Source organism: Thermobia domestica, chromosome 5, assembly GCF_964235325.1.
Source record: "Thermobia domestica chromosome 5, izTheDome1.hap1.1, whole genome shotgun sequence".
NCBI classification, from domain to species: domain Eukaryota; kingdom Metazoa; phylum Arthropoda; class Insecta; order Zygentoma; family Lepismatidae; genus Thermobia; species Thermobia domestica.
In genome coordinates, this window is record NC_137458.1 from 260,567,225 (window position 1) to 260,639,313 (window position 72,089).

Genomic DNA, 72,089 nt, shown 5'->3' on the forward strand with positions numbered 1-72,089 from the left:
CTTTTAACTGTAGGTCTCGTGTTATATAGCAGTATATAGTGACAAAGAATGTATATATCAGTGATGAAATGAGTAAAGAACTCGTGACTTGTGACTAAAGAGACGCAGTGATTAGTCCAGACCTACAAGTCGGAGACAAAGAAACATCATCACATACACATACGGAGAGTATTTACGAAGTTCTAATATAATTCTAATATGATTACATCAATTCTCTCTTTTCTTTGTACTCACTGGAGGCACGATGGCTCAGTTATTTTTAGTTTGTGCATCCTGTAAAAATAAATTTGATGTGGACAACATTGTGTCCTTAGGCATTCTTACGGTACTCCTGTTTCCTCACACATTGTCATTCCACACTTATAATTAGTCTCTCTTAGCGTAAAGGGGGACGTTCGCGGGACGTTCAACGTAAACATTACATTTTTCTTTCTTCTCAGGATATCTAAGATATATGATTTTCTTTATCTTTTTTGAGCTCTGTGTGTCTATTAGAATAATTGCCCTTAAAGATAAGTACATAATCTACAAAGTATAAATGCGTTAGAATTTTAAAAAAGAGAAAGCATGTCATACATCTTTTACGATCTATCTTGAGCATTTAGTGAGAGAGCTTTTAAAATTTCACGCTTTGAATACGGAGATAGATATAAAAATAACTTGATTTTTTAAAACTAAAATCCATGGATGCCATTTATTTGCAATACAACTTTCTTTCAAACACTATTTTGTTAACTCTGAAAGTATTTTCATTCGTAATAATGCATTTCTTCAAATGTTCATTCCATTGTTTGAAGTATCTGTCAAATTCCGTGTCTCTGATATATGCTAGCAAAATCGTGTCATTGCGGTTTTCTTACCAGACATCAACAAAGCGTTTTCCCTTCAAGTCCCTTTTCATCCAATGGAACAAGAAGTTCTCGCAAGCCATGTGGAGCGTGGGTCAAGGTAGTCCTTTGCGTTGAGGCCAAAACCTGGAGGACACTGAGAGGCGTGTGCGCGGGAGCATTGTCATGATGCAGGAACCACTCCTCGTTGTTCCACCACACTTATGCGCAGTCATTTTCATTCCTACAAATACCTTATACGTTGATGGTCTGGTTACGATGGACGAATTCTGAGTGTACGATCCCTTTGATGTTAAGAAACAGATCCGCATCGTCATCCCATTCGATTTAATCTCAGGACTTTTTCTGAAATAAGCCCGATAAAGTTCCTTGACTTGACCGTTGTTTTCTTTCGTAATCGTGCCTATAGCACCATGACTCGTTGCCTGTGATGGTTTTGTTCGAAAACTCTGAATCGTCTGTGACTGCGTTCTTCATTGTACGACAGGCTTCCACTCGAGAATCCTTTTGTTCATCGGAAAGAACTCTCGGCACAAACTTAGCAGCCATTTGTCACATTGCCGTTTTCTCCCTTATCCTAATGGGCATAACCGTGGGACGTTAAACTTAAATATTTCATTTTCATTTGTTTTGCAGCATTCCGAAACTTTCGTGCAAAATGCACTAAATCTAGCTCCAGAATAGCCTCGGTAAATGTTCGAGCTGGTCGATTGTTTTATGTCGATGTTCTCTAATGAGTTTTTACATTTTGGCGATGTTGTCCTCGGTCGACGCATTTGAAGGACGATAAGATCTTAAATTGTTATTTCCCTCTTTCTAAACTGAGCAAACCGTTTCCTTCACTTGTGCGTTACTGCGAGTATGTACTTTGTAAGCTGTTTGAATTATTATAACAGGTTTACTGCGTCCTTGCCAATTAAAAAACAAAACTTCACAGCTGCGCGTTATTCGTGAGAGTCTGCCATTTCTTCGTGTCACGGGGGCATTATATATATATATATATATATATATATATATATATATATATATATATATATAAAACATAGAACTGACAGCTAAATTACACGCGTCATTTTCGGTTGACACCACTAGGCATGCTGACTCAATGAGAGGTCCTATGGCGGCGCCCTAGCGATGCAGCCTGATACTAGAAGTATACGATTCTCAGGAGTACGATTCCAGTTATTTTTGGATTACCCCTCGTGTAAGGGAGACCACTGAGTCTAAATAGTAGGCTATCTTGTACTTATTCTTGTAAAGTCTGTATTCAAAACTAGTGAAATTGTTTAGTGAGGAAAGACGATTAATATGAAAACATATTCGACTTTAGACAACGCATTGTACCTTAATTCAGCAAAGTTACACTAGGAATTAAATACATAATGTTTGAGCTGAAGCCTTGGGCTACACGCTCCACTATAAAAGCCTGCTGTATTCCTGTGGAGCTGACATTTCGGCTGCTTGGAAGTAATTGTGGCTGCCCACCGTCATTCAGTCTGCCCACGTTTACGTGTATGGCTGGACATCTGATCAGACTGGGTATAAGAATCGAGATATAGAGCCTAATGATCTGGAACAAAATCATGATCCAATTTAACAGTGACGTTACTAGTAAATACAATCCAATTACCAACCTAGAGAAAGAATACTAATGTGGGGTTGCTTATAATTTAGCAGTCTTGATATCTGTACGTCTTTCCTCTCTTAAATAGGCTGTTTGAAGTATGGTTGGACTCAGGGACCTTAAACACGTGTGCAATTAAATGTAGTATTTTAGGTGGACCAGATCACACTACCAGGAAATATTTATCACACAATGTTGAAGCCCAATATAAGTGCAATGGAGCCTTGGAGTTTCGGTAAATGTTCTCTTCCAACTCAATCACTGATAAAATAATATTTCCTATTGTATATCCTGTTTATATTTTTATTTATCTCAGTATATGTATTATACTTTGACAATTTTTCCATGTAACTAGTTAATACACAGTTTCTTTTAAAATAATATTATCGTTCAACGAAACGAATGACTATGGATAAAGCATGGGTCTATACCAAATTAAAATAGACCATGGATAGATCTCATTAAAATAACGAAATTGTGTGGGTTATTGTTTATCTTCATGCGTAGTTTTTAAGAAAAAAGACAAATAGTTTTCTGTAAACAGCCAGGTATATATTTACGATAATCACGCAAATTATTAAGATAACACTCACAATGAAGAATAAACTAATCAAACGTCTTATTGTGACAAAAGCAAAATGACAATACCTAGGTATAACTAAGTATGGTTATTCAGATACAACAGAAAAATCTGATTCACTTTTTCAACTTTAAATTTTTATTAAATTAAAATGTTGCACAGGGTAAAGACATAGATTACATTGAGTTGATTTAAATAACGAGTGAGGGTAAATTCTCATGTGCTGGTTTCGAGAAAATCAAGAAAAAGGACATTTTATGGTCTTAAAAATATGCTTTTCATTACTAATCTAAGGCAGTTGGAGGTCCATCGGATCTGGACATCCTTCCATAAAAACTCCCTAACTAAACATATCTGTACACTTTTTAAGTAAAAACTATACTTGTTTAGCAGGAACAATGATTGATGCACGGTGCAAATTTGATTTTGCACTTTATCTCTACTCTTTCTCTTATAAAAATAATCTAGATCTCTCATTTTCTCTGTAGGTGGAGGCATTTTACAATTGCTAATCCTCTTTTTGGGTGAAAAATTTTATCCGTTGACTACTTCATAGAAGAAATGGTTTGTAATATTATAACCCCATTTCCCCAGAGCTTGGGTCCCTCGGAACAAAAAATTCCTATTATGTTGGATAATGCTCCTGTACTTCTTAATGTACTATTTATGAAAGATATATACTGAAACGTATCATCTGACAGGAGTATCGAATGTTTTTCGATATCTCTTAAAATTGATGCACATACTCCTTACACTGGTATGCACGATTCTAAATAGAGACTCACATAACTGTAACTGTAATGCTCATACAATTGAAAATTACATTTTACTTCATTCAAATTGCAACAGACGATTGTGCTATCTTTTTTTCATAATGTATTCCTAATATATTTCTGTTTCAAAGGTGGGATATAAGAAAACGCTAAGAGTGTTGTAAATAAATAAACATAAAGCAGAAAAAAGAAAAACGTAAAAAATACACACTTTTAAAGATTTATTTATTGTATTGTGTTTTACAGTCAGAACAAAATAGTACAGAATATAATCGTTTAACATGTTTTTACTAGTGCCACCCATAAGCCGAGACAAGGCGAGAAATAAGTTTATCTATTGCCGTTTTGCAAATTGCTTTTAGAGGTTTAGTTTTGTTTCGATTGTCCAGGATTTGTTTTTACATCTCGACTCTTGTAAAGATTTTCTCATCTTGTCTCGAAATTATTCTCGCCTTGTTTCGAAATTTTTTTGTGCGAAATTTATGCAACAACTTTTGCATAATTTTGTTTGGAAATTACCAGAATTATTTCGTGAAAGGTATGATGCAACATTAATGCTATATTTACGAAAAAACATTACGTAACACTAAATATTGATAAATGATTTTCATTGTGTTCCTACATTGGGAAAATCCTGAAACTTACAAAATGTATTTTTTTGCACTTTTACTGTTAGTAGTACATAGTGGTACATCACGTACCTTGAATTATTAAATACAATTCTAATTATGTATATGAGCCATGTTGTATACAGTGTACAAAGAAATCTCAGTGGTAAATGTTGATTAAGGAAAGGTCAATTATTGTACTCTTTTTTTCGGGTAATAAAATTGAAACAATTTTAATGTACTATTTTAAATATACTCTGAACGACAAAAGTTAGATATTTTCACAATTAAGGGTAAGCCACTTACATTATCAGAAATATATAATAGGTCTGGTTAATTAATCTTTTTAAGTTATGAATTAAGGGGTGGAATAGATTAATTTGTTTTGTGCTTAGTGTCAGCTAATGCAAGACATCACTAATATAACATAATGCGACATCTGTACTTATAAAAGTATAATACTGTATCTTAAAAGATACACATATTTCCCATCACTATCTATACTCGTAAAACTAGAAATGGGAATTTTGTTGTGCCACACCCTTTTTCCGCTGTAGGAGCTGAAGTTCAAAAAAGTCTCTGAAAGATACACAGACTAAAATCCGTTCTCCGGACAGCTTATAATAAATATTTTACAGCAATATATAAAATATGTAACATAAAATCAGAGTAAATATATTTTTCTCTAAAAATGGCCATACATTCAAATGTCTATTGGAAAAATGATGGCATCGCATCACTTTTACATAATTTTAGTTGTACATCCCAAATACATATAGAAATTTTTATTTACAACGTAACACATGAGGTGTAAAACACACTGCACATGTGTTTAAGTCCTAAAATTTAGCATGTGTCTATAAGGTTTAAGGAATTTCTTAAAACGTCAAAGGTTAACACTGTCAACAAGTCAAAGTTTATATTCCAAATTTCATGCATCTTACATAAGCGAATTGATGCAGATTGCAAATAACCCGTCATTAATCCAGGAAATTCCACTGCTAAAAGGAGTGAACCCACTTTTTGATAGATGATAGTCTATTATAATATGTTCATTTAGAGAGGACTTTTGCACAATATGAAAACCGTATTTTACGTTTACAAGACAAATCTGAATTGTTGATTGTTGTTTGTGTTGATTTGATTTATGTTCCTGTTTTATTTTAAATATACATTCACTGTGTTCATTGTTATGGGAACTTTCTATTTTTTCTTTTGTTAAGTGAGTTTACCATTTCCAGATATCTTAATTATAGCCTCTGTAAGACTACACGAGCTCACATAAATTAAAGGGGTACTTCCGGTTGACGTGGAAAGTTGAAATTTGACATGATTCTATCTTTTCACGACTAACCGACAGGAAAATTGCCAAAACTGAATATTTTTAATTTTTAGGGTGTGTAAAGGAGATATGAAGTATTTCATCAAGGTATTTAAATGGGTGTTATTTTTCCGACATACAATCTCATGTTTTAGGTATTGAAACTGGAATTAAAACTTGAAATGAGGTATGCTTATATGTTTTCGCTAGTGTTAACTAAGTAAATAAGAAAATTAAAAATTCCCAGCTGTAGATGATTTTACAGGTAACGGGAAAATCTTTCCCATGTTATTTATGAGGGTCACTTCTTACACCCCAAAATTATTGGGCATTTCCTGCAGGTGTACAATTATTAAATTTGACATGATTGTAGCATTTGAGACTTGGCGATAGAACACTTGCCAAAAGTAAACATTTTAAATATTTTAGGATCTAACGGGGAGCTGAAGAAATTCCCCATGATATTTAAATAGGCTTTTTGGGACTTATAATCTCATATTTTTGGTACATAGAATTGAAAAAAAAAATAACTTTTGTATGCTAATACGTTTTTGTTAGCGTTAAATAAGTAAACCCTAAAAATAAAAATTTCCAACTTCAGAGTGATTTCATGTGGAACTGAAAAATCTTTCATATGTTATTTATATGGGAAAACTTCTACACATCAAAATGTTTAGGCACTTCCGGCAGAATAGAATGATTAAATTTCGCATGATTATAGTCTTCCGAGATTAAACTACAGGAAAATTGCCAAAAGTGAATATTCTTAGTTTTTGAGGTGTCTAAAGCGGAAATGAAGAAATTCCCATGCAATTTAAACGGGCGTTTTCTTGGGATTCAAAATCTTATTTTTTATTGTGCTGCCATGTCTTGAGTCGTGGCAAAAATGCGAACTAAAGTTCACATCCTCACACACCCACGCGTTGAGCCAATAAGGATTCAGCTCTTGCTAAGCGAGAGAAATGGAGTGGAATTCCTTCAGCCGATAGCAGCGCTTGCAACGGAAGACTACGGATCAACTAAATGTAGTATATCTATAGATAGTTGAAATAGTTTTAAAAAACTCAAAATTTGATAGAATTTTGGATTTAAGAGGTGCGAGGCCGTAGGCCGAGTAAACATTAGAGTCAGGGGACGAAGACCGCAGCTGTGCCAAATTCAGGAAATGTAATTAAAGAGCAAATGAACAAAATTCACTCTTGAATCAAAGACCGATACTTAAGAGTTGCGATTCCATAGTCTGAGCAACGCGGGATCTGAGGGCGCAGCTCCTAGCTAGCCAAAGTCTATATTATAAAATACGTAATTTCAATAGAACGTTTCGGGTGATATTATTAATATCCTAAATTTACTTCAAAAGGTAATAAAGTCAAATTGCAAATTAAGATCATAGATCTTATGATTAAAAAAATAACTTCCAGTTAGATTAAATTGTATACATGATTACATTCTTTTATTCTATATTACGTAACCGTTTTTTTTTCGGGAAGGGTACTTCAGTCTTTAACGTTGTTGGAGGACCATCTGCTGCTTGTACAGAAAATATTGTTTTGTTTACCATAGACGTTGATTGATAATAAGTGAATCGAGCTGTGTTGAAATTTGTATTTAAACTGCACTAAATTACAAGTATTTCACCACTTCTACAAATACACATAAGACACTTCTGCCTTTGAAAGAGTCACAAATAAATATACCACGGCACTGGCGTATTAGCATGAATATTATAGTTTAATGTATCTTGAAATGTATATTAAACACTTCTGTTTAATGAGTAAAAAGAAGCACACGGAAGGAACTACATCAGGTAGTTCATGTTCGACTTGATCAACAACACTACCATCTATCTGACAAACACATTCTGCTATGACGTAAGCAAAAACAAAAGAAGATAATAATGCAATAAAAATGGAATATACAAACATTAAATGATTATTAAACAAACGTTATTGAATATGAGGAATGTACTCTGTTCTTACATTTTGCGAGATGACGACAGGTTGAGTATTTGATAATTCCTTGATATGCGTTAGATTTCGTGTGTACGTGCATGTGTGTATGTATATTATTGTGTGTGTGTGAGAGAGAGTATAAGAGAGAGTGTGTGTATGTAAAACGCAGGGAATATACATCTCAGTTCGTAGTGTACAAATATTCCCTTCCATAATTTAAAGTATAACAAGAAAGTGGAAAGAAATATTCTGAACACCACTGAAGAGTAAGGCATAAAATAAACTAACTTTTAGGAAATTCAGAAATAATTAGACATGCTTTGCTACAAAAATACGTACACAGACCATAATAAATTTAATGAGCTCCGAAATACAAAGTAACAAAATAGCGTATAATATTCAGTCTACAAAGCAATTGTTACTTAAAGAACGAACATACACTATTTCGAGAATCAAGATAAGACGAAAAATGTTTACGATATTTTTCGTCTCGTCTCGATTCTCATATCCAAAGCGAGATGATAATTTGAGTTATATAAAGTAAATATGTCAATGTATCTGCAAAAGATTTAAAAAATATTTATTCTTGAAAATTATCATCATCAGTGAATCACTCATGTAGCAGTTGAATCTTGTGGGGTCTACTGAATCGTACCTGAGCGATAAGTTGGAACTCATATTGTTTTAGTGTTTTGACAGATCATGTACCACTGATGAAACTTCTGAATAGCATTTTGGTTGATTATTCGTTTCTATTATTTTTTTAGTAGCGGAAGCGGAGCAGCTCTGTGGCAGAGCTATTACATCTGGTGCATGGGATCTCTGGTTCCATCGCCGTTCAACTATGCTATGGAGGACAAGATCCTCTGGCTTTCACAGGCTACTCCACTTACCTCCACATTCTCATTCCACCAGTTATGCACTCATTCATTTTCCTTAATCATCCGTCTCCATTAGCATAATGGGCATAATCGTGGGAAGTTAAACTGAAATATTTTCTTTTCAGCACCGGGACAATATAAGGCGTGAACCAACAATATTCAAACAAGTGAAAAGCGTTTAAATTTCAATGCTCTCCCTTCACACTACGCTCAGCATTGGCCCGTGTTAGCTATTAGAAAGCGGGAAAGGCTAAAAGAGGTTTTTATTACTAGTGGTTAGAATAGCTTAACTATACGTTCCAACTGTTTATATTTAACTTTTTTTTAAAGTTTGTCCACTAACTTGCGGTTACATGAAAATTAATATTCAAATCTAAATAAAGCTACGGTCCTGATCTTAATAATAAACAGAAAAGCATATTATAATTGAACTTAAGGTGAAATAGGCTTAGTACGTATATTCTCCATCTTATTTAAGAGCTATCGAATTTTGCATTTTTTACAAGGGTCGTTCAAAGTTGACCGGGATTTTCGTACGTAAATAATCGATGAATAGTCGGATCATGATGAAACTTGCGGGTGATGTAATGTATTACTTCTCAAGCAAATAGCGGCCGGTATGACGTATTTCGAGCATGCGCAGCAGTTGCAGTGAACATACAGTAGTGGCAAGCAGTGTATCTGTGGCTGTGAAACAGCGGTGTGTAATCAAATTTCTTGTGAAGAAGAAAGGTAAACCAGCTGAGATTTTAAGAACATTGTAAGCACAGTATGGTGAACAAACAATGTCATGGGCAAGAGTGTACGAATCGTGTGAACAGTTACGCGAGGGACTGGAGCTGGTGAAAAATGAAGCGCATGGACACATTCGCACGACTAAAGTCACACCAGTGAATATCACACTTGTTTAGCAAATGAATCTTTAGAACCGGCGAGTAACAGTGCAGGATATTGCTGCCGAGTTGAATATCAGTGTCAGGAGTATTGAGCAAATCATTCACGACCACCTACGCTTCCACGAAATTCTAAGAAAGGTGGATTTCCCGCCAGCTGACATTTGATGTGAAGTCCACACGCATGACGAACAGCTTCTAAATCGATCTTATTTTCAAGATTATAACCACAGTGTGTCTTACCAGGTGCTGGCAAACTAACATAATTTCCTGATTGTGCTTTTTTATTTCGGCGAGTCACGTGGTAGTTTTAGTAACTATAGAACTAAATCCAAAAGAGATCGATTGTAGTCCTCAAAATTGTGGTTAGCGTTCTCGTACTTGGAAAGGAAAATTCATGTTCGATTCTCCATATGGGTCAAGAGTAAAACTAGTGTTTAGACACGTATCATGTAGCATCGACACAAAATATGAAGATCAAAGTCAAAAGAAGGGGAAAAGTAATTATTACATGCAGATAGAGAGAAAAAGGCACTAGCACTTCTACTGTAAACAGAAAACGATTTTGGTTTGCAAATTCATTATGTGTCGTAGTATCTTACTTTCTATGTGGGGGTGTATGCAATAATTGCAATGAATTTAATATCAATAAACTCGTCGTCATACGAAACAAAAAGCGATCGTTACCATAAATGGACAGCTCCGTATGTGACAAATGAGTCTCCTGGAATGTTGAACCTGGCGAGTGGATTGATATAACCGTATGTTTCACACCTGGAAACTACATTATTTCTATTAAATGTATAATTAGTTTGTCTGAATGTTGAAAAAAGCTGACACATTATTTTTAATTGAATAGGATAGATGCAATATTAGAAACTATTGCAATATTAGTCAACTTATTAGGAGTGATTACTATTTTGACAAAGTCACTATGAAATATGCTCAAATATTGAAAAAAGTTAAATCTAGAAAATTTCCGTATATATTCCCATGTTATTTTTCCTTACAATCTAACAAGGTTAACATTTATGTTACTGTACCTAAGATGGGATATATTTACTTTGACCCTGCCATCTAGTATGTGTCGTTATCCATTTTCAAAGCACTAACTGCTCCACATTTATTTCTCGAATTTGATAGATCATATCTTCATGATTTTGAGTCCTGATAGAAATTAAATGTACTAGTGAAATGAGCATAAGTTCTTTCTTTATATATTTCCTGTAACTGCAGACCATAATTGAAAACCGTCCCAAACCCAGTGGAGCAATCTTCGCGAGATACAAACAAAAAAATATAATATTGAATATTTTGTTTCGATTTTTTGTGTGTTTTGTCTTGATAACTATTTCCTTCCTGTCCTTCCTTAACTTTCCAACTTGTATAAAACACATCCATCAATAGTGGCGTATCTATCGGGAGGGAGCTTCTGGGCTTAAGCCTTCCGCAAATGTATTTACTATGTGTTGCAGAATTTTCACATTTCCCTGAACAAAGTTAGCCAAGCAACCCCACCTGAAATAAAATTGTAAATACGCCACTGGCCATCAATGTGAAAAACATTTTCATATATGTCTTAAGAATTGGGATGCTTTTATATTCAGGTCCTCAATTTGAAATAATGTTTATGTTGTTAAGTACCGTAACATGTTCAAAGTGTGAACAATGTAATGAGTTGAAGAAAATACTCCCTAAACAAATGCCATCTTATTGTACACGTCATTCAACCTACTAGCGCCAAATGTGGCCATTATTGGAACTAATATTCGAACTGAACGAAGGGGGATATTTAGTACCAGTTGTGGACCAGTCATCGAAACGGTAAAATCTCACATTTGTGACTGTGCTAAATTATTGTAAATCATCAAAAATATATACGGATTTGAAGTCAAGTGATTTTATTGTGGTTAATAGCCGACATTATTCAGTTGAGTTAATTTTGAGTTTAACAACCATTTCAGCATCGAGACTATATGAGACGTGGACCTAGTAATTAACGTGGAATCCGAACCATATGAGCTCCCGCCGGGAATCAAACCCGGGTCTCCCACCGACGTTATTGTGTAGAGTAGAGAAAGATCAATGTATGACTCCATGATAGAAATAGTTCTGGGTAAGAAAATTATTTAGAAGCCATATAGGCCTATTGCGTTAAATGTGGTAAGTTGATAATAACCTACTGTTTAGTAAAATAGAATTTATATTTCTATTGCATTTAGAAATAGTTCTCTTTTATGAATAATTTTCTATTGTTACTTTTTTAAGTGAATTTACAATTTTGAAACACCATTTTTAATAAAATACATAGTTTTAATTGTACGCCTTGTGTTATATCATCATTATCCTGAATTGTTTCTTCAAAACGAAATAAAATCAAATTGCAATTAAAGAGCATAGATCTAATGATAAAAGCATACCTTTCCAGTTAAACGGAATTTTTAATGATAAATTATAGAATGTTATTGAATACGAATGTATGTGATTGCACTTTACTATTCTCTAGCTAGGTAACTATATATTTGTAAGGATACTTTTGTTTTTACCGGTATTGATTGTGTGGGATGCTCTGCACTTACTCCCAGCCGGATGACGACAGGTTGAGTATTTACAAATAAGCTAGCACGAAATACGTGACAGTGTTTGTGTGTGTAAAAGAACACTGTGGTCAACCCCTTGCATACGTAGAGGGAGTGGCAGTGGTAACAAAGGGAAAGTATCAAAAAGCACTTATGTCAGTGTCCAATACATAGTATTCGAGGTTTTTAAAATGAATAGTGGCTTTCCCGATGCCGATGAAGTCCTCATTCACTCATGTTAGTGTTCTTGGGGAAAGAGAAATAACATAAAAATAATCGAAAACAAAAAGTATTTTTGTCAAATCCATAGTTTGGGGAGTCCTAAGTTAACTGTGTGAGTCCTGATGCTCTTTAAGTCCAAATTCAGCCTCCGTAAGGGTATGGTCATCCTAGCAGCCAAGAAGAGTTAAAGGGGATGACCGACAATATCGAAAATGATCGATATTAGTGCCGAACCCATAGCTTATGGGATCACGGAGATTTCTTGAGACACCCCTCATGCCGTTTTCGTGATGTTCAGTCACCATTAATACTCATCGAGTAAATAGTTATATGTAATATACGGTAATCGAAAATGACATATATGAGTGTTGATTCAATAATATGCCAACTCCTTTAGTTGATTGGTGACAGTTCAGATGTCTTTTAAGTTCAAGTTCATCCTCTAGTAGAGACAAGACCATCTCTCCATCTTGCGCTCCTAACGAACTGGGAAAGTGGTAAACATGGAAAGTGGTATTACTTAAAAGTATTAAAAATAATACTTCTTCTTTTTTTAAATTCATTCTTTTTTCATCTCTGAGATGAATAGTGACACCCCTTGTGTCGTCTTAGTCCATATTTAGCCTCTATTGGAACCCTTACGGGGTGGAGAGGGAATCAGATATAATAATTATCAAGAACGACTGATAGTAATATCGATTCCATAGTTCTCGATGTCGCTGAGGTAAGTAGTTACAACCCGAGAATAAGAAATTTCAATCCAAATCGGCATGGAAGCTGAGATATGGCGAAAAATTAAATGTTTAAAACGATCCAGATTACTTTTCGGATCATTAAGCTGTTAGATGACAATTTCAACAGCATTTAAGCCCAAGTTTAGGCAAGAACGGATATATCAACTGGATAACGAAATTTCAGAACAGCTCTTAGGGCATTGCTCTCTTAGTATGTATTAGATGGATATGTGTGAATATGTATTTCATTGTAATTCGCAAACGCCTGGAGAGATTTCAGACAAATACTTCGTAGATATAAGTACAAAAATTTCGAAAATAATACTCTAGGAGTAAGGCACCCCAAGAATTGGGAGTTGGAATTGGTGACATGTATAAACAATCCAAAGGGACCGGTATTTATTTTATGGCTTCCTGAAACGAACAGTGACTCTCTGAATGATAATTAAATTTCAGTTCAGCCTCATTGGCAGAAGGTGTGAAGAGATGAAAAATAAATTGTCAAAATGACAGAGTAGTGTCGAATTTATAATTTAGGAACATGGAAAACAGCTGACCTATTTGAAAGGATTTTTGTTTACATAATTAGTACCCACTCTAAGCAGTTTTCCTACCATATCAATTTGATTAAAATTCTCATTTTGTGGGATTGGGTGATTCAAAATTTATGCCAAAATTAGAGTGTATTCTTTATTTTTATCATTATAATTTAATTTAAATACGTACCATAATGAAGAAAGGGATTGAAATATTTTCCAGAACCCGAGTATCCCCGGCGAAGATCAAAAATTTCGGCTAAGGCAGGTGTTAAAGTGAGAGGGAATGCAGGCGGACGTCGTCCCTCTACTTCCGTGAAATATCCATGGCGTCCTTCCACTTTGCATACAAATTACAATCAGTAAAGATAGACACGGAAAACGGCGTGACGTCAAGCGTCCTCCTACATTTACAGTTCAACTTTTACTCTAGGGCTAAGATATACAGGATGTTTCGGAACAACACCGACAACATTTGGGAGGTGATTCCTGACACGAAGATAAGACGAAAGGTATAGACCAACATGGGTGCACAAATAATTCCTTTCGGAGTTATAGGCCGCATAAAAAAATGGAATTTAATTTTCATACCTCCAAAATTATGCGACCTACTGTAGTCGAGTCAATACTTCTCTTCGGAACTAGTGTGTGCCTTATCCAAATATCCATGTTTCAGAACCCTGCGGTACTTCCGCAACATTTTTTATAGAGATAGTTCGTGAGTACTTCAAATTAAATGGGCCTACCTGTAGCCAAGCTACCTCTATAAAAATCGTTGCGTGAGTACCACAGGATTTTGAAACATGAATTTTTGGATAGCGCACATATTAGTTCGTAAGTGAAGTCTTGACTCGAGTACAGTAGGTTCCAAAGGTTTGAAGTTATGGTCCTTTAAAGCTCAATGTTTCATCTTTTCTGCATCCTATAACCCCGAAAAGCCTCAAAGTTTCAAAATTGAACAGAAAATTACGAAAAATTTCAAGGTTGTTCATTAATGTTGGTTATGTCAAAGTAAACGTATTTTTGGTTAAGTACATATCAGTTGATATGAAAATTGACATTAAATTCTCAAAATGCCATTTATATGCCCTTGGTGGGATAGGGATGCGTCCTCTGGGACCAGAAAAGGGGGCAAATTCAGAGCAGTTAAGCGGTTGTGCAACTCCTCGCTCACCTTGTCATATAGCCAGGCCAAACGAGCCAGAGCCCACCACGTGTAGGTGGGTGCACCCATGGTTCCTCCGCCAGCACTACCCAACCAACCAACTATAGGTGGGGCCGGATGAACTGATCCGATTCGTCACTGTCAGCAAAAATTGTCACAAATTTGGACCTTGATTGAAATTTAGACATAGCTTGCCTAGAAAGTAAAGTTGATCGGATCATCCTGTCTCTAAAATCGCGGCCAGATATTCGGATGGCTGCTTCAGTGACTAATTTCACTATTCGTTCTACTGCTACCGTGCTACAATGATAGACGGTGAAGGACCATTCTAGCACAGTGTTGTCAGGAAGTGAAAGCTCGTTCATGAGTTACTTGTTTGATACCGTCCTTAGGACTGGTGGTAGAGTTATTGAAACATCTGTGCTTCCCCAGAAGATCAATCATTTTGCCTCAAAATTCAGTTTAGAAATGATGTTATATCTGATGGAGTTATGCAGATTCCCTCCTTCGTGTTCTTGAGCAGTAAGAATCGTATGTAATACATCTTGTCGGACAGCAAGTCAACCATCATTCATCATGACGAGAACATTTTCTGGGAGAGCGAAGAATGCATTCGTCTGAATGGCTTAACGGTTACAGCCTGGTATTCCCTTGGTAAGTATCTAGACGTATGAATGATCTCAAAAACGTGACGAGAACCATAAGCAATGGAAGACTGTATTCTGACATGGTATTTTATAACCATATAAACTATGTATGAATGTCACAATTTTGATTAATTTCTTGGTAGGTTTCTTTGTTGCTATATACGATGTTAAAATTCTGTTTGCAGTAGTGAACTAGCGAGCTTTATTTAGTTTTCCTGGGGCCATAGAAACAAGCTCTTCCGGGCATGCTCCGGGGTCATTGGCTTGGGATATCTGGAACAAGTATCTAAGGTCATCACTGTATTTTCTGAGCTCTTCTGGACGATGATTTGGTAAGTCAAATTTTAGTGGTTTGAATGGCATCACCGGAAGCTTTTCACTGTCAGATAGTTTTGAACCTATGGGACCTGTGTAAGAATAGGGGCTTGAATAAGCTCCGTCAATATGCGTGAAGAGAGCTCATAACAGCAGTTCATTTAAATGCAAGAGACAAATAGCTTATTGCATATGTTTTTCTGTTAGTTCCTCTAATTTTCGAACAATACCTCAATTCCAACCGGTGTTGGTGTTTGTTCCATCGCACACAAAAACCTCAACTTCATCAAAGCTATCTTTGAAATGGTTCATGATATGCTCGAAAATAGCCGTGGTCTCGTCATGTGCATAGCAAGAGGATGGTGTCACGTGACCAACGTATTGAGAGTTAGGGTAGCCACAAATGATAACTGCTATTCTATAACAATGCATCTGTATATATTAGTGTGAATCCTTCGACCATCAAAGTATACGCTTTTAATGGGATCATCATTTCTAGAACTTTCTTTTAAATTCTGAGCAACTTTAAGTTTCGCACCCCTTATTTTGCTCCTGTTTACCATTAAAGCAGATGTTATGTCGCTAGATTGTTGAGAAGTTATAATTTGAGCCCTTAAAGCTGCCTGAAAAACAGTTAATGTTATATGTGCCTCAGCCCTCTTACTTAGATTTATCTCTGAGAAATCGTAACAGTTTCAGTTAAAACTACAAAGGTCATTCCGAAAGTAATGCTCTTATTTTTTAATGGAAACTAATGGAGATACATAAATAACAACAGCACAGCTAACAAGAGCAATATTTCAGTTATACACTGTCATCTTTACATATAGTCAACACCATTCGTCCATTCGGCATAGTTCCCACTTTTCGCAACGATCAAGCAGAACTTTCATGCCGCACTTGAAAGAATCGGCATTCCATGGACTGTGTTTTTTTTTTAATTTCAGCAGTGATTACATCATGTCTCATCTCAAATGACGATACTTTCCACGTTCAGCTTTGTATCGGTCCAGCAGGTCGTGAAGGAAAAAGCCAGGACGAAAATAACTGCAGAAACGCTTACTTGTACTGAATTTGCCCTCTTTTTTGGTCCCAGAGCAGGAGCCCCTATCCCACCGCAGGGGCATATGACTGGCATTTTGAGACTTGAATGTCAGGTTTCATTGCATCTGTCATGTATAAATCCAAAAATGTCTTCACTTTAACATAACTAAAAATAATGAACAACTATGGTACTTTTTGTAGTTTTCAGCGAAATTTTGAAACTTTGAGACAATAGTTCTCACAGAAGATTTCATCCGAATTAAAAAAAAATCCATACCTGCAATGTCCACGTGCGTGCGACACTTTCGCCAAGTATTACATTTCGTTCCGAAAAAGTGGCAAAACGACCCACCCTAGTAAAAAACCCCTAGCACCTCTTTAGGAAGTCGTAGGGAGTGACAAAAAAGTATTCGAAAACGAATGATATTGCTGTCGAATCCATAGTTACAGTAGTCTTTGATATTGATAGTGACATTATCAATGGGACTTGAGTAAACTTTAATCCTTACGGGCATAAGGAGTGCAAACTAGTGGAAATAGAATGTAAGTAATGAAGTGTTCATTCCGTAGTTTTCGGCGTCTGGAATTATTCTGTTCCGTTTGAATTGTATTTTGAATCATAGCTATTACCAACCTCAAACTGGCTGTTTATGATGCCTCTTTAATTAAAAGGCATATTCTAGAGGACACACATCCTGACAAAATTTCTGACAAAAGTAGAAAAAAAACTTATATTTTTTAAACATCACAGCTCCATGAAAATTTGTATTCTACGAAGGAAAGGGTCTAGAATATTTCACATAAACCTAATCTGTCCGTGCGAGGAACCGACATTTCGTCTCGTACGTATAATGTTACAAGTTTTGGATGTAATATTGAATTAATTGTATTGGCCAAATCTTGTCATTTTAGGAAAATCAAAAGTAAACAATTTCCTTATCTACTACATCCCTATTACTTCCAAAATATGTATAAAGTTAATGCTTCGAGGTTGAATGTAGTAACTGACAGTTATGTTTGGAGCGTATAATTAAAAATACCACTTCAACCATCTAACCTTCGTCACGTCTGTAACTTGCCAGCATAATGGAACTTAATTAACAACAGACACATAAACAATATTTTGTAGTCGAATTGAAACTCCCAAAAAATAACGCCGTCGTACAACATAATTTTTAACGGCATATATTTTTCTCGGATAATGTAACCTTATGGATATCTATTTATTAATCTTCATGTAGTTTATTAACTGGTATGTCTATTAATTTGGAACTTTATTGAACTTAACAAAACTTTAAGTTTAAGAGTAAATTATGTGTTATTTCATATTAACCACTTTATTTACTATAATCTTTCTAGTATCTAATGAAGAGCTTAATGAAGATATAATTCAGTATGAGTTTTACATTAATATCCAGTGTGTTCTTATATAAATCAATATTTGGATTAAGAACAAATTCCATTTCCTTGATTTAAAAATAACTACACATGAGGCTTCACACTCGCTCGTATAATTTTGTACATCTTAATAAGTTCTAATATATGGTATGTTCTTTGTTTAGACAACGTTTTGTTTCGTAAACTCTACTTATATCGTTGAATTTGCTTTTAAATTTCCCCACCAACCACCTCTAAGATCGGATCATATTATGTAGTTATTTATGGACTTCCTTATCCATAATATTGCGTTGATTTACAGCGATAGGTCAGGTAGTGACATCTACTAGCTTCATTTGGAATTAGCATTTCGTACGCTGTGATATTTGCCAATTCTTAAGAATCGTTATGAAATTTAATAATAAAATGGTGACATTTTGTTCTTCGTCAGGTGCATATTCTTAATGGTGACCATATTTCAAGTTGGTAATGATGCTGTTGTTGACGATTTTACCGTCAACACTTGTTGTTTCCTTTACTATTTTATCAATAATAAGGAATTAAGGAATTGGATAAGAATTTGACGGTGCAAATTTAGGTATTTTAGTTGTAGAACCTAGTACTTCCATTAAAAAAACTAATACGAAAAGAATAATTATTACAGGCACAACTGGCTTCTTTTCTTTGCTTGAACCATGGATCGGCTATGAAAGATAGCAAATGACTTAAAACTAATGCGACCACCCTACATCAAATTAAGGAGAAAGTAGAATTATAGTAAATTAACAAAACTTTACATTATTGTATAAATAAACAACAGTTAAAGTTTTATACCAAACTGTCATTAGAATCTGTATACGTAACTTAATATTAAAATATTATTGCATAAAATAGTACATTAATATCCTATTGCAAAAAATAGAAGTGTTAATGAAGGCATCTTGGTATACTTTTGGTAACTTTATATTCTGCAGCAATTAGCAATCACCAAAGGTTCGGCTCGATTTAGTTTAAAAATAATACATACCATTTTGTACCAACTTTTATTTTAAAGACTTATTCGCTGAATCAAACTCTTGGATTAAAACTTACAGGAATTTTCTGCCAAAGCAATTTAAATAAATGTATTACATTATATTATAACAAGCAAAACACATTACTAGTTGAAATTACAAACTAAATATGGAAACGCAGAATTCAAAGATACTCAACTTTGTTTCATTGCACTAAATTGCATATATTTTGCTCAGTGTAATCGCCATATAACATTCTGTGTAACAACTAGATCTTTTACTTTGGATCATATAATACAACAGTACCATACGATCAATCGGTATTATTGGATTGCATTGCATATTAGCCTCTGTTGTAGTACAGAAGCCTTAGGAAACAAACTTACCATATGATTTTCACCACATAACATCCCATCTTAAATGAAGTCGAAGTTCGTAAACTAACCATTATAACCATGAGAAGATCGTATTAACATTTATCGTAGTGTTGTTGAGAAATAGCTGTCACTGAGTACTGTATAGTAAGTGATAAACCATTAGTTCAAAAATCGCCTCGTCAACCAAATAGCACTAACTAAAAAATATGCTTCAGCATTTATTACTTTTAGTTATTATAATTCTCATACAAACTTTTTTAAATGTATGTATATCAGCAACACATAAAAGAAATCTGTGAAATATATACAATATTTTGATACCACTCAATGTGATATTTTGTTTAGACCAACACTAATATCATCAGCAGAAGAGCAAGAAAATTCAAGTTTTTACCTGACATCTAGTAACTACTATTTTCTCCAAGTCAAATGAAAAATTTTATAATATTGACAGTATTTAAAGGAAAAACAATCTCTGAAACTAGACAGATTCCAATAAATGGCTCAGGTTCATCTAAACAACGTTACGGAGTAAATCCTTATACTTACGTTTTAAGAAAATAAAGAAAATACTATTTAATGTGAGTTTAAAAATTTATGGCATACAATACACACAGTTGTGTCATTTGACCCACTAAATTTCAGATTCAGCTTAATACATAGGATAATAATATAGCAATGAAAAACGTGAAAATCTTTTAACATTGCGGAGTTTCCCCCCACCCAATATCAAAATTGATATGACGTCGCTGGATAACTATGCCACCAAATAAAATAAAATCTCACACAAAGCGTTCGAAAAATTACTTACATAACCTGGTAATGGTTATGTAATTGGCTTATGAACAGACGAGTGTGAACTTAGCAGGACCACTTTTGAAAATTATAAATATTTGCACACCATACGTTTGCTCTGCTTTTGTACCGGTATGTACCGTAAAAACTTTCGTTTGTACCTGTCTCAAATTCGACAAAACCGAAAAATAAAGTGGTCCTGCTACGTTCACGTGAACATAGCAGGACCACTGATAACTTTCTACAAATTTGATGATTTTTCTGTACGAATCGTTTCTACTGCGTTTGTACTGGATTGTACCGTAAAAATTTTCCTTAGCTCCGGTCTCAAATTCGACAAAATCGAAAAATAAAATGGTCGTGCTAAGTTCACGTGAACATAGCAGGACCACTGATAACTTTCTACAAATTTGATGATTTTTCTGTACGAATCGTTTCTACTGCGTTTGTACTAGATTGTACCGTAAACATTTTCCTTAGCTCCGGTCTCAAATTCGACAAAATCAAAAAATAAAGTGGTCCTGCTAAGTTCATGTGAATTTAGCAGAACCAGTGATAAATTTCTACAAATTTGATAATTTTTCTGCACGAATCGTTTATACTGCGTTTATACCGGATTGTACCGTAAAAATTTTCCTTATCTTTGGTCTAAAATTTGAAATAATCGACCAATAAAGTGGTCCTGCCAAGTTCACGTAAACATAGCAGGACCAGAATTCAAATTTCTGTAAATCTTAAGATTTTTCTGTTTGAATCGTTTGTTCAACGATTGTACCGGATTCTACCGTAAAAATGTTCATTTGTACCGGTCAGATTTCGTAAAAAGGTCAGATTTCGTAAAAAGGTCAGATTTCGTAACATGCATCAAGAAATTTTTAATATGCCAATAGGTTCGAAGCAATCTCTGTTTGCCATATAAAAGATCGAGAGTTCATTCGACAATGTACGGAACAAACGTAATTTTGCTCAGAAAGAAAGTTGTTATTATTATCAGTAAGGCCCAGAATAAAATTTGGTATTTTCTTTCAAAAATATATATAATGTAGGGTTACCAAAATGTGTAGATATTATCTGCAAAATACTCTTTAATGGGACGTTGAAAACTATACTTCGTTAACCGGAATTTTTCGAAAGTCTGTATATCATGAAAGTCGACTCACTTAGTTCAAATGTTCCTGAGAATAATTGTCATTACGACATGTACTGACCAATACCATAGCTGGAAAATGTACAAGTACACAATATGCAATCGAGTCCTGCAATGCAAATGTAGAAACATGAAAATTCGCCTGCAACCATAGGCGTTTAGAGAAATGCTTCTATACATAATTTAAATATAAAGAATTTAATATTCAGTAATAGACACTCTACTCTGGAACATCAACCAGATACCGACATTTGGTCTTCCACCTAGGAAAAAGCAAATGTGTGAATACGCAAAATACAAATGCATTATAAATAAAGACATTACTTTACGAAATAATCTATACTAGATCTAGTAAAAGAGAAACATGGGGTGTAAACACAAAGTATAACCAACGGAGTTGCAACTTTCTGGTTGTATCTAAAACATTAAAATTAACTTCCCTAAAAAACAGTTACGACAAACTTTCTGATCATCTTAGCGAGAAAAGGTATTCAAAACATTCTTATAAATACATTAACATTCAAAGTTAGCTAGTATGTCAGATAGTTAACAGAAAGGAATTTTCCTAAAATGTTACGGCTTGATGTTGCTGAAAGGAATAATACGTTTATCTTAACGGAATCTGTCTTAGTATTCAAATAATTTTGGAAGAAATTGTAACTAAAATATAACTTTCACAAATTTTTTATAGAAAAACATTACAACATATTATGATTTAAATACACATGCTAAAATTATGACCTATAAATACTAAAATATCTGCTGGAATATTACTAGAAAACAAAATATACTACATATTATTTTGTTATAAATATACAATGAAATTATTTAACAGAGGAATAGACATGTTTAGTTATGGAATACTGAAAAATAGAAAAGAAAAAACTATATTCAGCAATTGAAGACAAAATACAGTTACCAATGAAATATCCAATAGATTACAAATGTCCGTTTTCCAATGAAACTACAACTCTAGGAGATGTTGCATCCCTGTAAAATATGTATAGATATTCCCATAAAATATCCTACCCGACGAAATTTTCCTACGGTCGCCAAGTGTGCCTGAAGAAGACAAAAAGAACGTTAATCGGAGATTAAAGGAAACTATAGAGATAAAGGATACTGTATTTCAGCATACATATGAATATGGGGGGAAAGACGATTGTCTACCATCATAGTACTTGTTTACGTAGTTCATTCTAAAATAGAATATTATTATTTTAACTAGAGGAACATGCTTTTCACAAAACATCACTACACACTCACATATTCAACATAGAAATGTTTCGATAGATCCTCTCTCTCCAACCTCTTTCCAAGTTTTATTCGTCGAACAAAATGTATCATGTCGTGGAAATTCAAGTTAAATATTAATGGATCAGTGAATCATTGCTAATGATGAGACCTGGGCTAGAGCGTATAAACCACATCTGAAACGGCAATCAAACGAGTGACGTCATCCTTGGTCACCTAGAAAACCAACATTTCGAAATACCCCAACCAATCTGAAAGCTATGCTGGGATGGTGTAATCATAAACCATACCATCTCCCAAGGACACACCGTTAGTGCAGAGTACTCTTGCAATTTTTTACAAAACAATCAGCAAGCTGCTGTAAGAGGAAAACGACGCCACTTCCTGACGACGAACCCACTCATCATTCTGCATGACAATGCAAGGGCATATTCAGCAGGTGCGGTCACTGATTTGTTGCATCGTTTTGGTTAATTTCTGTATCACCCCGTATACTCCAGATTTAAGTACTTGGAGCTACGACCTCTTCCCGAAGAAAAAGGAACCATTTTGTGGGACACGATTCCGTACAGTTGATGATCTCCTCCAGGCGACCAATCGCTCCATCCAAACTATCCAGAGATTAGGCACTGCCAACGGAATCCAGAGTCTTCCATATCGCTGGGAACGCGTGATTCTCAATGCTGGTGATTACATCGAAAACCTGAAAAACATCTAATCTTGTAAGTACTCTACTTCCCAAGATATACCGTTGTTGCCATTACTAAAAGCCCAACCCTTGTAATATCTATAGTACTCCAAAAGGTAAATACTGATATAATTAATTGTTATGACAAGGCAGTATACAAAGTGTTCATACAAGTTTCATAAAGCCGCATAACACACAATGCATGAACGTTATGTCATATAAAGTGTATTTCTACTATCCTCGTATGTGTGTATACAAACCGTCGCTCACGCGCCTCCTAACTACGGACTAAGCCACTCGTTGCCCCCAATGGATTCCTGCCCTGACTCGGTTAGATAGTATACGTGGATTTTAGTGACAACATGTTACAGGGGGGATCATGTTTTAGGTGTTATATTTTTTATGAAGTACGTCCATTAGGGTGGAGTGAAAAGAGGCCAAAAAAAATTTTATTCGAAATTCGATTTTGGATAGGGGGCAAAAGTTGCATCATATTATAGTACTTTACCATGGAAAATTTCAATTCTCTAAAATAATTTTTAGCCGGGGCGCAATGGGCCTTAAGTTTGATAGATTATGCAAATAAATGAAAAGAGGCCAATTCTTTAAAAATCTAAATTCGAATTTGGATATGGGGCAAAAGTTGCATCATATGGTAGTACTTTACCATGGAAAATTTTAATTCTCTAAAATATTGTTAGCCGGGCGTCAGTGGGCCTTAAGTTTCATAGATTTTGTAAACAAATACACGTTTGTTTTGTATTTGTGTAATTATTAGACAGCTCTTCGCTTGAAGTAGACTGTAATTTGAGGGTGTTGACAGTCGTTGTCGTGACGAGTTGAATTTCTAAAGCTACGGAAGTTCATATTCTATGTAACAGGCTACATCAAGCTAGAATTCACCACTAAGAGGTGGCTGCCGTCGAGTTCAATCCCACCCACCCTCCAACATTAGATTGAATGTTTCATAAGTTTCGTTCACGTCTTCCTGCAAAATACTGCGACTTTGTCTGAAAAGTAGGCATGTATTTTCTCGAGTCAATTTTGGAACGAATAAAGAAATCGCTCTCTCGTACCCCACAAACTGAAAGAAGTTTCACTAATTATTTCCACTAATCTTTCCACTACTTGCGTATGATATTTCAACTCAGGGATATCAATACATGTATTTTCTGAAGCGCGAATTTCTTGCAATTTTTCATCTGTCTCATGAGTCAGTATTAGCGTTCTGTTATGTTACACTCATTAAAGTTTATCATTTCTGTGTAATTATTAGTCCCGAAGTTTAGTACTGCCACTTCGAAGGAACGAATTTCAGAAGGTTTACATTGCTTTCTGGATTGGAATATTTTATCAGCAGCAAGGATTCGTGTAGTTGATCTGTTGACATCAATCATGGCAATGAGAATGTTTTGAGGATTCGCATAGAATGCATTTCTGGAAATTACTTTATTGACTAGGGCCTTGTATAGTTTTTGCAAACATCGCGAAAGTTTTATGGTCAGGAACAAGTGTTTAGCTCCGTATTTGACAAGAGGTTTCAGTTTGACGTTCAATCACACTGGTGCATATACTTTTACCACGACCTTTGATAGAGTTTTGAACTCCTCTGAAGGATTTGGCATTGCTATATACACCCATAGACGCAAAAGTCTGTAAGCCACTGTTAACCATCGAACATGCCCAAGTTTCCCAGGTTTCTTAATCTGTTAGGCTTTTATCAGTGTCATCTTATTAATGATTGGAGTATTTCACACAAGTACCTCTGCTCATAATTGAGATCAGGAACATTTAGGAGTGTAGGAGGTTCTGAAGAAATCTTTCCAAAGCTGTACACTGAATTTGTTTCACAATTCACAAATGATCTACCAATAGAGTCAAAGAAAGTGTAAGGGCCAGTACTTACACCATCGATTTCTTTCAGTAAATGACGAAGTGGTAGTTCAATGAACTGGAATAAGCATATGTACCACTGCAAGGGCCTCCCTAAATGGTTTTCGAGCACTCTAATCACTCCTCCTTTTGACCCAACATTAATATTAATGCTATCGCAGCCGATAGCTACCACATCTGATAGGCCACATTATTTTCTTGTAATTCGCGGCAGATGAAACTAGCAATATTTTTTGCAGATGCTGATCCGGCCAAAGCATTCCGGCATAGCCAAGAAATTTGTTACCCGTTTCTACATGGATAGAATAATGTTCTTCTATCTTCATATCTCTGACTTCCGGACATCGTGAGCGTTTGGTCTTTCTTCCAATCAAAATAGATGGCACGAGGTTTCACTTTATTAACAGTCTCTTAGTTCTTACACTTATACCATTTTTTACAACCTCTCTTTGAATTTTACTTCTGTCAGTTATGTTTTGCGACTGCTCTAGAATCACATATTAAAAATTTTCCAAAACCGCAGTAACAATTGCTGCAATTTTTCTTCTAGTCACGCCGGTTTTCTCCTTCACTTTTGCTAATGTTGGGACAAATTTTCTCATTTGCGTGCATCCAATCTATGCTTGCTCTCTTGTCTTCTTCAAAGGACATTTCCAACTAAAATATGATCTCCTCCAGCTTCAGTGTCTTCTTTATTGCCTTCCTATCTTGTTTCCGAAGATGACAAGTAGTCTGAAGATTCGATAATGTAACTAGTAGAGTATAATACTCTTTGGTTGAAAGCTTCACCGTAAGATCGCTTTTTGGCTTTCCTTCCTTCTCTTTTCTTGAATTTCTTTATCCAAGTAATATCAATAATACCGAATATCATTTTTTACTCACCACCCAGCGACACAACTAGGCTAGTTATCGCCCGGGGCAAGAACTCGCTTTAGCACCTCCCGACCAACCAAACCAAAAGGCTCCCCAATTATACCTGATATTGGCATCAGACAGTAGTTCTCCTATTCCATTCTTTCTTCAAGTAAAGCTTGATTTCAAAATTGTAATTTTTAGTACAAGATAAAACACTAAATTAATTTTAGTATTTCATTGCCAAATAATTTGACAGTAGCATGCTTGACACATTCTTACAGTCTTAACGAAATAACTGCAAATCACAATGTTTTTGGAATTATATCAGGATGTGTGTAGAATGAATCAACAGTCTTTTGCTTTAAAATAGAATATTTAATTATGAAAAACAATCAAGTTGTTGCTTTGAGTATACTCGAACATTTTACAAATCTCTTAAATCGATGTAAGTTAAATGAAAACACAAAAAGCTGGAACTAAAATTTAACCTTGCGGGCTCTTTTAGATGCAGAGGTTTTTATAATGTCCTCAAACATAGCTTTGAAGCTAACTTATGATCTATGGATATGATCCTAAGGTTGGTGAGTCGTTGTTGCCCTCTTAAGTTTCTGAGGTATTTTTTTTATCTTTAGTTTGCTAAACTCCTTTCCTTGCTTTATAGTGAAAATAATTATTTGCCCAGTTTTGCGCCCCCCAATTCAGCGCCCGGGGCACAAGCCCCGTTCCCCCCTTAGTTACGCCACTGTCACCACCAACCAAACTATTATACTATTAACAATACTGCCAAAAGTTCATTTTAGGATATCAGAAGACTTATTAAATAGCAAAAAGCTTGTTTTTATGACAAACTCGCAAAATGCTTATAGTTGATCACTTTTCGTCTTATTATTCCCAAGTTTCAGAACCATTGCACCCCGGCTAAAATAATTTTAGAGAATTAAAATTTCATGTTGTTATCTATTGACAAAGGATGCATGTTTTGCCCTCTATCCACAATACAAATTAAAATCTACATTCAGCGAAGATTTGCTACATAGTTACATAGTAAACGGAAATTGATTTGCAAAATCTCAAAATTAAAGCCCCTTGCGCCCCGGCTAAAAATTATTTTAGAGAATTGAAATTTTCTATGGTAAAGTACTACGATATGATGCAACTTTTGCCCACTATCCAAATTCGAAATTCGAAAAAAAAATTTTCGCTCCACCCTAACGTCCATACTCTACTATACTCAGCCCGGGTAAAATTTCGTAGATGGCAGCTCCGGAAATGAACTTAAAATCGACGATTTTAAAATTTTCGTAGCTTTTAATACATTTTTGGTTGAAAACCAAGCGGACGTCCAACTTCTGAATTAAGGTATATGTTCATATAGAATTTACTTGCTTGAGTAATGCAACTTTAAATATAGTATTTCTCAAGAAATATCGATCTCACAGATAAGGTTCATATATTTGGATTCCTTATGAAATGCGCTTTCAAAATTATATTTCATATTTCTGCGTAAATTTTAAATTTTGTGTATCTGTAAACTGTGAATCCACCAATTATTTTGCAAACTTGTAAGGTTACTGTCAGTTTATTTACCCGCTTACGGAAGTTTCTAGTATCAGAATAGAAATTGCTCCAACCCATCTACCTACAGTTTTGCACCCTGCTTTAGCGTCGTCACCGGACCTGGCCTCCTTCATCCATGTAGAGACCTATTTGTTACTCCAAATTTAGGGCCACTAAAATAACAAATACACATTATCTAACAGTAAAATATATGAAAAATAAGCTTACCTCGAAACAGATCATTTAGGAACTGTAAGATATCGATTATCTGCAGCCAAACAAATATCGATTTTTGTTATATCATATGCTTTCATGTTCCTTTTCGCTCTGACCGTTCCGTTAGCAAGCAGCCATTTGCATGATTAAGCACAAGTCAAGTAGGTACACGTGACCTTGCAACTAAATATTTCGGTCAGAATAAACAAATATCTTAAGATTTCCTTGGCATCACAAAATTAATCAACCAAGTGCTTCTGACCAAAAAATACCGTATTAAAGACCAAACGCATTTGGTATAACTGACCAAAAATTGATTAGACTGAACAAATAAAGTGAACAATTGCCCTGAACAAACTAATTTGGTATTCCTGACCAAGTCATATTTTTCAGTGTAGTACCATGTGTATAATTAATTGTTTTATGTAATGTATTGTGCGCACGAGTACGCGAAAGTGTGTATGTCCTTCCATCAGAGATCGTTTTTGTCCATCGATCACAGATCGTTTTTGACCCTCTCGAAATAATTATACGTGTGTCCCTGGCACTAAGCATTCTTTCAATACAGCCATATATAACTATCTTGGATAAACTACGTTTACAATTAATAACAGAGATATTGTTAAGATACCTAATATACCCGGTCAAATTCTGTTTATAGATTTGAAATAAGTACAAGATGTATATTTATTTGTGAAGCTTAATATTTCGCTAAATTTTATGTATGTTTTTGAGGCATCAGATTTATGTTTAGAACGAATATCTTCTCATTGTATATGGGCTACTCTTAGATATAAGAAGAAAAAAGATACCATTCTCTGTTCTATTTTATATTATTTTCTTAAGACAGACCTCTTCTGTCCTGTTTGGAAAGTTAAGTATACAATCATTAAATTTAGTCACCAGGAAATCATATTTTCTCTGCAAAATTTGACACGCACAGAATTCCGAACCAATTTAAAGAGTTGACAGATATAAAGAGATCCATCACCACTCGCTTGATCTAGTAAACAGAGAGCTGGCACACCTTTGGTAAAAGGGGTCCCGATGAGAAAACCTTCAAGTTTGAACACACTAAGCTGGCTTCTATTGCATCTTTACCTAGGTACAATAGTTACACATTTCACACTGCCTTGACGCTAGAAAGGATGCTAAAGCTCTACCAGCCAACCAGCTCCGCCAGTTTATTATGAATAGAGTATAAACTATGAAAGCATTTACCTGGAACAAGTACGGTCTTTCTATCAAGAATTTCTAAAAGCAACCTTGTTTAGAATACATAAAATTATATTGAAAACCGCAACGACGTTTGAAAAGGTATGTAATTTTAGAAAATGGTGGAAGTTTACTGGCGTTACGTTCGGTTTAAGTTTAGATGTTCATGAACCAAGCACTGTGAGATATAGTTAGAAATGATTTTTGAGATTGATTCAGCGTCTCAGTTTTAATAATTCCACTGAAATTAAAACTATTAAAATCTGGAACACATTAATGTTTCAACGTTTCTCCTTTAATAATGATAATTGTATTAGAAAACGACAATTTTTATTTTTATGTGAATCCAGCGTCCGGCTCTGTCTCCGACATTGTTCCTATAGTTGAAGCAGGAGTTATACATTCACTAGTGCCGGCTTCACCACCGAATTGACGCATTTTGCGAGTCTACCGTAATTTCACAATGGGAAATTTAACGCACTTGTCTTCCAAATGGGAAATCGTACTTCTGTTGATTTCTTTTATGTAAAGAAAAGAAAAACAAAGAATTTAAAATACAGCTTGTATGGGTTAAATGTCTACCGGAAGTCAAAATCATTGAGTTATATCACAGATAAAATCGACCAAAATCGTGAAATACGTGCACAAGGGTTAATACTTTGAAAAGGAATAGCGACACATACTAGATGCCAGTAACAACTAATTATATCCAATGTTAGTTATATTAACACAAAAGTTAATCTTCAACAGATTGTAAACAACAGAAATGTGGAAATATTTGCGGGCATTTTCTTGGTTTAAATTTATCAGTACTTCAGTAAATTATATACGTGAACGGACGCTATGGACCTTATACACTATGAAAGGGACGCAAACGTCGAATCCGAACAAGCAGGAAATGTATCCACTTCTATTGTAAGTTTTCCGTCTCGTCACGAAACTCATCACTATTAATATGTCTCGTCCCATCTTGTGAACAGCCCTAGGTTGGAAGTCATGAGTTGAATGAATGTCAGGAAGTCACGAAAATGTATCTTGCAAGAATCCACATTAAACTATGGATCTATATCTCATAAAACCAGTGGATTTAACATGTAAAAATCCACTAACCTTAGGGTATAATAATGTGAAACATGTTTTGTATGTCCTGTTTAACTATTAAAAGTATCATTCTTTTCTTTCTTTGGAGTCTAACATCCAAGGATTGTGTTCCGATACTAACAGAAACATCGGTGAAGTAATGAAATAAATTGTCATAGGACGAATGTGAGAAGAAACGAAAGAACTCCGAGTAAACATAACACATTGTTTGACTACCTTAAAAGAGAAGTTTCCGCGAGCTGGGTTTGATCCAGGATCCCGGGCACAATTGGTGAGCACTAAGGGTTTTCCCATACTTGCAAGAATTAGCTCGTTATGTACTTGCTGAAACAGGGATAGAAACTGCAACCATTTAAAATCAAGATGAGGTGGAGTAATTCGAAGCCAGAACCTTCCGTTTAAGAAGTAAGAATAAATGTTAAATAAGAGCAGCATGTAAACAATCATGATATCCAACAGCGTGCTAAATCATTTCGAGACAGCTGACTAAAAATAGTTCATATCCCTTGCTTGAATAGAACCCATCTAAATTTTGTTGAATTTGTGGTTGCAGTATAAATAAGGGTATTTTTCTCATTAGGAGTTTGCCGAAATTATTAGATATTTTAAAAACACTTATTATTACATTGAAATATTTTATACGTAAGAACCTTTTTGGGAACCTTGTTTATTCGATTACTGAAATCCACATGGAAATATCACCATCGTTTTTCGTGGTAACTGCGTACAGCCCTGGATAACTTTCACGTGTTTCAACACTAGGTTCTAGCTATAAATGCACTTCACACGACACTCATAAAAGAAACAATGTCGGTCATCGACAAGGATCGGCAAGTATCAGACAATAACGGAAACACCAGAAATCTCAAAACACAAAGCGACAGCACATGGATAAAACATCAATGTAGCCAAGTTAATCAACCACAAACTCTCTAGAAACGCTTAGTCGTTTAAACCTCCCTTTCCTATACTCTCTGAAAAGCTCATTAAAAGCTCCTTGTTATCCGTTTCCGACACACATAATCATTAAAAACCACATATCCTATACTCTCTAAGACACATGGTCATTTGAGGTACGTAAACAGCACAGCCTGAAACACGTAGTCATTAGGCTCCTATATTCAGTAACAAATCGCCACGTTATTTAAAAAGTTATACTTATTTATAATATTTATTTGTATTTTATACAAGAAACTTTTATAACAGAAGGTAACAAAAAGTTCAAACTCTCATGTAGATTTTTTAACAGTACCCTAAAAAAGTTTTTTTTGCACTACATACACACATCCAGATCAAAGTGAGTTTAAAAAAGTAAGTTTATTAAGTCCGTTTAAAAAAGGTATTTCAAGATATTCGAATTTTCACACGGCAATAAGGGCCTATACGAAACTAAGTATTGTTGTGTATATTTTTTTCGAAAGTAAAACTGAAATAAGTTTAGATAAATTCAATCAACCATATTTCCAAATGCCATAAAAGCAGTTCTATTTCCTAAATGCTTTTTAATATTTTAATGATGTTTCTTTATGCGAAACGGTTGAATATTTTACAAGACACATGGATTTCTATTCTTTTCTAAAAGTTTTTTTAATATCTTCTGATTGATAAATAGCAAACAAATCACCCACAAATTTCATCTAACAGAAGTGTGGAGCAGTTTCAAATATCACCAATGTAAAAGATACATACTAGATGTCAGCTACTATCATACTAAATCTCCCATTTTGTTGTGTTTGTGTAAATATTAATCTCCAATAGGTTATAAATATTAAAATAAAAATTTTTGGTAAGAACTTAATTGGCGTTATCTGTATTAACACTGTATCATATTTTACACTACATAATATAAACATAATAACTCGCAAAGGATTGATTTCAAGTGTTTCTAAAATGGTACCCAGTGCTGCAAGATTCAGAAATTATGAGTATTCTAATATAAGGTATGTTTCCGGTATAGACTAAGAAGTCATAGTACTGAATTTTATAATATGTAGTTGAAGTTTTGATACTGTACGGTGTTAATTAGAATTGTCGTTAAACAACTTTTACACAATTGAACAGTATTCATCACAAAAACATCCACATTTTAAAAATTAGTTTTCCTTACTTCTTAGGCTAGTAGTCATAGTTTCTTTGTTTTCAGTTTAATATACATATTTAAAATCGAAACTACGTAATGCTTTTTCTACGGTTAAGCAACATGCGTATTGCATCACCAACTTCGTCTCTCCAAGGATACAAGAGCTAATCACTCAGGCGCGATACAACGCATTGAAGAACTTGTTTCTTATCTTGCACACTATTCATTCCTTTGAAGCATTTATAAAGCCAAAAGTCCGATATGGTACTCAGCACGTAAACTAAAATTAAATGGACATCAAATTATATGCCGGACTTCTACTAAAGACTATATTTCAAATTAGAAGCTGATGAAAGTGGTACTATGTTAGTTGTTTGACTCAGAGTTTGGCGTTCCTTTCAGCACCTAGGCTATATGGAACATGCACCTGCAATGGGGTCCGATCCATATGAACCTCCACCGGGAATTTGGTGCTTTGCTGAAATCTACATGTTCATTATGACAGAGGTTATATTCAACGGCGTTTCCTATCTTTTTCCTTCGTACTCAGAACGAATCTACACAATCTTTTCGCATCAAATAATGTCAAATCATAGTCCGGGAATACCATTATTTATATATGGTACACTTCATTAACATCCTGCTGTATATTTCTAGTGTAACCATCAATGTAAAGAAATAATTAACTAAACATTTGAAAGAGCTCTAAAATTAACAAAAAGAAAGAAATAAGCACAAGTAATTATCTGTTAACGAAAATATACTACTATTAGGATTTGTTTTCTTGTGTGTGATATCAAAACAATGTTGTACTTCCACGTACAAGCAACGCCGAAAATCCTTGTATAAGGCACAATAATTTACCTTTTCTTGCAACTTTATATCACATTTCACTTTACCAAAATACTGCAGCCCGTAATAGGAATATCGTATCTCACTTGGATCTAATGCAACACCGTGTGCGTGGGTTTTCTCGGGGTTCTCCCGTTTCCTCCCACTTACTTCATTCCACCATTTCATTCATTACTCATCATCACCGTCTCCTTTAGCCTAACCGGCATAATCGTGGGACGTAAAACTCAAAGATTTCATTTCATTTTTTGGATCTAATGCATACAGAAATGTCGTTTGAGGAGGACGTTAGATCATTTCCCCAACTGAGGTCGAAAAGAATGTGTTTTCCTGTAAAAAAATGTATAGACCTACTAAAAATGTGAAACTCAGGATGATGGAATGATCAAATGTGATCCTCACAAGTCATTCCTTTACTCATTCCCAAATATCTTTAAATACACAACATGAAGGAAGAGAACCGAGTCATGAATGAAATTGGTAGTCTATGTTAATCTGAAAATACGAGTAATCAGACCGCCTTCAAAGAAACATGAATTCCATATAGCAAGAGCGTCCATCGTATTTTTGCGATATTCGCAGACAGCTGAATATTCAGGATACAACTTGCTGCACACAATTTGATCTTCATTATCAAGAGTCTGTAGTTTCAGGAAGCATGGAACAACATTTATAGACGAAATCCTATAGTTGAACAAAATTAGAACTCAAGTAAAGTCTAATTCCCTTCAACAGAGTACAATAATCATAAGCACACAAAATTTCATACGCAAATATAAAATAAGGTTTCAAATCAATTGTATCAAGAAACAGCTACATCATACACAGTGGAAAACATGTCAATCAGAGACGTTTCGCCCATAGCATTCCTGCCTGAGGCGGATCCAGGCGAATGTTTGGGGGGCAGTCTTTCCAAGTCAATATGTTTTATTTTACATTTGTAATACAAAGGTGAACATTCTTAGGATAGGTTTTACTTTTAAAATAAAAGATACATTCTGGGGTGCGGCGATCGCCCAGATTGCCCCATGGATTCGCCCCTGACTGAAGTAACTAGTAAAGTTGATCATATAAACCTACAACAATCCATTCCGAACAACAAAAGACAAGTTTTAAGACTTGTAAACTCAAAAGAGGAAGAACAATTGAAACATGTCATCAAAGGGATTTACGCCAACGTTACTTAACACTAACAAGCCACTAACTTGTCAAAAGTTTAAATTAATAAATCGTATACGTATACAGACGAACAATGGAACTCTTTCCTTAGTATATGTTTTCTCTTAATTCTGGTACCCTTCGAAAAATAACAGACGTTACAAAATCGAAGCATCTGGAAAGAATCTATATCCGAAATGTAGCAACTCTTTTACTATATTAGTATAATATGATAAATGTATCAGTTCACAACCACGTGCTTGGTACTGTATTAATGTCCCACGGGTAAGCCCTCTTTGAGTAAAGGAAAAGTATTATTAATGAAAGTAAATGATTATGAGAGAACTGGTGCAATGAGCAGGGCTGAGAGAACCAAGAAAATTCATAGACATTTTATTGTATACCATAAATTCTATGGTTTAAGGTTGAACCAGAGGACCCTCTCACCAATAGTTGATCTATCCCCTATTGAGACACTGTGACTCCGGATAACGAAATAAGAAATAATATGAAATGAGTCAGCAGCATGTCTACCCCGAACTGAGAAAATGGCCATTGCCAAGAAGATTGTGAATTAACCAAAATTGAACTTAAGTCAACAAGTAAGGAAATTGATAATAAACAAGTAAAACGAAACGGAAAGAAAAGATGAAAGGTTTAGGAATAGAAATAAGTTATTCATAAGAAGATGAATTAAGAGATAGAGAAGAAAGATTTAATTTTAACAGAGGACCGAGAATATGTGTAGATAAAGGAGGTAGAGAACAGAGGATCGTTACCAATGTGAAATATAAAGCAAAGAGAAAGGATGTTATGTAATATTCAAAGTCTACTTCTATTTGGATGGCGAAGAGAAGTTACGGTCAACTATATTGGGAACCTATCCTCATGATTGTGCAGGGGAATTACTTTTCTGGTTTCGTAAAATATTGACTTCATTGTTAAGTCCGGTAAATATGTGACTTGATTTCTGAAAATGATTTAAATTTCAAAATTTTTTCTTTGACCGATATAGAATAATAGACTACAAGATGGCAGATACATTTATTGTTATTCGTAGCTGTTTAGCAAGGACAAGCTGTGAAAAATTAAGGATAAAATTCTTGGACGGACAGGAGTATAGGATAGTATTTCATGGAAATGGAAAGTTCTGTAACGTAAGTAATCATACAATGTTTTGTGTTAATTAGAGGAGAATAAAGCAGAAGAGACACATTTATTGTTAATAGAAAATATACCAGTCCTTTCATATTATGTATGAAAATAATGAAACTGTTCATAATGAAAGTCGAAGAAAACAAATTTTTGTGTATTAAGAAGTTTTTCGTTTGTTACGAATAAAAATAACTCTTGCTCTTATTCTACGGGGACATATATTGTGTTATTTACATGCTGTAATGCTCTTACGTAGCACATGGTATTGCAACACAGAAACGACATGATCGCTTATATGTTACAATTTCTGAGACTTAAAGATTATTAGTAGATTTTATGGCATTGTAATAAAATTTCTTTACAACAGTTTCTCTGCAGCAAATAATTTCTATCTATGAAATTTTCTACGTATATTAAAAAAAAAGAAATTGCCTTCCCGAAAATTTTAAACTTTAGTTCTAAATAGTGTTAAAATTAAATTCATCACTGTAGAACTATATCAATTGTTCCTTGGTTTCTCATAACTATAGTGCACGTACATTACTAGTGGTATAAGCAATCCCAACAGCGAGGCACATATTACTTATAAATATACTGGTTTAAAATTGTTTCTTTAACGAGTTTGGTTTACCAAAACTCTTTTTGTATATTTTATATAATTTATAAAAATATATATCCTGTCTGCATGTGTGGGAGACAAAAAATCTCAAGAGCTGCTTGATGAGTCTCTACCAAATTTGGTCACGGTGTTGAGGGTCAACATTGAAAAATCGACTTCATTGAAGTAGGTGAAGAAGACCGGAAATTGTTCCAATAAGTCATTTTCGGTTTCAAAGTGTAAGACTACAAAGCAAAAGCAGTAACATGTAGTAACATGACGTTTACTATAAGTGATAAGGGTTCAATAAATACAATCCATTTACATTCTTAACTAACTACCAGAACATGATGTGTTAATAATCCACTATACTTTCCAATTTCAATATGGTGTACATAGAATGAAAAAAGGAAAGGCATCTAGCGTTTTCCTTGCAAGGGATGATCCAGGACCGACTTCTGGGAGGCGGTGGGTTGTCATACTGTTACTTTTGAGGGCTCCAAACTTTATGATGGGTTTTATTTATATGTATAAAATATGAAAGTTTCCTTTCCTGGGGGGATCGCCCCGCTCTCTCTCTCCCAGATCCGCCCCTGTCTCCTTGCAGGGCTATCGCCTTAGCTTTCTAATAGTATGTATTTTCTCTCTACCTTAACTCTCTATTAAAATCGGAAACAACAGAGAAAAAACTCTTCCGATGTAAACGTTGTTACACTTAGAATAAATTTCGTAATAGATAGCGAGAAGTAATTTTGTGCAGTCAATTAAGCATCCCAAGAATATGTTCAGTCTCCACTCTAGTTTTCTTTTTTAAATTAAGATAAGAAATCAAAAACTACCTAATTTACCGTTAACCGTTATAAAGTAAAAAGTTTAACAAGTAGCAGGGAGTTTGTTTCTTCAGTCACTTTAACTTCCAAAGAATCTTCGCCTTAATTTCTGTATTAAAACCGCAATTGGCCTAAAATCGACCAATTTCGGAGTTAACGTTAATCCCTATAGAGCACAAAATGTAACAGATAGCGAGAATCGGTTCTGTGCAGTGGATTAAGCGACGGAAGATTATCATCTTCATTACGTACTAAAACCCTAAGTGACAAAAAATCTCTATTACGTCCAATTTTAATATAGGTCTACATAGAACGAAAACCATAAAAGATAACGAGATGCGTTTCCTCAAAGTTGGCATAGCAGTTTGAGAATAGACATCACTTTCATTCTTGCTCCTCTATTAAAGTTATTTTGGCTATAATCATTGATAACAATACAATAAAAATTGTAATGGATAGCCAGAAGTGGTTTCTGTAATCATTTTATCACCCACAATAATATATTTCATCTCCACTCCGACATATCCCCATTATAACAGAAAATGATAAGAAATACACAATAATTTCCAGTTCCAATTTTAAATTAGAAAATATCAGGATGTACAAACTAAATTCCATCTCGCGATACTGCTTCTTAATTTAATACGCTCCGGTACTTGTATATTTCACACTGTTAATATAATTACGTGAATTCAAATTGAGATTTAAGATATTCTTCAATTGAATTATGATAACAATTGAACAGTAGATACAATAAAAATACTCTGGCCACAAAATTAAAGAACCTCTAAACTAGTGGGCATTTTCGAGGAAAAGTTAGCATACAGAGTTCTCGCAAAGTTCAATGTCTACATAGTACAGACCCACGATATGCCACCCTATTCATGTCTCCGTTGTTTTATAATATTCACCAGAAATTATATTCGCTCAAAAATATTTTACAATATTCACTCAAATTTATTCTTTCGTTTATTCGAATACCCCAAAATGGTACAATATTCTTCGATTGTAAAAATGATATTTCTTTTCTTTAATTTTTATCGGTGGTACAAAACTAAATACTCCACCGTTTATTTTAGTAGTACAAATTGATATTAAATACTCAGTTAATTAAAATAGCACATTCTTCGCCTTTTCTAGGTGAGTACAAAACTAAATAGACTTCTCAAATTTATCCCTTAGTTTGTTTAAATACTACAAAAGGTATAAAATTCTTAGTCAGTTAAAATGACATTTCTCGTTGTTGCAAAATTGAATAGATCACTCAAATTTATTCTTTTGTATATTTAAATAGTACAAGATATAAAATACTCAGCTAGTTAAATTGGATTTTCATTTCTTTCTCGTTAGTTTAAAAAGTAGACCACCTATATTATCTCTTTTGTTCATTTGAATAGCACCAAAATGTACAAAATTATGAACTTGTTAAAATGGTCCTTCTTCGGTATTTTTTCTGGTTGATACAAAAAACAGAACATTCCAATTGTTTCTTTTGTTTATTTGAGTAGTACAAAAGGTACATAAATTCTGAGCTAGTTAAAATGGTCATTTTTCTTTTTTTAAAGTGTATATAATGAATTAAATTCTAAGCTAGTCTTCTTCACTTTTCCAGTTGGTACAAAAGAAAATGGTCCACCGAAGTTTTATCCATTCTTTACATATTTTTTTTCTGTTTGGTACAAAACTAAATATTCTATACAAATTTATTCTCTCGTTTATTTAAGTGGCATAAAAAGATACAAAATTCTTACTTAGTTAAAATGGTACTTGTTTGCTTTTTCTCGGTGGTAGTACTTTACTCCTTTGTTTATTTAGATAACAAAAAATAGCATAAAATACTCAGCTTGTTAAAATAGTCCTTCGGTCTCCTTTTATAGTTTCTACAAAACTAAAATCTCCATTCAAATTTATTCCTTCATTTATTGGAGTAGTAGAAAATGGTACAGAAGTTTGAGTTAGTTAAGATGGTCAATCTTTTCTTCTTCTGTTTAGTAAAAGTTTATTGTTTCGTTTATTTGAGTAGTTCAACATGATATACAACTCTGAGTTAGTTAAAATGGCCTTTTTTGCTTCTCTAGGTTAGAATAAATTTGTTCTTTCGTTTATTTGAGTAGTACAAAATGACATAAAATTCTGAGCTAGTTAAAATGGCATTTCTCCGTTAGTATACAAAATTGAATAAATCACTGAAATTTATTCTTTTCGTTTATTTAAAAGTACAGGATAGTATGATATAAATTCCTATGCTAGTTAGAAAAGCATGTCTTTGCTCTCTTTCTCGTTAGTACAAAAGTAAAAAAGTCACTCAAATTTATTCATTCTTCATTTTTTCTGCTTGGTACAAAACTGAATAATTCACACAAATTTGTCCGACGCTGTGCTTACAAGTTATTAAGGCTAAAATATTTTACTTTTACCCTCGATAGTCAGTACTTTTGGGCATGTAGTAGTTGGTAACCTGTTACTAAATTTGGAAACATCACCTCAATATGTGGCTCTGTTTACAATTCATTCGAGTTTAAATATTTGATCTTTGACATCGATGGTCAGTGTTTTCGGGACATGTAGTAGTTTATGACCTATTGCTAAATGTAGAAACAGCACCTCAATATGTGACTCCATTTACGAGTTATTAACATTTAAATATTTGACCTTTGATATCGATGGTCAGTACTCTAGTACTACTTGACCTATTACTAATTGTGTAAACAACACCTCAATATGTGGCTCCGTTTACGAGTTATTAACGTTTAAATATTTGACTTTGACCTGGATTGTCAATACCTTTGGAGCAGGTAGTACTTGATGACCTATTACTAAATGTGGAAACAGCCTCAATATGTGGCTCCCTTTACGAGTTATTCGGGTTTAAGTATTTCACCTTTGACCTCGGTGGTCAGTACTTTTGGAACATGTTGTACTACATGAATGCTTGTGTAATTTGTGGTATGTTACATATTGGTTGTTAAAAGGTACACCCTAGCTATTGGTTCATTCTCTGCTGTGTTAAATAGGAGCTGGAAATAGGGTGAGTTCATAGTCTTACGTATTCTGAGCTTTGCTACATAGGGGTTGTTAAAAGGTACAAGCCTTCTATTGTTTCCTTCTCTGCTGTGTTAAATAAAGGTTGAAAGAACGAGTACTAGTCTATGTTACATAGGGATGCTGCTAAATTAGATGTGTCTCGTGTCGCCGTCTCTGTGTTCGTAGTCTAATGTAATAACTGCTATGTTACGTAGAGGTTAAAAAACGTATTTGTAGTCTTAAGTAATTTCTGCTGTGTAAAATTGGAGTGGAAAAATAAGCCAAACTCTTTTATTAGCTTTGCCACGTGTTCGTAATCTTATAAAATATGTGCTATTTTACATAGGGCATGGAAAATGTATTCATAGTCTTTTATTAGCTCTCCTATGTTCGTAGTCTCTGTGTAATCTCTGCTATGATAAAATAGGGGTTATAAAAGAGAACGAATACACCCCATTATTGTCTGTTATGTGTGTAGTCTTTCGTATGTTACACAGGAGTCTTGCTAAAATATGCGTTCGTAGTCTCTACCCTCATAATCTTATGCAACTCTTACTATGTTAAAATAGGGTTGGAGAAATAAGTCAAATTCTTTTCTTAGCTTTGCTACGTGTTCGTAGTCTTATGTAATTCTGCTATGCTACATAGGGGTTGGAAAATGTGTTCATAGTCTTTTATTAGTTCTACTATGTTAAAATAGAGATCACAAATGAAACGAATACACCTCCATTATTCTCTTTTATGTGTTCATACTATAATGTATTCTCTGCTATATTATATAAGGGTTGATAAAAGTGTTCATAAAACAGAACACATACACCCCCAAAAAGTGGTCATAAGAGGGAACGAATACATCCATAAAATTCGGTCATAAAAGAGAACTAGTTTTCTGGGTGTTCGATTTTCCTTGGTTGGATGGTACGTGGGTCATGGCGTATCATGCGACACTGGATTATCGAGTACTTCGTCTCAGGCGGAACCTGGATTGTTCTAATATGTTCTAGTATGTTCTAATATGCGCCTTATCGATCATGTTTACACTACTCTAAACCCATGTACAGCTTCTTGGAATTTCAGAAGTTGAGTGACATTTGCATGAATTTTTAACTGAAATTTGATCGGAATTTTAACGTTCGAGCTGAAATAAAATCAACAGTTTGAAACAATACATAATGTACTCCACATACGTGTTTTATCATTAGGAAATACTAAATGCCCTAGAAATCGATGCAGTGTCATTTCAAGAAAATGATGTTCCTAGAGTATCGAATAATGTTCTTATCAAGTTTAGCGCAGATACGTTGAACGGGAAGTAAAACTTTGGAAAATAATTTTGTAATAGTTTGGTAACATTGACAACTGGGTGGTTGAATGTTTTGAATCTAGCAGTCACCTTTCCAGTGCATCAAAGAATATTCATGCCAACTTTAATAGAAATTTTGTTGAACGGTGTGCAAACTTCTGTTGAACAAACACATTATTCAGTTCTGTATGCTACAAAAAGCACTTTTGAGCGCCATTTTCTTTTTTCAAATTTCTGAGAAGCAGTGAATGTTACAGCGTAGCACCCAGCATATATGAATTCAGCAGCAACAAATCATACTGAAACAGCACTTGATATATTTTCCCTCACAAATGTCTACCCAAATTTATCCTTGAGGATTTCTCCACATGTGCACCTGAGTAAAAGGAAATTGCAGAGTGGTGAATACAATGCCGAGATACGTAGACATACGAACGTATACTACAAGAACGTATACGACATACGAACGTATACTACATACTACATGACTTTACGAAGTCCATTAAAGTCAGTTTGAACCATGTTTAATGTGATGCGGTGCATCACGTTCAAAGTTCTCAGCCTTAGTCCTAATCCATGACGACCCTAGAAAATATCACGGGAAAGGACTAGGGGTGTCTTATACGAACTGGGAGATGACTTAGGATTTAAAAGGGGCTAAAACTTCCATCAATTAACTAATGGACCCCGAAAAGTCCCATAAAACAATTTAAACTATTTTTACACATTTTCCCCTCAAGAGTACTAACAGGGTTAAATTTGGATTTTAATGGTATCGGAAATGTCAGTGACTTAAAAACTACGGACTCGATAAACACATCGTCTGTTTTCGATGTGGTTTATTTTACCCCTCCTGTTCCCCCTAAATTTGCTCCACCCGCACTGAGTGGAGATCTTGGATCTAAAAGGCACCAAAAATGTCACCAATAAGCTCACAGATCAGGAAAAGGATGTAAGCGTCCGATAGTTATGCTGGAACACACACACACACATATAAACACAACCATCTATATATCAGCGTCTTTTATAGATTTTGCTTTTTTCCTAGCAATTTTCGAATCCGGTGTAAATTTTTGTATCACATTTTTCTAGAAGAAAATCATTATCTGTGTGTTTTACTGTTTTACACGGGTATGAAACAAGAAATATACAATTTCTCTATATAAAACACCACTAGTATATATTGTCATTCTACAGATTTTCTAAGATACAGAAGATCGATCCAAATTTGGTAGGACAAATTGGAAACGAGGTAGGACGTCCGCCAGAGCGCTAGAATTGCACAGACAGTAAACACAACAGACTAATCAGAAACCAGTTATATGGAAAACTTAGTAGCAGGAAGTGAAGTGTTTCGAGTGCAGACTGACTGCAAAAGTGACCCCATTCTAAGAGGGGTATATAACCGCTCTAACAGACATCGGATACAGATAAAGTGTAATGGTGAAACAGTGTTTGTCGAAGGGTTTCAACATTTCCAAGAAGGGTATTGCCAATGTATTCAGACGCAACAAAATTGCACAGCTAGAGGAAGCGAGTGTGCGCGGAATGGCACTAAACAATACCCCCATCCCAAACGAACAGTGGATGTGGTTCGAGAAGCGCAGATGTTGGTGACCCACGAAAATCCACAAAGAGACATTGCCAGGAGTGTTAGAAGATCCAAATGAACTCTGCAGAGGATAACCAGCCAGGATTTACGCACACAAATGGAGCATACGGCTCTACGAACTGTATTTGCCGGGTGACAAATGGAAATATGTTGCCACGAAAGGCAAGGCCTGGATCTATTTGTCAAACACCAAGCAGGTTTGAGCCTTTTACAATCATCCAAAGGATGCCAAAAACTATTCAAATTTTGTCCGCACGTGCCGCGAAAGTTTTCCCCGTGGCTTGATGGTAGTTGCAGGTTTTTGCCATAAAGAGGAAATTTCCCTGCATACAGTTGCACGAAATGTGAACATTAACACAACATACTATCAACAACAGGTTCTGGAGCCATTATATCGGCAGTTTATTCCATCGTTGTTTGGTGATGAGGTGTCGAAATTCTTCATTCATCGAGACAAAGCAGCCAGCCACACGGCTCGAACAACTGTAGCATACATGGCCCGAAAAGTGCGTGAAACTGGAATCCATGCTATCCCATATTCAGACATCCTTGTCAAGTCTCCCGACGCTGCACCAATGAACATTTGTGCTTTCGGATGTTTGAAGCGATCGATTTCCTTACGTCGCCCACCCACATTGACTGGCTTTTGGGAAGTTTGCAACGAGGAGTGGTCCAAACGTGATCAGATTTCTCTGAACAGAAACTTACTCCAATGTAAACTTCGGTATCGGGCTATAGTTTATAGTCAGGGTCGTAAATCGAGCTCAACCGCTGGTAGAAATACGGCTTTACTACCTAAGATAGGAACTCAAAATCCTTTATATAAATGTAGACGAACCTTCTGTAGTAGCTGTTTTAGAAAGCGTTATTATGTTATTATTATTATTATTATTATTACTCTTGTTAACAAGATTCGTAATATCGTCAAGAAATTGAGAGGATTCATTACGTAACACACGATGTTATCCTTCATTTTTATGGCATAATTACAATATCCTAATTCACAGATGTGTTAATTTCCTAACTCATATTCTAGCCAAATGTTACTTCTACGAGTGTTTGATATCTACGACGTAGCGCCCGCCAAAATTAAAGTATTGTCTGTTTGTTAGGCGAATTTCAATATATATTTCGTACAAAAAAATCGTAGTTAACCTTAATATACCGTACAGTGAGTTATATACTGCTTTTTGAGAGTTGTTAAGAGAAACATTAAACAATATGACAGGCAGATACAATACCAGGAACTGTATTCAAAAAATAAATGTGCTACAAACGACAACAAACGTTCAGTCTGAAACAGATGAGGCTGTCTTTTTAGAAATAAATTTCAGTACCTATTTACAAAGAAAAGGTGGGTATTGGCAAAGACAGTTGATGAATCAGTATCCCGGCATTCGCCTGGTGAAACTGAGGGTGTACTTCGTACATTTTCGCCCCGCTCATCTTTTCTGTTTTCGTTCTAATATTTAACTTTTGTCTGCATTGGTGGCAACAGCGAGCAAAGGCTCCGTCTCATCAATATCTGATTGACAGGCCATAGTTCTCCTGAACTGCAGGGCCCATTATTTCTGATTCCGAACGCCTGCTACAGGAGTCCTTCCACACAGATTTTCTATCCCCATTATCAAATTGCACCAAATTTGGTGCAATTATATCTGAGTGACATCGCGACCTTCCCTCTCCATTGTGATGACGTGTTTGCCAGTGGCCTTTACAGATACATAGGAACACTAATACATAATGTCTACAGTAGCTATAAGAAGTGTTCCGTTTTGTCTGGATATACCGACAATTATCTGGTTAAAGATAAGGAGCATTAAGAATGTGACAAAATTGTATCTTACCCATAAATGGATTCGTGATAGAACTCTAACAACAAATTATTTATCTCAGTTAAAGTACAGATGAAGGAATATAAAATACAGGAAATATAGTCTTAATCATTGTGTCAACGGTAAGATGATGGAGAAGATATTGCCAGACATCTTAAATCTTGCCGGTATTATACAGATCGATCCATTCTTCAATGTTTAATCAACTGAAAATGCAAAGGACTTATGATACATGTTCTGGTAAGTAGATATGGAAGATAGGGATTCAAACTGGATAATGGTATGTTGTCAAGATGAAGCAGTGAAAGCACAAACATTCGGTTTTCCATTAGAGATGATTCGCCCTTCAGAGACTGAATATGATTAAAAAGGCACTGTTGATGGAAATAAAATGAGGCTTCTGGTGAGAAAAACTGGTTAAGAGACATACTACCTACAAGCAACCAAAATATAAAATGAAATCTTTAATTTAATGTCCCTTGTTTATGCCCTTTTCGTCAAACGTACATGAATGATCAATAATATAATTGTTATGAAAGAAGTAGTGGAATGTGTGAGTGGGATGAAATGAAAAAAAAACAAACAAGAAAACTAACGGACATGATTCATATGGTCTAAGATGGAACCAGAGAACCATTGGTTAAACGGGAGAAAATTTCACCATTATGCCACCGTCACTCCAGATAATGAAGTAAGAAATGAAAGGAACATGGTAGCAGTATATCTACGCAGAACCGAGGAAGATGAATAGTAACAAGAAGAAGATTATGCGAGATAAGAGTCAAGTTAGAAGTAAGAATGTGGATTACAAACGAGTAAGACAAAAGTCATGAAAAGATGTAGACTTTTGGAATGAATATAAGCAAGGGTAAACCTGGGTCTGAAAATGTTGGAGGACGTATGACATCACTGCGTTCCCGTGCCTATCTTTGACTACTGTAACTTTCTTTCGAATTGGAGGGACGCCATAGATGTTTTTGGAAGTGGGCAAACGATGTCCCTCCGCGTCCACTCTCACTTTTACCTTTGGATATAAGTTATTTTTAAGAAGATGAATCAACACACACACACATACACACAGAGAGAGAGAGAGAGAGAAAGATATAGTTTTTACAGTAAATCAAGAATATTGGAACCTTAGGGAGGTAGGAAAACATACTATCTTCACTAAATGAGCATCTTATAATTTGTTGTCTGTTTCTATTAGGTAGATAGAGCTTATTTTTATTTATTAAACAAATTCCCAGATAGAGTAGCCGATAATTTAGCCATATGCAACATTTGCCAGTTAACGAGTTTCAAAATTTATGCCTATGAATTTGTGTAGCAAATTATTATTATTTTTTCTTTGAATACAGATTTTATTTTCAGGATCGGTAAAATTTAAGTGTTTTATATGAATTACATCTCTAAACGTTTTTACATTGATATTTTATAATACATTCAGAGATGGCACATGTAATTAATATCTTTCATTCCTGTTCAGGATGGAAACACTGTGAAATGATAAGAGTTCAAGACCTTGCATGAAAACGAATTTAAGTGAGTGTTTTATGTAAGTACTCAGTTATATAACAGACGTAATCATGTATTATTTTGTCTTAATTACAGTAGAAAAAAGCGGAAGAAACTTTGGAAAGTTTGTCAATAAAATTTACCAGTCTTTTCTTACTACGTATCAAAATAATGATTACAAATAAAGAGCTGGAACGGATTACAGGCTTATATACTTGTTTCATGTTATATTAATAATATACTACTACGTAGGAGATTGTACAGGTCCTCAGAAATGTCATCATCACTGAAGTGTTACAATGGATCGAAGTCAAAACCCCCATACTCAAGAAATGTTAAAACTCCCACACAAATGGACAAAACAGCCACACATAGTAACGATCATAATCCCCACATAAGTGGACAAAACTCCCACACAAATAGTCACAACTCCCACATGCAGAAATTGTCACAACTGCCACACAAATGGACAAAACCCTCACACAATCGGACAAATCCCCAAACTCTGAAATGATCGTGATTACACGTCTTTGTTGCGGATCTTTATGAACCGCACTTTAGTGTTTCTGTCATTAGAAGAATAGTTGCAACACCAGTTTAAGTGGAATAAAAAATGTTATTAAAAAGTACAAGGGCAAGACATGCAACCAGGATCATTTCAAAGTGTGGGAGATTTGTCAGATTATGTGGGGTTTTTGTCCATTTCTGTGGCAGTTGTGACAATTTCTGCATGTGGGAGTTTTGTCCATTTGTGTAGGGGTTTTGTCCATTTATGTGGGGATTGTGACCGTTGCTATGTATGAGAGTTTTGTCCATTTGTGTGGGAGTTATGACCGTTGGAGGTTATGACCGATTACCAGTGTGGGGGTTTCAGCTGTGGGAGTTATGACCGTTCGTGCATTTGGGAGATTTGTCCGTTTGTGTGGGAGTTATAACAGATTGTGTGAGCGTTTGACCTTTCTTGAGTGTGGGAGTTTTGGCTGTGGGGGTTATATCCGTTCGTGTATTTGGGAGATTTGTTCATTTGTGTGGGCGTTTACATTTCTTGAGTGTGGGGGATTTGGATGTGGGAGTTTTGACCTGTTCCCATTACAATTTCTGATACTGAAAGCTTATTAGCGGCTTTCATAGCATTGTAATGGAATTTCTTTACAATAGTTTTTTTCTGCAATAAGTAATTTCGTGTCTATGGTCCTTCCCATTTTGTTAACAGCAATTGTTTGATGAATGGTTTCAACTTTAGATGTATATAGTGTTTAAGTTCAATTAATTTCTGCAAGATCTTTCCAATTGGTGCTCATCTTCTTCCAATAATGATACGTAGTTCTACAGTGCTAACTGTGATGTAAATACTACTTGCAAGCTTACTAGCGCAAAATAGTTTCGTTAAGGACATTGGTTAATCAAAACTTCTTTTAATATCGTGGTATATCTGGAGACAAAAAATCTCTAAAACGACATGATGGCTCTTCACCAAAGGACCTCGCACTTTTCTTATGGAAAGTGGCTTTCGGCTAATGTTGTTGAAACTTCGCTGGTTGATAGTTCTTAACATGTGGATCAAAAGTCTCAATGGGCACAAAGACCGAAATCCACTCCTTCCCCCAAAAAAACCGCCTCCAAGTAGCTAGGGGGGAGGATTGAACTGATTTCAGCATGTAAAACAATTTGTTGTTTTAATCAACTCAACAAGAACCCCAAACAACCACATGTTAGACTATCAAACTACCCCACTTGACATCGCCCTTTGCCCCCCACACATCCCCCCCGCGAATTACCTTATGGATGTTCCATATTACTGTAGATTATAGTTGCGCGTATGTGTTGAAAAACGTACAGTTTTGGTCTCACCGACGATATAATGGGTTTCACGTATTGCTGATTACGAATCTGAGGTGAGAGTTCTAGAATTCCAGATGGAGGATCAATATGGCGGATCAAAAACACGAAACTCCTGAATGTAGCCACAAATAGCTGTTTACTAGGGTATTTTGGGTCGTTGGTTACGAATCTGAGGTCAAAATTCTTGAATTCAAGATTGCAGATCCAATATGGTGCATAAAAACGTCGAAGCCACAAATCGTAGTAGACTAGAGTGCCTTTAGATCGCTGTTTAAGTACGCAACATTCCTTGATACTTCAGCCACCATGTAGAATTATTCTGCACCCTTGCCCTTTACGAAAACCACCCACAGATATCTTAATGCTGAACGGTATTAAAATAATTCATTAATTATCTGTTCATTATTTTCATCATTTCGGTTTGCAGCATCTAATGTGGTACTTAGCAATGAGTCATCAGGATATCTAATATTCTGTAAATGTCGTGCATGGCCTAAATAACACAATACACTTCCAACGTGCGCACAAGTACCTAATGTACCAGCACCGCTTTGACATGTACAGTAGTAACCTTGAATAACATTTTGATCATAATCCTGGTCATCTTCATCATTGGCTACAAATGCTACATATGCTATTGCGCAATGCAACTAAGCATCAAGTTTTCATAGCATATGTAGCCAATGATGAAGATTACCAGGATTTCGGTCTTTGTGCCCATTGAGACTTTTGATCCACATGTTAAGAACTATCAACCAGCGAAGTTTCAACAACATTAGCCGAAAGGCACTTTCCATAAGAAAAGTGCTAGGTCCTTGGTCACAATATTGAGAGTGAAAAGTTACTTAGGATTCGTACTTTAGATTTCTGGGCTTTCGGCAACTATGGTCATGTTAGCCCGTCACGTTTGAGGATAACATTTCCCAGCGAGTACACAATCCAGGAAAAGGAAATGAAGAAAATTCGAGAAGGAAGGAAACGGCCTTTGACCTATATGTTAGGTACCACCTCGGCGTTTGCCTACTGTGAATGATAAAATACCAGGAAAACCTAATTCAGGATGGCTAACTTGAAAAGGTTTTCACAATTTTTGACCGGGTGACCAAAAAGGAATTGAACTTGCGATCGTTCGCTGCGAAAGCGAGTTTAAAGTTAATATTCGAGTTTTTTTCATGTAGGCGATGCTAAAGAAAGAAGTAGTAGAAACAAATCATTTCTGCTTTTAACGTTGAAAGCAAAAGCGACAATATACAAGTACAAAGAATACATCCATTCATAATTATCTATTAAAACAAGATCTCGTTCAAATTCACTCTCGAACGTGAAAACCCTGAGATAAACACATTCTGAACAATATTGCTTGGCGATGGTTTGGCTACATTGCACCTGTGATCTAGTATATCCATAAGTAATTGAAGAAAGCACTAAATTTAGTCCCAAGCAACCATATAACGTACTCTTTGCGTATTAACGAGTGAGGAAAAAACACTGAAGTATTGAAATAGAGAAGCTACGTTTCTCACTCATGTATTTCAGAAAATTAATACTGCCTTTGCTACTCACTAAAATTCTTCCACTATGAATCAACGTTTCACAGGTACATGTTTCTGCACAATAAAAAATTCTATTGCACTAATTGGTGTGAGAGAAATTGGGTTATTAGCAGTTTTCATCGAAGATAGAGAAAACGAAAGAAAATAATAACTAAGAAAAACAAGCAGAATATTACAATGAACGAAAGAAAGAAAAAGAGGACCTAGTTCTTACATGAAGTAAAATTTGACATATACAATAATATTTCTGAACAAAGAGCATAAGAGAATGGAAAGACAATAAAATTCTTAGAAATGATTACAAGGATTATTGTTGTACCTGGACTGCTTAAAACTAATAAATATATATCTGGGGTGAACTTGAGCCCCCTATCCTCCTAAATACGCCACTGGCAACGGTTATATTTTGTAATTTATATTTCTCCAAAGACATCCTGCTCTTACTCTTGGTTTTGGAATTTCTTTAAGGGAAAGTCCGATCTTTAGAGATTTACCAATGAAACCAGGGCTAGATAATGCTTGGCGGGAGTCTTACAAGAGAGGATGATCAGCTTACATCTTTCTCTGTCCGAAGTAAACGTGCACTATCTCAATCTACTTTGTTAGGTTGAGTTCACTCTTTTATTTATATCTGTAAAGAAGAACTCTAAAATCGAAACAATACAAAATAAGAAACTTTAAAAAGTCAACACAATTTTCAACGTTCTTATTTCTTTGCTATTGTGCTTTTAATTGATTCTGTGTTTTATTCATTTTCGTTTCACTTTTTTATTCATGTTTCTGTAAACACTAAAAATGCGCCGATCTTTTTAATTTAAAAGGTATTATAAAAATTCATGGGTAAACCTCTAAAGACCGGACTTTCTCTTAAGGAAATTCGAAAACCAAGAATAAGAGCAGAATGTCTTTGCATAAAGATAAATTATAAAATACAACTGTTGCAAGGCAACTAAAGTGAATTTAAAGAAACACATTTGTCCTAGACCCACTTCATCCTTGGTCACCTAGAAAACCAACAGTTCGAAATACCCCAACCAATGTGAAAGTTATGCTCATCACTGCATACGACTGGGATGGTGTAATTATAAACCATTCCATTTCCCAAGGACACACCGTTAGTGCAGAGTACTCTTGCATTTTTTTTAGCAAATCAATCTGCGAGCAGCTGTACATGATAACGACACCACTTCCTGACGAACCCCTCATTATTCTGCATGACAATATAAGGAGGGTCTAGGACAAATCTGCCAATGTCCAAATGCGCCAACCGTGAAAATGGACAAATTTGCCAATGCAGAAATCCGCCAATGAATAAATCTGCCAATTGATAAATTTGCCAATTACCAAATCTACCAATTACCAAATGCGTCAAACGCGAAAAAGATCAAATGTGCCAATTGTGAAAATGGAAAATATGCCAATTACCAAATGCGCCAAACGCGAAAATGACCAAATGCGCCAATTGTGAAAACGGACAAACCAGTCAATTGACAAATCTGCCAATTATCATATCTGCCAATTTCCAAACCTGCCAATTATCAAATGCGCCAAACGTGAAAGTGACCAAATGTGCCAATCGTGAGAATGGATAAATCTGCCAATTGACAAATCCGCCAATAACCAAATCTGCCAATGGACAAATCCGCCAATGGAGAAATCTGCCAATGGGTAAGTCACCGAACTATAATTTTATTTCAGATGTTTTCTTCTTTCATCATCCTACAGAATTGCAAAAAAGAAGAAGAATTATTTATGAAAGAAAGGGGAAAAGGTATTTAATATGTGTTACTTTTATAAATTCGCAATTATGTTTCAAAATGAATGTTTACTGACGTTGGTTGTTGGAGTTTAGTATTCCATTGCTGTACTGCAGGTATATGAGATGTCACGTAACGCGTTTGAATTTTAATGCCCTCTCACTGGGAATCGAACACGAAAAGACTAATGTTTGTTGTAATTATTGGATAGCCAACAAATAATTGTAAGAGCAAGTTTCTCTTGATGTCGTTAATAGATTTAATGTGGATTAAATATGAACCAAGATTAGTTGATATAAATGTCACGACTGTAAATCAGGTCAAAAGAACAAAAGTTACTTGTAATATGGGCAAAGTTCCTACAATCTGAGAACCCAGCATAGCTGACTCTCAATGAATTATATGAAAAAAACTAAATATTCTAAACTTTCTAAATAGAGTGCTCAAATAAGATCTCAAGATACGTGTTAGAAAACAGTCATGATTATACTAAATACTCACTACTGCTTACTTATTAACTATGCTAATATTGGTATAATATTTGTGTTTCCTTTTACTTTCCTTATCCATTTTCTTTTAAAGATTATAGCTTCTTGTTGAAGACTTTTTATTATTAATTTAACTAAGCCACATTGAAAAGACCTTCCTTTATAACCTTACTGTTGTATAAGGACGAAAAACAAAAATATTCTGATAGCTCCAGTAATAGATATTATGGGAAGGAGATTTAAAAAATAGGTGGTTTTGAAATAGAGAAAGGACAATACCTGAGCTTTGTTAGTATTACTAGCATATATTACCCGCTTCGCTGGGTTGAAATTAAAAATAAAATGCACAACTCCGTATTTCATGTGTTTAGTACCCGTGAAATATGCTGTTTTCGTTTTTAATGGCATCGATTTAAACAGCATCGGAAAGACCATTGATCATCTCGGCGACCCCAAAAATCATGGATTCGACACCAATAATGGTCATTTTCGGTCATTTATATGTATATTTCCTCCTCCCCCATGTTGTGGGCCATGGCACACGTTGCCCCAATAGGAAAATATCTAGATTCGACACTACTAATATATATACAATTGAGAAACAATATGTTTATGACTCGAAATCTCCCGAACCGCCCCACCGATCTTGATCAAATTTATAACATGGATGAGTTTTACGGCTGGGCTGGTTGAAGGCTATTCACTTTGATGGTAGAACTTAGGGGAAGGGGGTGTAAAAATAAATAAAACTTAATAACTCCTGAACCACTCGACCGATCTTGATCAAATTTTCAACATACATGAGGCTCAGGCCTGGGATGGTTTTTGTAATTTTAATTTAACGGTGCAACGTGGGGGCGGAAAAGGAGGGGAGACATATAAAAATCAATTTATATAAGACTGAAAGTGACTATTTTTGTAACTTAATAACTCTTGAACTATATCTTGAATATCCGACCGATCGCAATCAAATTTTCAAGATATATGAGGATTGGATCTGGAAACATTTTTGTAATTTCACTTTAGCGGTACATCCTAGGGTGTGGGGAGGGGGACATATAAATAGAAATTAATAAAACCTAATAACTTTTGAACCACCCAACTAATCTCCATCTAATTTTCAACAAATATGAGGGTCGGGCCTTGGGTGTTTTTTTTTTTTTTTTATCGTTTCACTTTGACGAGCCAATGTACGGAAGAGGAGGGGAGATATACGTAAAAAAATAAAATAAATATGACTGCCTTTGTGGCTTCATCACTATTGAACTACCCGACCGATCTAAATCAAATTTTCAACATACATGATTACTTTAGGCTATTCACTTTGATAAAGCAACGTAGGGGAAGGCGAGAGGGAGAGAAATTTAAAAATGATCAAAAATGACCGATATTAGTGTTGAATCCATAGTTTTCGGGCCCGATGAGACAAACAGTGACACTTCTTATGCTGTTTCAATCCAAGTTCAGCCCTAATAGTTGGGAAGGGGAGTACAATGGAGAAGAGGGTTATAAACATTTAAAAATGATCGAAACTGAGTAATATTAGTGTCGAGTCAATAGTTTTAGGAGTAGCTGAGATTAACAGTGACAATTCTGATTCCGTGTGCTGCAGCACGGGGGAGGGGGAGCTGTATATAATAACAATAATATTAATAATAATAAATTACCAATATTAGTGCCTAATCCATAGTTTTCGGGATCATTCTGATAAACTGTGACATTTTCGATCTTTAAATGCAAAATCAGCTCCGCCACTTGCGGGAAGGGGAGAAAGTGATATATAAAATGATCGATAATGGCCACTATCAGTGTCAAATTTATAGCTTTCTGGGTCGCTTAGATGAACAGTGGTACTTTCGATCCCGTTTAAATTCAAATTCAATCCCCACAACTTGGGGGAGAGGGAGGAAGAGATAATGGAAATATAATAAAAATAATAATTATAATAAAAATAATCTAAAATGACCGATAATTAGTGCTGAATCCACATTTGTGGTGGGTCGCTGAGATGGACAGTGACATTTTCGATGCCATGGCCCGCAACATGGGGGAGGAGGAAATATACATATAAATGACCGAAAATGACCATTATTGGTGTCGAATCCATGATTTTTGGGGTTGCCGAGATGATCAATGATCTTTCCGATGCTGTTTAAATCGATGCCATTAAAAACGAAAACAGCATATTTCACGGGTACTAAACACATGAAATACGGAGTTGTGCTTTTAAATTTTCATTTCAACTTAGCAAAGCGGGTAATATATGCTAGTAATACTAATAAAGCTCAGGTATTGTCCTATCTCTATTTCAAAACCACCTATTTTTTAAATCTCTTTCACATAATATCTATTACTGGAGCTATCAGTATATTTTTGTTCTTCGTCCTTATACAACAGTAATGTTATAAAGGAAGGTCTTTTCAATGTGGGTTCGGAACTTGAATCTCATTGGCCGTTCCCAACCATACTCTCTCGCCTCCAGAAAAACTGGATTACAGGGCAGAATCTAAAGCAAGAAATTTCTCTTTTTTGCTAAAAAAAGCTTTTGTTCTCATACTAGTCATAGCACATGTTTAGAGGTTTTTCAACGAATATGTATGAAACGAGACCTGCAAATGACACAGGACTGAAAGTTGAGCCTACATCAGGAGTCTAATCTAGTATCATCCTAAAACAAAAAAAATCCTAATGGCTGACTACTTTAATGCTCATAAATCATTCTCATGTAAAAATTTAGGGTGAGACCTTCCCCCTAGACTCCCCATGGATACGGGCCTGTGTGACCCCCACCCTCGAACACAATTTTCTGGAAGAAAGCCTCTATTCTTCCTTTTGTCTGTCTAGTTTAGTGAAAACATGAAAAGCAAACTAGGTCACAGAGCATAGAGTTGGAAATGATTGACATCTTGCATTGCAGACATATTTCGTACCGTTGATGATTTTGGGAGGTTTTCCAGGGACAAAATTCCCCTCGGAGTTATATCTCCTATGGTGCTGAATATGAGTTCAGTCGATTTTTTCGTCCCTTTCAGCAGCGAGGCTATATGAGACGGGACCTATTGATTAATCGTGAAATCCGAACTACATGAGCTCTCACCGGAATCGAACCCGGGTCTCTCACGCCAAAGGCGCGTACACTAACCACTTAGCCACGAAAAAGCTCGGAGCTCATATTAGAAAAGAAGAAAGCACATTATGGGAATTTCACTGCAGAGATTCGATAATGTCATTTTTTAAAAAAAAAATAGCATTCTCTTTTCTGTAACTTACTACAGTATACAAGTTAAATTTCACACACTGTGCAAAAGAGGGGAAGGGATTGCAAGGTACGATGGGCTTTGCTTCCTATCCGATGAACAAAATCTTTCTTGTTAAATTCAGCGTTGCAAAGAACGTGTGTGACTGACTGATAGCTATACATAAATTGACAGAATGAAAGTCTTAACTTCAGTACTGAGCTGCCTGAGGCAAAAAAGCAAGCACATCGCAGGCGTGGTGGCTCCTGTGCCTCGTAACATTGTGTTTTAAAAAAAACAGACGCAAGGTCAGCTGTTAGTTTGAAATACAACTGATAGTTTTTTTTCTTTCATACAAATCATATTTTTGTTTGAAGCCTCTTTATTCCTTACAAAAACAATATAACCAGATTCACGGGAACAAACAGCAAATGTAATAAAAGTTGAAAAAATATATTTATCATTCAGATCCGTTATTATTATTATTATTATTATTATTATTATTATTATTATTACTATATTATTACTAATATTTTTCGTTAGTCCTCACAGCAGTTAATACTTCGCAGCAGGGGTAAAAGTGCGTGGGTACGCGGGGGACACTATCCCCACCTCTAAAAAACTGGGTACGGCGACCCCCCACTTCCTAAGCATTTACAATGGACAAAGATAGGCATGGGGTACGGCGTGACGACATGCCGCTACCTACCGTCCCCCTATCTTTTCATATGATTCCATCCCATCTAGCCTAATCCCACATAGCCTAACGATTTATCAGCCACTTACAACTCCAAGATAAGAATGTCTATCATTTTAGGCGAGACGGGAATTCCCATCTTACTTAATCCCATCTCGCCTAAAATTGCGGTAGGATGCAAGGAGGGAATTTCTGTACTGAAGAGGGAATTCCTATACTAGCATTTTAATCAGATATTTCAATCAATATTGCCAATCTCTATCAACTACAATATAAATATATAATATGTACTATACAAGAAGAAAGCATAGGGGGTAGGCGATTTACTGAATTTAGTCCACTTTTGGTTTGTTTTGGGAATACTGGAAATTAATTGGCAAAGAAAAGCTATTCAGAAACAGGATAGAAATATAGAGCGTGTTTCAAAACAACACTGACAGCGTTGGGAGCTGATTCCTGACACCATGATAAGTCAGACTGGGTGCACAAATGCTTCCTTTTGGCGCTATGACTAGCCAAAAACCAGTCGGAAAAATGCCCAAAACAGCGATAACTTGAGAAAAAATGTCGGATCGAAGTCAGGGGAAAGGAAATGTATATTATTTTTAGCCATGGCTTCCATTAATGAACAACTAGATATGGTGCAGGAGCAGCACAAAGGTCACCTCAAAGAAATTGAAGAATTATGGGGATATTTTATGAAACGTTGACCGAGGCAAGTTAACTACGATATTTCAACTAACAGGAATCTTAGAACATTGTCAAAGTTACAAGAATATCATTAAAATTATAAAAAAGGGAAGATGGACACATTTGATTGATCTACTTTGTCTCAGTATAGAATTGGTTATCGAGGAAGAACTGAAATTATATGAAGTCCATAAAGTTTAAATGTTATGCCTTCTAGGCTAATGAAGACAGAGAGATCCCGCATGGATATTGGGTAGCGTCTGCGACTTTCGCATAGGAGACCCGGCTCCGATTCGCGGCGGGAGCGCAAGCATTTCGGATCTCATGTTAATCCGTAGCTCCATATCTCATGTAATTTTGCTACCCAAGGGATGCTAAACCGAAATCCGATCCAATAATAAAGAGAGGTAATAGATGGAAGCTAATTTTTGGGAAATAATACGTGAAATGAGAATGTAGGAGAAAACAAGATAATTCCGATTAATCTCACGGGTACGATGGTATTCACTACAAACTTTAAGTCTGGGATCGAACGAGGTCCATCTCGCACCAGAAGTAAGCGCTCTATCACTAAGTCACCTGCCTCTACTTTGGAGCAAACACTATTACTCTGACAGATGTATCGATATACTAAGTAATGTTTGTGATAAACCAACATACAAAAAGTACAAACGGTCAGAATGTGGGATTCGCGGAATGTGGGTTTCCTTTGTGAGAAAATGGTAAGTACGTTTTTTTATGTCAGTTATTCTTAACTGGATGTCCGCCTCTTTTAGGGATTGGGGGAGGACACGGTGACTCAGTGGTAAACACTTGTTTCTGGTACGTGGGGCCTCTGGTTCGATCCTCAGCCAAGAAACTTTGTGGTGGACACCATCGTATCGTGTGTGGGTTTTCTCGGGATACTTCAATTTCCTTCCACATTCTCATTCCATCATATCTTCCATCAACATTCACTTGCCTTAATCATTGTCTCCCTTAGCCTAAAGAGCATAATCGTGGTTCGTTAAAAGGAAATACTTCATTTCATTTTACAGGGGTTGTTTACAGTTTGTCGGTGGGTTACCGTTAAGATAATTTTTCAATAGGTTATATTATTGATACTAATATTTGTAAGAAAGAAGGAGTCTATGAGGCTCATAATTTTGAAAGGCTAACAACTACAATTGAACGTTGATTGTAAGAAATGCTAAAGGCACGAACTAAACTTGATTTCTGAGTCTTTTAGCATTATTAGTCGTATTATGGACAAAAAATAATTCATATCTACAAACCAAGAAAACTAACAGTGAAATTTGATATTCGACAGTGAAATATAATAATATACAACTTGGATATCAAATTTAGTTTTCTTGGCTTTGGACATGTTTAACTTAAATGTGTTTTCGTGATAGTCCAAACTTTCAAATACGAGTATCAGTCTCCTAGATTTTCGTAAATAACTATGAAGATCATCCTAAATCTAACAACTAAGTACAGATACCGATCACTAAAGTTCATAATTGACTTTTGAGAACATGCTGGCCCTAACTGATATATTCTTCTTCTGTCAATATGAGAAACTATCACCGTTTGCATTGTCTATCTTTCACTATTTTCATGATTCATTAGTTTATTTGATGTATTTCAATAACATAGCATAGCCCTCCTCCCATAAATTTTGACCCCCCTCCGTTTCTTATGGCGTTCAGCCCTTATAACTTTGCACATATACATATTTCCATAACCTCTGTTCATACTTTCATTCACTTCGGTTCACTTCTTCTTGTCTATTGGGCGTAAACTTTCAAAATTTTGGGTGATAGTTTTGCCCTCTAAAACCGTCTTTCTGCAGAAAATAAAAAACCCATATTCATTTATTTCTTCTGTATTATCAACACGTAAACTTTCCCTGCAATTTTTCATGTCCTTTACACATTTGACCTAGTGTTACTAAAACTTTTCATATTTCGTGGTCAAAGATTTGGAGGGGTCCGTGCACCACCCAACCGATTTTTTTATGAAAATACGATACCCGTACCCTCATTTGACGTCTGCAATGTCTGTTTACAATTCCATTAAGTTCGGTTAACTTCTATTTGCCTTTCGGGCGTCAACTTTTAAAATTTTCGGTGCGAGCTTTTGCCCCCTAAAACCGTATTTCCGCAGTAAATAAAACAACTCATATTTGTCTATTTTACGCGTATTGTCCATAGACAAACTTTCGTTGCAATTCGTCATGTGCTTTACGCACATCTGACATACTGATACTAGCACCTTTGATATTTCTTGATCAAATGTTTGGATGGTTCCGTGCCCCACCCAACCGTTTGTTCCAGGAAAATACGAAACCCGTATTCCTTAATTAGATGTCTGCAATATCTTTTTGCAACTTCGGTCCACTTCAACTTGCCTTTCAGGCATAAAATTTCAACATTTTGGATGGGAGCTTTTGCTCCCGAAAATCGTTTTTCCACAGAATATAAAAACAGAATTGATCAAGGTTTGGAGGGGTCTGTGCACCACCTAACAGTTTTTTCCACGTAAATACGAACCCGTATACGCACATTTTATGTCTACAATATGTGTGCAAAATTTCTTTCACTTTGGTTCACTTCTTATCTTTCGGGCGTAAATTTTCAAAAGTTTGGGGTGGGTTCTTTTGCCCCCTGAAACCATTTTTCCGCAGAAAATAAAAAAAGCCGTAATCCGTTTATTCGCGTATTGTTTATACCTAAAGTTTCGTTGCGATTTTTCATGTTCTTTACACACATTTGACATAGTGTTACTAGCACTTCTCAAATTTCGTGATCAAAGGTTTGGAAGGGTCCGTGCTTCACCCAACATTTTTTTAAAATAAAATACGAAACCCGTATCCTCATTTTACGTGTGCAATCTCTGTTCACAGTTAAATTCACTTCGGTTCACTTCTGCTTGCCTTTTGGGCGTCAGCTTTAAAAATTTTGCGTGGGTACTTTTGCCCCCTAAAATCGTTTTTCCACAGAACATAAAAAACCGTATTCGTTTATTTTTTGCGTATTGTCCATACAAAAAAGCTTCGTTGCAATCCTTCATGTCCTTTACACACATTTGACATAGTGTTACTAGCACGTTTCATATTTCGTGATCAAAGGTTTGGAGGGGCTCGTGCCCCACCCAACCTTTTTTTAGGAAAATACGAAACCCGTATACCCACATTTTATGTCTACAATATGTGTGCAAAATTTCATTCCCTTCGGTTCACTTCTGTAATCTTTCGGGCGTTAATTTTCAAAATTTTGGGGTGGGTACTTTTGCCCCCTGAAACCGTTTTTCCGCAGAAAATCAAAAACCGTATTCGTTTATTTTTGGCGTATTGTCCATACTCAAAGTTTCGTTGAAATTCTTCATGTCCTTTACACACATTTGACATAGTGTTACTAGCACGTTTCATATTTCGTGATCAAAGGTTTGGAGGGGCTCGTGCCCCACCCAACCTTTTTTTAAGGAAAATACGAAACCCGTATCCTCATTTTACGTGTACACTTCATTCGCATGCACTTCGGTTCAGTTGTTCTTGAATTTTCCGTTGTCTACTTTCAAAATATTTGGTGAGGCTTTTATATTAAACCTTCACATTATGTAACTTTTTTTCTTTTTATGAGATTATTTTTTGTTGCGGAGAAGGAGAGAAATGCTTTCCTGTGATATGTGTTTCTTACCATGTTCCTGATAAAGTTATTAGAACCCATTACATGTCAATATAGGCATCTTAGGAAGAAAGGTGTGCATTATACGACAAAACATTAGTAGAATCGCTCTTGGTATTCCTTTAGGTACCTCATTGCAACCACAACATTGACCTACACCACGAGAGTAGAAACAACATTTTGAATTTTTTTCCAGTCAATATGTATCAAACTTCAGAACCAAGACGATAATGGTGAAATGAAGAAAGTGGGAGGAGCCTGAAATAACTAGAGAAAACTACACGATGTTTGTCCACAAGGCGCATTTGCTAGGAGCTTGGATCGAAGCAGGGTCGTCACAAAAATGCAGTTTCTACTAACGTTAGAAATATTTAACTCAATAGTCGAGACAAGGTACAACGCTTTCTAGTAAAATTACTGTATAATATGTAACGTTTCGATACTATAACAGTATCTTCATCAGACTTAAACACACTTATCCACACTAGATGTGTGTGCTATACATTAGAATGGTTGCAAATGGCGATACTTTACCTGGACAAGAGAAAAATCCTTCTTCGTATTTGCTGCATTATCACCAACAGGAACAAATAAATTGATGGGGTCATATTTTTCAATGACTAAAAATACTTGATCTCGAATGTACTCAACAATGTGGCGGTTATCTTTGATGTTAATAAAGTGAACATATATTGGATGAGGGTTTGTGATAATGAAGTTGATTATTAACTCATTGCGAACATGACCCCAACCGCCACATTAAAGATTTAGATACTTCGAATCTTGTAGTTCTACACACAACTGTGATTGCATTTCATTAAAATGGGCATCAAGTTACCAAGTTGCAACGACTTTCTATCTGGAAGTTTGAATGAAGGTCTTAGACGCTTGAAGAAATCTATCCAGTGAAGATGTTCCACCATGAACAATGACGCTCCAGTTGCGTAGGCAGCTTTCGCTAGCATACTGTTTAACACTGCCTGAAAATTAGGATTTAAGCACATGACAGCTACATATTCTGTCCTGTCACCATACTTCCATTTTTATATTGACACCCACGTGAATATATCCAGAACAAAGGATGAAAACTTTTTCATTGCTATTCTCTAATGTTCGTCGCTCCTACCAACAGAGTTCTCTTAGAAACTTTACTAACACAGCACAATGCAGATAGCATCCTACTGAATGAAATTTTCTCAAGCGACCTGACTAATTTCTATCTTCCTCATTATAATCTAATAAGCTAAGACCAACCTCAAAACATCGTTAAACATTCTCTTCCACGGCACCATATTATACTACGTTTTCCCGAGTAATATCCCGAACACGTCATAATGACTTTCTAATTTCCAGCTAATACTGTAGCCATTTATGTACGGTCCACATAAGAGTTCACTAACGTTTTTGACCTACTTAGATTTCAACTTTCGATCATACATATTCTTAGAATGCACTAACTAATATCCTGGTACTCTATCTCAGAAACAACACTTTCAAAATTTTCTCCAAACCATGCATAGTGCCTTACTGCAGTTACCATAGCCTGCCCGTCATGAAAGCAGCATGAGTCCAAACGTGGCAATTGTCTCCACCAATATTACCACTTAGTACTATTGATTACCTTGGTTCCATAGGATAGTGATCATCTCCCAATGCTTCTGTGTATAACTCCACGTTTGACATTCACAGCCTCCGCATCACCACGCACACAAAGACGTAATTTCAGCAAAGTTTGTTGGGATCAGTACAGCACGTGCATTAGAGAACACCTGCCGGTTACTGTCTCTACTCTCGCAACAGTTGAATCAATTGAAAATTTCTCACATACTCTGACTAACACAGTGTCAAAGCTGCCGATTGTTCCTCTAAATATATTAGAGAAGTTGTTTCTTATCTCTGTAAAAGTATTGAAGTATTAGTGAATTGTTAACACAAGTACACAGGCACATACGAAGGAATTTAGTTCGGGGAGGACAAAATTCATTCTGAGCATAAATTATAGTGTATTGAAATTTTTAAAATCATCTCTAAAATTACAATAGATGTAAGAATATTCCAAATGTCCGATCCGAATCCCCTTGGTCAACTCATTGTTGTTGCGTATGCATTGTAAGGAAATAGATGATAGTCACATTCAGTGTCTTTAAACAGCATGTGCTGACTGAATTACCTTTCCTATGAGACATGTATTTTCATAGTAATCTCAACCTTATTTCTAAAGCTTCTTTTAATTAGTTACGATATTGAGTAAATTGTCTAAAATATTTGGTAGCTGTAACCAAATAGTAATTTATTTCTATTCTTCATATCATATTTGATGGATTATTTCAATATAATAAGAATTAGGATTTTTTTATTTTGACCACACATTTAGATTAAAAACGCTCCGAGTCAAAACCCCTCCATAATACGTAACTTAAAGCGATACCGAAGGAAGATGACGATATTGAAAATAACTTGACAGTTACTTTAAGTCCACAAAAAGAATAACGTCTAAGGAAATTCTCCATACAAATTAGAATTGGTAACTATTGTAATAGAGTTGACAATATAATGATTGATCAATGCATACATGCGACAAAGATTACCATTTCATATAATTCAGTAGCTTGCGCACATTTGTGAAGTAAATTTTAAATCTTAATGACTTCAAATAGAGCCTTCTGCGCACTAACGTTATGTGATTTACATACCTTTTCCCGAAAATACTACACCAAAAGCCTGGAATTTGCAATGAACTTGCATACAAATGTCATCTGGCGAAACCTATGTGTATGCTTGAATGTAGAATTACTCTCCTAATGGTATCAATATACAAGTTTTGTATTATATGATGCTAAATTTATAACCATATTACCCTGGCTTGGGGTCCCGGGTTCGATCCCAGCCCCCGCCAAGTGAACTTTGTGGTGGACAAACACCGTCATCATCATCGTCTCCTTTAGCCTAACCGGCATAATCGTGGGACGTAAAACTCAAAGATTTCACTTAATTTCATATATTTCTCTGGCAGCCGTAGACAGAGTTATTTATGCAAGTGACACAAAATGTAAGGCGAAAATAAAGTGCAACACTTACTTCATTTTCCCATAAAAGAAGCTAGGAGATTGACTCATTTTTTATAGCACTTACAAGGTTGAAAAATTACTTTTGGAACATGTGTGTTCTGCATACAGAAATACAACACGGCTGTCTTCATTCCATCATTGTTTCTCAATTTGACATCTCCAGTGGTTGTTGATACCCTTTTTGATTAGATGCTTCCACCATATTTTCACGTCCCTTACCCTGTACCACCGTCTTCGACGATGACCAAGTACTTCGGGATTTCACATTCGACGTCTCAGGCACATTCATACTGCACAACGACATAAACTTCTTCCTTTGACTACGAACTCAAAACATGCTTTCCTTTCATCTTTGCCGGAGACAGAATGGATCCTTATCGGAAATTTCTACGAACAATGCAGTAGCGTCAATTGCGGGATGCTGGTCGCATGAAAGCAAATGACGTATGAATGGTTCTGACATTACAACGATGTTTCTTTTAAAATATTTGTTCTCGACTTCTAGGGAAATAGGAAATAAAACACACGTTATCTTTTTCTACATATGCTAGATTATTTTTGATATGCAGTAGCCGATAACTTCGTTCACATTTTCATTTGAGAACCTCATTTTCACAAGCACACTTCCAAGTATCCATTCTCACGTGGCAGTTCTATACATATAGACTAAATAGCCTAATGTGGAGATAAGAGAGCATGGATTATAAAAAAAGCCCGATACGGGCAGTTCTAGTACTACTCACTTCTTGTCCCACCTATTTCAATAAAAGCGCACTTTTTAATCCAATCCTAGTCTTATTTTCTGATCTCGTAATGTGAGAGCCATTCATATTAATAATTTTGCTCATGTAGCCTACTCTACTGAATCTTTTAAATCGTAATTGTGTAAAAAGGAGATCCAAGAACAAAAATATTGTTCACGTTTTAACATAATTCAATATTGTCTAACTAATTGCAGGAAACACAAAATTGCGTAAAACACACACACAAAGTATTTTCCATAAACAAAACATTAAAGCAAAATATAATTCTAATAGATAAAAACATGTAAACATGTTTTACTGTTCAGTGGTAATTTATTACACAAATGTAAAAGTATTGACCGAAATTAGTTATTACTTATAGTTTTTAAAAATGTCCTTAACAGACGACTAATTTCTTTATCAAAATCACATTTTTATCAATGCATTACAACTCAACCGTCTAAAACTCATGCCTGCTTTATTACCAAGTTTTAAGAAAATATAATTTGGAATTATCCTGGGCAGTACGGAGGTTTGACAATCTCGAGCGAGATAGTTTAGAGTCAATTAATTTCTTTGGGCAATTATATGATTTTAAAGTTCAGTTCTTTGGTATGGTAATGGGAGGAGGGATTTCGCATCCCACGTTACCCTATCCCTTGCCCTGCAAATTGTTTACCCTATCGTACCCTGTCATACAGTACGCTTATTAATCATGTTTAATATTTCCACCCAATGAATCTGGGTGTGAAAGAAATTTAAAAACAAAACACATTTGAAAACCTGTCAACACGTTACAATAATTAAAACAACTGACGTTAAGTATACATTCCGTCCACTCATTTGCATAATTGAGAGCAAAGAATTGTGAATTTATTAAGAGCGCATATCAATGTTAGATTTTGATCTTATTAAGAAAACTATTTTTACTAATTCAAACGCATTCATAAAATTGGCCTCATGCACCATTTTAGTTCCTATTTTCGTAGAGTTTCTATAGAGGTAATCAAGAAAGATCTGTCCCTTTTTGTGGAGGTCTGTGTTCAATTGGCACTCACACCGTGAGTTGAATGCGAATGAAGATAAGGCGAAGGTCAGTTGTTGGTGTGGGTATATCCAATATATTGCCTGGTTCTTACAATTAAGTTACACCGTGAACTTGCGTAAGGACAAAGTGAACATGGGATCTTCACAGAGCGTCATAATGGCGTGTTTTCTGAACGAGTTCAAACTGGGATCAAACGCCGCTGCAGAATTGTGGAGGATATGCCAGACATTTAGTGAGGGTGTCGTGGCTACGTGAATAGTGCAGCGGTGATTAAACAGGATTAAGGACGGTGACGAGACACTCACAGACGCACAAAATGCCGAAAGACCAATACATGTACAAAATGAAGATCTTCAATCAGCAATTGAGGCAAGCAGTAGCCAGAAATGTAAGGAACTGAGACTACAATTCAGTATGAGTGGAGAAACCATTCGGCGGCACCTTCATCAACTTGATAAACACTACATGTTGCATCGATAGGTCCTACATGATTTGACTCTGGGCCAGAAGGCAACGCCAGCAGGCAAGTGTGTTTCTTAGCTGTCTCGTCTAAGGAAGGAGCACTTTCTGGACAGGGAATTGATAGTAATGAGAAGTGTGTCCCGTACGAAGCTCCACGGCGCCGTCATCATTGATTAGCATCATATGAACAGACCTCTAAACAGCCGAAACGAGCACAGCACCAGGACAAGTTTCTTCTGTGTTTCCTGGAGCATCGTGTAACGTAAACTTGTACCAGCTCATCAGAGCATCAATGCAAGTGTGTACTATCAGCAGTTGAGCCGCGTTGAAGAAAAACTCATCTCAAACCTCTGGAGCCAGCACTTCTGAATCTCAAAAGAGTTTTCGTGTTACAGGGCAACGTTAAGCTCCACGTGGTTAGGATGACCCGGGATACCATTTTGGATTGGAAACACAATTGCATCCGCCATACTCCAGGACACTGCACTCTCCGATTAACACCTGCTTTATTCCTTGGCTAATCACCTTAGAGGACACCAGTTCAAATTCCTAATAGAGGTACAAAATATACGTGATACCTCCTTCGCTTCACGGTCTACCAAGTTCCACCGTGATGGAATCCATGCCCTTCCAGAACGTTGGTAGAAAGTCGTGCATGCTAATGAGGACAATTATTGACCTTCTAGGTACTGTTTAGGTGGCATATCGATGTTTAAAGGTTGTGAGTCAGAAACCGACAGAAGTTTGTAGGTTATGCTGTACACAATCTGCTATTCTCACTTTACGCATTATCCATGTTTGAGAAATATAACGTACCGGAAATATCATAATAATAATAATAATAATAATAATAATAATAATAATAATAATAATAACCTACTTGATGGCCTATGGAACCCGGAGGTTCAATGCCGCGTTCACAAAAGCTCTCCACTGACTTCTATGCTTAGCCAATTGTATTCCTATCCAGTTTCTACTTTGTATTCCTATCTCTGCGAAATCCATCTTAATATTGCCCTTTCATCTGTGCCTAGGTCTTCCTAATGGTCGTTTTCCAATTGCTCCTGCAGTCAAGACTTTGAGGCGTTTCTACTTTCTTTCATTCTAGCTACATGACCTGCCCATCTGAGCCTCCTAGATTTGATGACCCTAACAATGTTGAATAAACCGTATAAATTATGTGGTACCTCGTTATGAAGTTTCCGCCAGTTCCCATTCCCGTTTCTGTTGCGTCCGAATATTCGTCTCACGATCTTGTTCTCCAGTACTTCCAGTCCATGTTTTTCCCTCAGAGTAAGCGCCCATGTTTCGCAACCATACAGAACAACAGGCATGATGATCCTTTTATATATTTTAAGCTTCAAATTCCTCGACAGAATTTGCGACGACAAGAGGTTTTCAACAGAAGAGTAACACGAATTCTCTGCTTTTAATCGACATTTAATTTCTTCGTAGATATGATTTTCGTCCGTTAGTATTGTTCCTCGATATTCGAAAGTATCTACTTTATCAAAAGTATTATTTAATATTTTAACGCATCCAAAATTCCCGTATTACGGTTACTTCTAAACCCATGTCCCTGCAAGCGTTTAGTAAGTTTTCTGCATTTCTTTCTATTGTTCTCCCATCATCCCCTATTAAATTTAAATCATCAGCATATGTCATAACTTGGTGAATACCGTTCAACTGTAGGCCCTGGTTGCTATTTTTGATTTTCCTTGTAGCGTATTCCAGAACGAAGTTAAATAATAACGGCGACAACGCATCTCCTTGTTTCAGGTCATTTTCAACGTGAAAGCTCGTGGACAAAACTTTTTGTACCCGCACTTAACTTTTGGATTCATTTAAACATATCTTAATTAATCTATGCTTAATTAGCTTTCTCGGCATTCCAAGTTCTGCAAGAACGTTGTATAATGTTTCTCTCTTAACCGAGTCGTACGCCTTTCTAAAATCTAAAAATAGTTGATGTACCGGGGTACTGCATTCCCACTTTTTTTCGAGTATTTGGCGATTGGTAAATGTTTGGTCGATAGCTGATCGATTTTGTCTAAATCCGCACTAATAATCTACAATGATTTCATCTGCGTATGGGGTCAATCTTGCTAATAAAATATTTGAAAGATTTTATAGGATGGGGAGTTGTAAGAGAAATGCCTCGATAATTATTACAGTCAGTTTTTACGCCTTTCTTGTCAATTGAAACAATGATAGATTCTTTCCACTTTTGTGGCAATTCGTATTTCTTCCAGCTGTTTTTACTTCTATTCGGCTGCAGATTTATTGTATTATAGCAACTGTGTACTTAAGAATAGGCAAGTACTTCTACTCTAAGTAAGATTTAACCACCGCCCGCTGGAGTCACTCCTCTCGCTCGCCTTCTATACTGCCTGTCGAAACGACGATTCATTGCGTATGACAAAAAACAAAAAAATGACCGCTAGGCGGCATGGCCAGCCGAGGCTTGTTATTTTCTACTTCAGTGTAGCTATACAATAATTCAGCATATTTCCCCCCAATTTTTGTAGTAAATAGTACACCTTTTTCACAACTTACTTACATACGGCAAAGTTGTACATATTTTTTAAATAAGAATTTTACTTTTAATTAACAAAAGAAGAAATTCTACATATACAGTATATTATCACGAAGTAATAGAAAGGTTGACACAAAAAAGAGCGCAATAGACATGTAGTTGTTGTTAGCTATATCAGTCAGCTGTGATTTGTGATTTGCATACATACTTCACATATAAAAATAAATAATATTTAAATGAAAATACATAAAGTATCATCCTTATTTTCTGAAAGAAATAAATCCAAAATAGACGAAACACACTCCAACTATTTAAATTACGATATACTCAGTTGATAAGGCCCAACATAAGCAGATCGCATTGCTTGTGTTGACCGCACCACCATGATTATGCTATTATTATTATTATTATTATTATTATTATTATTATTATTATTATTATTATTATTATTATTATTATTATTATTATTATTATTATTATTATTGAGAAAAAGAGCAACGACTCATCATATCAAAAACATAAGAATGCCGTTGAATTTACACACTATAAAATGAAGTGAGGATTTACTATCCATCTCCCCAAGATGCATTCTCATATATTTGTTTCTAAGCCAACCCCCCAAAATTTGTATCTGATATGTATATATCCTCCGCAAGACTGGATTTAACACTAGAACAACTAGACTCGGGTCTAAGGGCACAACGATCTTACGATCGCCCGTTGGACCAAAATTTAATAAGGGAAGCGAAAAAAAATGCAAAAGATTAAAAATGATTAAAGACAGTAAACACCCTCCATGACGTTCAGTATGATTATGTTAATAGATACCTTCGCTCGGTAGAAAACAAGGAGGAAGGCAGTTTATTCTAAGGGCAAATGCTTATACATCTTAGACATCTGATTTTGGACAATGACAACAATTTCCATATTATACTGTTTCATAATCATACTGTGACTTTTTAGTATTTGAATATTAACATTTTACGGCCGAAAATTCGAAAAAAAAATCTTCTACTCTTACACAAACTGATCATTCTCTGTAGCTTTGTTTTAAAAGACGTAAATTTGTATAAGTTTGACTTCCTTTACAGCAGATTGGAAACGAAAATTCGTTAAAATTTGGACAAAAATAATATATATAGGGGCAGGGTGGCTCAGTGGTACAGCACTTACCTCTGATGCGTGGGGTCCCTGATTCAATCCTCGGCCAAGTAAGTTTCTGATGAACAATATGGCGTCCATTTGTTTTCTCAGGGCACTTTCGTTTCCTTCCACATTTCATTCCACCAATTCTTCCATCAACATTCACTTGCCTTAATGATCCGTCTTCCTTAACCTAACGGGTATAATCGTAGGATGTTACTCTGAAAAATATATATAAATATTATACTGTGTTAAAATTTTGTACTTCGGCATGACAGACGGCAAATATATTTTGCCTATGGGGGGAAAAACATTAAATCTGACACCGACCCTGCAGCTATTTCCCAGCGAACGACGCGCTCCACTCACTCCAAATTTCAATGTTATTATCGATAATAATAATAATAATAATAATAATAATAATAATAATAATAATAATAATAATAATAATAATAATAATAATAATAATATGAAACGGTAGAAATTCTCTAATACTCATTTTTAGAATTTCGATTGTCTTTCTGCAAAATGAGTTTGAATTTGCAAGAAAATCAAAACGCTTCGTTTATGCTTTCTCCATATGTGAATCGTTTGTCATTTTTTTTTCATTATTTTTTCTGATAACAGCAATTTGTACTTTTCATCACTATAACAGTTGTAAAAAGTGCATTCCACAGAACTGGTGAACATAATGGCTCATATTACTGAATGAATCTACCGATTTCTTGAAATCCGGTATAGTAGCATCAACGAACGTAACACAGTTTAGATTATGGAAGTTCGCCTTTCTAGGTGGTTCTTTTAGTCGTCTATTAAGCACACATTGGGCACAGAGTCTTGTTTCAGCTTCCGAACTTTATATTTAAAAAATCCTTCTTTTACAGAATGTTGACAACAAACAATAGATCTGTCTGGAGGAATTCAGTTACTTCCCATCGTATCATCATATCTTGATATTTTATTTATTAACCATTTTTCTGCAGTTGAATACTCGATGGTATTTCGTGAAATGATATCCCAACGTATTCTAAAATATCTCTTCGTAACTTAGAAATGACCATATATTAGTAATTCATTTTAATTTGCGAAAACAGTGAACCCTATAATGTATTTTCCTCTATGAGATGTATGCTAACAAGCCTCGTTTAGTGCTGCACCCATGCGGCGGAATTTCGAAAAATATTCGTACGGCGATCTCTATGTTATTTTTGGTGATTCGACAGGTAGTAAAGAGCGAGCGAAAGGAGTGACTCCAGCGGGCGGTGGATTTAACAGTTAAAAAACTGATCATTTGTAATGAATGTTAGGCATATCTTATTTTATGTTTTTTTTTTCTTACCGTTGCAGTAAGTATTAAGAAGTAAAGACGGTATATATATATATATATATCTATATATATATCAAAGTGGATTGCAAATTGTTTATGATTCCCTCTTGGAAGACAATTTGGAACGTGGCTCGTGCTGTATTTCGTTCAGGACCATGGTAATACATAAATGGAAGGACTTGTAGCAAAAGCAGACCTTGCCAAAAGAAGATTTTTTTTTTTAAGAAATTGAATATAAACCTGCATATTTGTGTGTGCTTTATAAGATACCAGAGATACGTATAAAGAATCAGATTTGCAGAGTTTCTCAGTGTGTACTAGAGAAAGTTCTCTTTTCATTCTTCAGGGAAATTTTGTTTTGACAAGAGGTTTTTTTTCTTTTCTTTTCTTTTTTTTTTTTGCAAAAATCACCCTAATTGATATTAAAAATGGATATTTTAATTAAGTTATAGACAGCCGTAATCATCAGGATTATAAACTTGCAGCCAGATAAGATTAAATATACAGAGTTGGCCCTTAGCACCCCCTTGGAAAATCCGTGTTCGTTGAAAATAGTGAACAACAATCATGTAGTAACATAGTAGGCCAAGGGAAAAGTCGGATTGTGATGGTGACCAATATGGCGGCCATCTTGAAAGCCGCCCTCTTGAATTCACGTCAAGATTTGTAAATGGGAACATGGTCATGCGGTACATCATTTTAGGCTAGAATTCAAAGACAAACACAATGGTGAAATTGGTTTGTTGATATCATAATGTGTTCAAAGTTACAGGCATTTCAAATTGCTAAATTTACCGTACTGTTTCTGTTGCAGGTGAAATATTATACCACTAATGACAGCAGAGGGGAAAGAGTTGATGAGGGCATGGGCAGGAAGGAGTGCAAGGGCTGTAGCAGCTGAATTCAATCCCAGGCACCCTAATCGACATCGTGTGTTCCATGTTAGTGTCACTCAACTCTTCCAGAAGTTCATGGATACTGGTTTCATAGGAGATAAACCCAGGTGTTGAAGACCCACGACCGAAACAGATGAAGCCACATCGGTAGCAGTACTGGCATTATTTACTACATCAACACACCACAGTACCCATCGTCCGTCCATGGAATGTGGTGTCAGCCGTACATCCATCAGACGTATCTTACAGAAAAGCAAGTGGCATCAGTACAAATTGCAACTTCAACATCAGCTATTTAAAGATGACCCCGAATGTCGTGTTGAATTTTACGTCTGGGCCTTTGCACAGAAGCAAACGGATCCCACATTCCACACACAAATTTTATTTTCCGATCAGACCAATTTTTATGTCACTGGGGAAGTGAATAAGCAAAACTGTCTCTATTGGTCCCCGACAAATCCTCAGTTGGTTTCCCCTTGCTAAATGGTAGGTACAGGCAAATTAATGGTGTGGTGTGGTTTATAGGACATCAAATAATTGGTATATTCATCATTCCTGCTACCCTCACTGCTGAACTGTATTTGGATATGTTGCGGGAACTGATCCTCCCTTTCATATTGTCCGAGGACGGCGCCTTTCCACTCTTTTTCCAGCAGAAGGGTGCCCCTCCGCATTAAGGATTACAGGTCCGTACCTATCTGGATGAACAATTTCCTGGACGTTGGATCGGGCGCCGTGGTCCCATTGAATGGCCAGCACAATC